At 42.9% G+C, this 72,089-nt stretch overlaps 1 protein-coding gene across 1 annotated transcript; it reads right to left on the bottom strand.

Annotated features, from left to right (window-relative positions):
- Positions 1-30,082: 30,082 nt before the first annotated feature.
- On the bottom strand, positions 30,083-65,183 carry LOC148142443 (uncharacterized). The gene is made up of 2 exons (XM_087976581.1): positions 65,130-65,183; positions 30,083-31,231 (listed from the first exon to the last, which is right to left on the bottom strand). Exons 1-2 carry the CDS (start codon positions 65,181-65,183, stop codon positions 30,083-30,085), a joined length of 1,203 nt encoding a protein of 400 aa, XP_087832707.1.
- Between the last annotated feature and the right edge of the window lie 6,906 nt (positions 65,184-72,089).

The following is a 72,089-nucleotide window of genomic DNA, read 5'->3' as shown; positions in this document are numbered from 1 at the left end:
CCACCAGCAGTATAGTTCCCTTCCCACCGCTGTCCACTTTCTGTAAATACCATTCCCTCTGCGACAACCTATTCAGGTCCAAAGAATGTGCATGAATGAGGATTTGAGGCTTGCAGTAGATGATGGTGAATTGTGCAGCATGGGATGAATGGCTTACTCCTGCTTCTTTTCCGTATTTTCTTGTTCAGCTATCACTCATTCAGCAGTTGATAGTTGATTTCCTGGAGGTTACGTTGTAAAATGTTGCATACAGGATGAACAGCGTGTTTGTTAAACTAAGCCTGGCTAATGATAGATGCTCCATACACAATGAATCTAGGTTTACGGTAGAACCAACAAACGAAGCAGAACTTGTAGAGGGAAGAAGCTGTATAAAGTGGGGCCTGTCAGACTTTCGCCAGCCAACCCGTGTTTCCATCGCACAGTTTCTCAGTCTACAGGCCACGGTACATGACAATCTTTCGAGACTCTGAAAACTTACCTCCTGTTTCGATCCACAGGTTTGAAATCTGAAATGCTCTTCCATTGCACCTGGGAAGCAGATTCTAAGCACTAATAAAGCAGAGGAACGTATGGTTGAGGAACAGGAGTAGGTAACTTGACGATTCGATTAAGTTCTTCCAATGATTTAGAACATGGCTGATCTATTTGTGATCTCAGCTGTACATTTCTGTCTATCCATGTCATCCATCATTCGCTCATCTGTCAAAAATCTAACCGAGCCTCAAAATAAACTAAATGCACAGAATGCGTGAAGTTGTTTGACACAGTTCTACATCCTGGTGATCATTACTAAGTCTTCAAAACTGCCTGGCTGATTTTTGGATGATTACGCTTTCCTTTTCGATACCCATCCACAGGTCACAGAAAATCTTTAATGTAACCAGTTCTGTGACATGGCCACAAACTTGAACGGAAGCTGTTACAAAAACAGAACCCTAGCCTGATCTGTGGAGAGAAAGCAGATTGAAACTCTGAGGTTCAGAGACTCGTGTTCAGAAGAGCATCGTGTTATGGTCAATTATTTAACTGTGTCAGGTTCAGCGTAAAGAACAAACCAACCAGGGTTCTTTAGTCAGCAGAAAATAAAGTTTCTTTTTTCAAAGATCACTTTCTGCAACAACGGTGCAAAGACATCTGACGAACATTCCAGAATATGCAATGATGCTGAATTATGTACAATTCGATAAAATGGTGACACATGTGTACACAGTGACACGACACAGAGAGACACGCTGACACAGACACACTGACTCACACGCATATATGTGAATGCATACTAAACACAGACACACACGCAAAAAGACACACTGCCATAGAGACACATCCGTGCATACAGACACGCATAAACCCATTAACACATTTAGACGGACAGATTAAGAAATCCGGACACAGTGACACACACACAGGCACCCTGTAACGGACACACACACAGGTACACAACACAAACAAACACACAGGTACACAACACAAACAAACACACACACAAACAAACACACACACATTCTCGCAAGCATATATGTACACACACACGTATCAATACAAACACAAAAATAAAAATTCCGCACAGTGATTACTTGGAAACACTTTGTCGAAGGAACAGACAAAGTACTAACAAAACGAAAACTGACTGATCGTGACGAATGCCATTACAAAGTTATTCATACCATTCAATCGTCTGCCTTTGGAGGTTCATTCTCGTACATCTATATTTAGTTCACTTCCCCTTTGTGATATACAGTGGGAAGATGCCAATGTAACATCTATAGGACTCATGAAGGACGAAAAGAGTTTCACCAAGCAGAGAGAAAAATAAATCAATTTCAATAATGTTATATTCTGATCAAAGAAGCTACGTATTGTATTCCTTAAAATCATGCGCCATCTATGAATCTACAATCGGATATTCCCCATTCATTGATCCAGGAACTTTGTAAAACGTTGGTAAATCATCATTAGAGAAAATGCTTTCTGTTGCACGGTATTGAAAGCTGAGCAATTCCTCTGTAAAACCATTTTGCGTGCACTCAAACCCTTTTATGTGGGCCATTGAATTTAAAATAAACTTTGTGGAGTACTTCAGCCACTTGTTTTTGATCGCAGCTTAGGATGCGTATTCGTATTGTCAAATTATTTTATTTCACTTGCAGCATTAAGTGCATTTTAATTTCGTCTGATGTTTCAGGTATGGTATCCTTGCAGCAGGTGTTGTCTCCACATATCTTGATACTGTACACAAATTCAATCTCCAGTTACATAAGTTAGCCCAGCGCTTGCATCATTTTCCAGTCTCAACATCTCTGGATGTTTTTGAGACATTTGGAAAATCCTGCACCGTCCACGACAGAAATTAATCTCTGAGACAAAACTTGTGACACTTCGGAACAGCTCATCAATTAATCGCGCATAATTAGGCATTAGCTATCCAGATTGCCACCGTCAGTGACTTTATCATCGTTGCGTTCCAGTTGCAACATTACAATGTGCTGAAACTGCAAGGAAATTAAAACTTTGAAAATGCCTTTTAAATAAAATTCAGTTACTGATAAATGCATGAGCATCATCCAACTTTCCTAAAGCGCTCCACTAATGACTACATAGTGGCTCTGAACTCTCAAATAATTGAATGCTTCTCCAGGAAGGTTAGGACGCAAATCAACTCTTGCCAACCAGTCTGCCTCAGTCCTCTGAAGTTCCCATTTTCCTAGCACTGAACTTCGGACAGAGCACGAGCCTAATCATCGACTATGACTCTGCCTTCGGGATGCAATGATAAATTCTCCCTGAATGTTGGCAAAACAAAACAACTGACCGCTGATATCAGGAAGAAAGGAGAAAACTTGCCCCCATCTGCATCAATAGAACTGACATTGTGAGGGTGGAGCGCATCAACTTCCTCAGAGTGATGAAAACCAACAACCTGTCTTGGGCTTCCCGTACAAATGCGATGGTCAAGAAGTCACAACAACGCTTCTTCTTCCTCAGATGGTTTCGGAAATTTGGCATTTCTATAAAGACCTTCATCAATATTACATATTCTTAATGGAAAATATACTGTTCGGGTGCAGATCGTCCGGGTGTGACAATTGCTCTGCCCAGCATCATAAGAACATCAGAAGGTTGTGTGCACAGCCCAGACCTTTACAGAAGCCACCCTCGCATGAATGGACAATATTTACACTTCTTGTTGCGACGGAGAGGCTGACAACATCAACACTGATCCCCCCCACACACAGGTAATGCTCTCCTTATGACCAGTTCCGTTCGGCAGAACATGCATAAGATTGAAACAAATGCACGTACAAGTACAAGAGCAGCTTCTTCCCTGACACCACGAGACTGATGAAAGGATCCTTTAACGTCATATTATATTGATTGTTTTCATATTGATCTTGCTTCGTGCACAGCCTCTGTGTTTCACTCCGCCTATGCACCCTATGATATATCTGTCCTTATTTGCTGTGATCTGCGTGTACTGCTCACAAACAAGACTTTTCACAGTGATGAAGTACACATGAATACAAGATCTTAAATCAAATAAATCAAATTAACCATCACATAGTCACACCTGAGGAACAAAGGGATGTTCTCACTGGTGTTTTCACCTTCAAATATCGCTAAATTAACATTATATGAACAGGAAAGCAATTTGTATTTTTGTTACCTCATTTGTTTTGTTTGTGAGACCCTATTGTTTATAGTTGAATCAATAGTTTTGTCTGTCACGAACATGATTGCACATCAAAAAAAATGTCAGTGCACATAAATTCCACGTGAATTTTATTTCATGTCGGATGTTTTTATCGAATATGACGTTTCGAATAAAGCTGCAACAAAGTTCCCTGAAAGCTCTCACTGTGCACATATTTTTCAATTTCATTCTCTAACAGGCTATGGACTCTGCACTTGTAAAATCCTGTGCTAAGTATAACAAAAAATCTTCCCTTCACTCCATGTTTGCTAAGTCTGCAATCTCAGTCTCTGAGTCCGAGTTCAAGAATTTGCTTCCATTGGAAATAAAACGGCCCAGAAACAGTATCGTAAATATTTCTAGCAATGTCGCCCGCTTGAAATACAATGTATATTCTTTTTTGTTCTGTATTCGCAGTTGTCTTCTTATTCATTCCATATCAGTAAACGCTCTCGTTTTAACTTCTAAGAGTTGTCAGCCAATACTATGCCCTCTAGAGATGTGTTCTATTCTGTTTGTGTTGCAGAAGGATACACACCCAGTGGTGCAGTTTTTATCCCCTTCAGACAGGCACTATTTCAACAGTTTTCAGTTCTCAATGGGTGATTTGAAAGTAAGACAGAAGAATCATGATGTGAAGTCAGCTTCACATAGATCCAAAGAGACTTTGCATTTGCTTTCAGTGAGTTGGTGATTTTACCAGCTTTTGGAGTTGAATCTTCGAGTTCGACAGGGAGACTTCCTCTTAAACTTCATAAGTGGAAGCTTATTTCTTGTTACTTGCCTCTACCAAGGATATGTTTATTGAATGCTGCGTATATTGCAAGACCTGATGATTGGGATGAAATGGTAAATTTTCTTGTCATGAAATTTAATATAACGCAGAAAGAGGCACTTGAGCTCTTCAAGTTTGCATCGACATAGTTTGCCCTTCCGTACTACAGCTGCGTTGACTTTCCTCTTTCCCTTCTTCTTCATGAATTCGTCCATGTTATGTTTAATGAAAGCTGCTATTATGTTCCTCTACTGCTATACCGCTTTCTCTTTGGCATCCCGTTCCAAACATCCACCGCTTGTAGTGTTTTGTGCACCTTACATCTCACGGCATTATGGTCACTTCTCCAGAAATTCTGCCCTGAATGAAATTTTACTCACCTGGAGGTGCTCATCTGCCATATGCATGTCCAGCATAACAGCGTCCTCGGTTGGAAAGAATAAATCCTGTGTCAAGAAACCCTCATGAACTGACGTTACACATTCTGCACGACAAGGCTCATGAACGAAGTGAGAACCAACCAGTGCAGGGAATTTAAAATCATTCCGCACAACAACCCACATAATCCTTAATAGTGTAAAATGGAACATAAATTCGTACACCAGTTTTATTTTAAAGAAACGATATTTAGTATCTCGAATATCTCCAAAACATACGTTTGCAGTTTGAGTTTAATCCAAAGCAATGTAAACGGGAAATTAAGTTTTACTTGTAACTAAGTCCTTCTGACATATCATTTGACCTGAGCAGACTGACGGGAAGCGTTCATTTTCAAATTATTTGTCTCCTATTTTAAGTCTGTTAACAACCATAAGGTGAACAGTTGCTTGAATAGCACACTCTACGACGACCAGGTGATATCTCTAACTTACTTCAGCACTTGCCTAAAAGCTTCACAATTGACATTAATCTCTCTGTTTGCTGCTTCTAAAAAAAACCCCTCAGTTACTGTATTTATGTTGAAATTTGAAACATTTTACATGGCAATCGACATTCCTTTTTGTCCTCATTATCCCACACACATGACACTTATCTAGTTTGCTTCATATGTCAACGTATATATGTAGAAATATATGCAACACATTGTAATTCCCTGAGAGAATGATAAACCTTGGGAGCCCAGTGGCGGTGACAGGAGATTTTGGGGTGGAGATCTGCTTGACATTAACGATATTTTTGACACAAACGTAAAATTTCTATTTGGATGAAAAATAATTGAATTTAAGATGCAAGATAAAATTAGAGCGTGGTTTCTCATTTGGATTTTACTTCAAATCGCAATTATCTTTAACTTTGGGAGAGATATACATTTTAGAGAGAAGTTAAGCATTTTCATAACGATAATTCCAGTGTTCAGTTTATAGTTTGAATTGCGCTTTATCTGATTAGTGTATATCTCATGTGAGAAGTTGAGGTTGTTTGCAAGGAAGGGTTTTGTTATTTTATTTTGTGTAGTATTCACTTGAAGGCAAACGTTTAGCAAAGAGAAAGATAATAACTAGCCATGGTAACTGTAGAGTTCTACGTGTCAAGAATGTTTGAAATTTGTTGGATAATGTGTTTGGTTCAAATTTGACAAGAGACCGAATCGGAATGAATTACATTAAAACATTTGGAGAGAATAGGAGTTGTAGGAGCACTGGGCACAATCACTCCATTTCCGGAGATGAGATGGGATGGGATGGTGTCAGAGTCTGTAATATTGCAACGAGGAGAAACTAAGGACTGCAGAAGCTGGAAATTAGAGTCGAAAAGTGTGATGCTGTAAAGGTACAGCCCATTAGGCAGCATCTGATCAGCATGAGAGTAGAAAGTGAGGATTGCAGATACTGGAGATCGGAGTCAAAAAGTGTGGTGCTGGAAAAGCTTCATTCTTGATGAAAGGCTTATGCTCGAAACGTCGATTCTCCTGCTCCTCGGATACTGCCTAACTAGCTGTGCTTTTCCAGCACCAGAATTTTAGACTTTAATATTGCATTTGCCTTGTTCAAAAATTACAGGTCAGGTAGGTGAAGCAATTTCAAAAGCTTGTGGAAATTTTTACTCAAGATAGAATTGAACAGAACAGCGAGGAGAGAGGGCGGAGAGAAGCGAGGACTGCTGGAAAGTTGAAAGTGGGTGAGATCTAAACTCGAGACCCCAGATCATAGAGTTTCCCTCCCACCCAGCTGCTCGAACTAATATTCTGGAAACTCGTAAGTTTTCACGTTTTCTCTTTTTTTCTGTTTTCATCTTTTCCTTGTTTAGTTCTGTGTGGACTTTCAGATGAGGGAGATTTGAATGATAGGGCAGTTGCATGTTCGTCTTGCAGAATGTGATAGGTAAGAGACATGACATGTATCTCTGCTGAACGCATCTGCGAGAATTGCACCCACATCAAACTCCTCAAAAGCCGAGTCAGTGAACTGGAATGGGAGCTGGATGGACTGAGGATCATTTGAAAGTTGAGAGAGAAATTGAGTGATGAAGTCACTCCTCAGACACAGGATCAGGACAGCTGGGTTACAGTAAGTGGAGGAAAAGGAACCAGAAATTTCAGCAGGTATCCCCAGTGCCCGTTCCCTCAGCAATAAGTATACCATTTTGGATACAGCTGGTGGTGACAGCCTACCAGGGGAAAACTCTCGTTATCAAGCCTCAGGCACTGAGCCTTGCAGTGAGGCTCAGAAGGGAAGTGAGGAGATTAGAAAAGCGATAGTGCTTAGGGACTGAATACTTGGATGGATTGACAAGAGATTTTGTGGTCATGAACATGACTCCTGGAAGGTAAGTTGCCTCCCCGGTGCCAGGATCTGGGATGTCACCAATCGGGCTTACAGGATTCAGAACGGGGAGGATGAGTAGCCAGAAATCGTGGTGCATATTGGCACAATTGATATAGCCAGGAAAGGGATACAGAATCTGAAAACTGACTGCAGACAGCTAGTTTGGAAGCTTAAGAACAGGACGAGAAGGGTATTGATCTCAGGTTTTCTACCGGTGCCACGAGACAGTGAGGCGAGGAACAGTCACCGAGAGCAGCTTTACACGTGGCTGTGAGGCTGGTGCAGGAAAGGCTTCAGATAAATAGACCATTGGGATGCCTTCTGGGAAGGTGGGACTTGAACAAGGGCGGGTTGCACCTGAACTAGAGGGGCACATATATCCTGTGTGGGAGAGTTGTTTGTGTGGTTCGGAAAGTATTAAACCAATTTTGCAAGGATGTGGGAACCAGAACTGCAGAAGGGAGACGGTGGGGTGTGGGTTGGGGGTGTGTGTATGAGGTTGGCGATGAGACAGTTACAGGATGGAGGGAAATATCTGGAGGATTTATGACTTGATGAAAGAAAAAAGAACGGTTGAAGTATATCTGCTTTAACGCAAGGAACTTCAGAAATGAAAATGATTAACTTAGAGGGTGGATCAGTTTTTGTGAGAATGATGTTGTGGCCATAACAGAGACGTGGGTTTCACAGGAGCAGGAATGGTTGGTCGATGCTGCAGGGTGTAGGATATTTTTGAAAAGAACTGGGAGGGTGGAAAAACGAGCAGGTGATGTAGCATTGCTAATGAGAGAGTGCATCAGAGCGAGAGAAATGAAGGTTGATGAGGAAGGCTTCTCAACTGAGTCAGTTTGAGTGAAAGTTGAGAATAGCAATGGAGCCTCATTCGGGGTTTTCTATAGACTCTCGATTAGCAGTAGGGAGATTTTAGAACAATTGGTATGCAGATTTTGGAAAAATGCAGATGCAGCAGGCTTGTAGTTAAGGTTGACTTCAACTTTTCCAATATTGACTGGATCCTCCTAGTGCAGATTACTTGGATCGATCCGTTTTGTCGGGTGTATTCAGGAGGCTTTCCTTAGTCAGTACGTAGACAGACCAACGAGGGGAGAGGCGACTTTGGATTTGGTGCTCAGCAATAAGCTCGGACAGGTGTCAGATCTCGTTGTGGGAGAGCGTTTTGGTGTCTGTGACCATAGCTGCCTCACATTTATCACAGACCTGGAGAGGGAAAGGAGCAGATACCAAAGGAAAATATTTAATTGTGGAAAAGAAAATTATGACGCTATCAGACAGAAGTTGGGGAGTACAGGTTGGGAGCAATTGTTCGACAGAAAGGACACAACAGACATGCAGAGACAGAAGGAGCAGTTATTGCGCGTGATGCACGAATTTGTTCTTCTGAGACAAAGGAAGGGATAAGATTAAGGAACCATGGATGAGGAGAAAAGTTGAGCTTCTCGTCAAAACGATGAAGGCAGCTTACGTAATGTGGTGGAATCAAGGATCTAGCAAAGCTTGAGAGGTTTACAGTCTTACTGGAAAGGAGCTCCGAAATGGACTGATGACAGCTAGTGTGAGCACGATAAAGGCTTGGCAGGACGGATTACGGAGAACCCAAAGGCATTTTACTTATATGTGGGGAATAAGGGAATGATCAGGGAGAAGGTAGGGACGATCAGGGACAGCATATGGAACTTGTGTGTGGAGTCTGAGTAGATAGCAAAGGCCTTAAATGTGCTTTCTGCTCTGGTTTTCACTAAGGAATGAGATCTTGTTGTGAATGAGAACTTTGTGGAGCTGGAAAACAAGCTCGAACAGATCACGATTGATGAAGTTGATATGCTGGAAACTTCAGCAAATCTTAAGATTGATAAGTCCAAAGAGCCAGACCAGATTTATCATAGGTTGCTCTCGGAATGAGAAAGGAGTTTGATCATCCGTTGATGAAGTACTTTTCTTCCTCACTCCCCACTATAGTCATACCAGAGGAGTGTTGTTCCTCTTTTCAAGAAATGAAATAGGGAATTCCCTAGCAATTACAGACCAGTCAGTCTTACATCTGTGTTCAGCAAAGCTTTGGAAAGAATACCGAGGGACAGGATTGAGGACTGTTTGGAAAAACATAGCATCATGAAAGCCAGTCAACATGGTTTTGTGAGGGGCAGCTCAAGCCTCACTAACCTTATTGGTTCTTTGAGGAGGTGACAAGACAGGTCGACGAAGGTCTAACAGTGCTTGTGCTGTACATTGACTTAAGCAAGGCATTTTATAAGGTTCCCCATGTTAACCTCAGTAATTTAGGCAGGAGATTGGGATACAGGGAGATTTGGCTGTCTGGATTCAAAATTGGTTGACTGACAGAAAGCAGAGAGTAGTTGTAGTTGGAAAGTATTCTGCCTGGAGGTCAGTGGTGAATGGTGTGCTCCAGGGCTCCGTTGTTGGGCCTAAGCTCTTTGTAGTTTTTACAAATGAATTGTATGAGGATTTTTAGTGATTAGTTAGTAAATTTACCGATGACACAAAGGTTGGAGGTTCCATTGATAGTATCAAAGGCTTTTGCAAACTGCAGCTCGACATCGACAGGATGAAAAGCTGGGCTGTGAAATGGCTTATGGCATTCAACCTGGAAAAATGCGAAGTGATGCATTTTGGAAAGTCGAACTTGAATGCTGAATGCAGAATTAAAGGCAGGATTCTTGCCAGTGTGGAGGAACAAAGAAATCTTGGTGTTCAAGTGCATAGATCCATTAAAGTTGCCACCCGAGTGTATCGCATTGTTAAGAAAGCATATATTGTGCCTGTTACTAATGGGGGATCGAATTTAAGAACTGAGAGGTTTGCAACAGCTCTACAAGAGCCTCGTGAGACCACACCTGTGACCAGTTCTGGTCGCCCTATTACGGGAAACATATGGAGGCTTTCGAGAAGGTGCAAAGAAGGTCTACCAGGATGCTACCTGAACTGGAGGGCTTGTCTTACGAAGAGACATCGACTGAGCTCGGCGTTTTCTCTCTGGAGAGAAGGAGGAAGAGAGGGGACATGATCGACATATACAAGTAAATGAGATTAAAAATCACACAACACCAGGTTATAGTCCAATAGTCTTATTTAGAAGCACAAGCTTCCGGAGCGCTGCTCCTTCATCAGGTGATTGTGGAGAAGGATCAGCGCTCAGAAAACTGGTGCTTCTAACTAAACATGCTGGACCATAACCTGGTGTTGAGTGATTTTTAACTATGTACACTCCAGTGCAATACTGACGTCTCCAAATAAAGGTAATGAAAGCCATGAATTGAGTCAATAGCCAGATACACCCTCCCCTCCCCCGCAGGATTGACTGGCACAAGGATATCAGGAGGAAGGTAAAGAAGAAATGTCAGAGGTAGGCTCTTTACGCAGTGTTGTTAATGCATGAAATGCGTTGCCAGCGCTTTTGATGGGAGCAGAGTCATTAGGGGCATTTCAGCGACTGCATTGCATGCTCATTTACGGCAGTGAATTGAGGGGTTAGGTTATTTTATTTTAGATTTGGAATAATCCTCAACATAACATCGTGGGCCGAAGGGCCTGTTGTGTGCCATACATTGCTATGTTTAATTGTTAGTCGCATGGAATATGACAGCTTGAATTGAAAGAATGGATTTACAAAATGTAATTTTGTTTAATGGACTATTGAAGATTTTGCAATTGGTAAACGAAGGACTAAATGAGTGCAACAGTGTTCATTTGTTGTTCCAAAAATTTTAATGGCTGTGCGCAACTATTTTTCACACATTTGCTAACGAATGTGCTTTGTATTTGACGCTACTGGAATAAAAGAAAAACTCTGGGAGAAGTTTTTCGCATGCTCTCAGTAGCACTGTTTCTTACTCAGTCGAAGCATTGATTTGATGGGATTCTACATTGCACCCTTGAGCGGCTTTCTAAACTTGGACTGAATTGATCCATATATTAAGTTGTTTATGCAGCAACTTAAATTGCACAGCATGAATCCATCCGTTTGCAATATGAATTCGGAAGTTTTGTAATCTCTTGTATTTGCTCCTCTAATGTTATAGAATAAGTAATATATATATCATGCACCTTCGACAAAAGAATGAAGCTGCCAGCTCTGCTGAAGAGTAAAATCTTAGACGTCCTCCTGCTCTCCATTTCTGCGTCATTGTAATTATCTTTAGTGCTCTGACATCTCAGTCTCTTCCAGATGTGACTACTCACAAACATGTGTCGAAAGGTCAGAGGTTTCAGTAAAACAAAATTAAAACGAATGGGAGGAAATAATAAGATAACACCAAGCCAGGATCAGTATAACAGAACCATGACACATATTATATGACCTCACCAGCTTCCAGTATAAAGCAATGAGGCATGTTTTTTTTTCAAACAGAGGTGAACACCAGTCGTTGCTTAAACCACAGCTGCTGTTCTCTCAGAGAAATATGTTCCACTCAGATACTGACAACTAATGGCTCCAAACCAATCAAGTGTTTAATTAACGGTGTATCAGATTGAACATCCTGTTGTTGCACAATGCAGGGCATGGGTAACTACACACAGCAGTAATGAGAAAGAAACATGATGGGATATAATAAGTGATCCGCCACAGTATGTCTTCTGTGATAACAAGTAGTAGAAGTGCAATTGCCATAGCCAGTAACTAACGAGTGATACAAATCAAAAAGCCACATTTTCCATGTTACAGGATCAATATAGCCACTAAATCTGCGGTCATTGATACAGAACAACAAAAGAAGGGTATGTTAAATCATTCAACCTGACAATAGTTCAACATTCTTATTTGTCTATGGTTGATCAGTATGTACACATTGAAAAATCTCCTAAGACAATCTCAGGAATTACAAATTAATGAAATAAAATAAAACATATTTCAAATGGTGATTTTGTGGTATGAAAGCCCAAAATGTGTAAAGTTGACTGATCTGTCAAAGATGTCCCAATCTGCCAGCAATGATTAAAAGTTATTAACCTGAGGATAGAATGGTCAAACTAGACAGAGACAGTGCACTGACATGAATGGGATTGTGAATGGGCAATCACATAACAACAGCGAGTTCATTAAGAATTAAGTCACTCATATTCTGGAACATTCTAGATAGAACAAGGTATTAATTGAGTTTTAGGAGAATGTAGAACGGAAATATCTAATTTCGCTATGTGATTGATCATTATAACGAGACGATATACGTTATACAATAATTGTAGTTTATTCTGAATTACTTTACCCTGATGGGTTATATCGAAACAATGCGAAAGAGGAGATCAGTTGTTGAATGGACTGAGAGTTGAGAAAAAGCATACCATAGTGAAATGTGTATGAAGTGCATGCGAATGTTGGGGAATTCTGTTCTGCAAGGAATGGTGACGAGTACCTTGTCATTTGCAATTTTCATAAACAGTGAATTTGAAAAGCAGAAGCACATTTCACAACATAGACATATAACCTGAAGGAGAAAGTGAGGACTGCAGATGCTGGAGATCAGAGCTAAAAATGTGTTGCTGGAAAAGCGCAGCAGGTCAGGCAGCATCCAAGGGAGCAGGAGAATCAACGTTTCGGACATGAGCCCTTCTTCAGGAAAAATGACTCATTGCATTATGGGAAGACAAATCTGGTCACAACTAAAAGTGAATGATAGTGCAATGATTCATGTTACCGAACATAGTCGCCTGGTGATTCAGATAAAAAGATTCTTAGACTGTCAATGATAGGGCAATAGGTGGCTTTATCGAACACGGGGACCTGATGGGTGAGATACAGAGATTCTTGAAAGAAGAAGGTGTTTGTAAAATTTGTCTTAATTGCACAGAGCATTGAGTATCAGGGCTGAGACTTTGTGTTGCAGCAGTAGTTGACATTGGAATGAACTGCCAGAGGAAGTGGTTAATGCAGATACAGTAACAATATTTCTGAGACATTTGGACAGATACAGGAACTGCATAGATCTCGACAGATATGGGCCAAACGCAGCTAAGGGAATTCGTTTAATTTGGGAACACTGGTTGGTATGGATAAGCGGTGCTGAAGGATCTGTTTGTGTTGTACGACTATCTGACTTTATGGTGCAGTAGGCTCAAAGTAGGAAGCTGGTGAGCTAGTGGGGGATAGATTGTGAATGTGACAGAGTTTGAGCTGGTAGGCGGTGAGATGTTGGGTGGCTGCTAGGTAGGTCTGCCAGTGTGGCATCAAGGGAAATTATAATGGTCACAAGGAAATAATTTGATCGCGTTGTGCTTGGTAGGAGAGAGGTACTATGAGCAGAAATGCAGGAAGTCTATCTGGTGCCAAGATGGTTAGTTGAGTGGTCAGCAGGCTGCAGGGCTGGATGGCTGGGTAGTGTGCCAGGCTGGTAATTTGAAAGGTGAGGGCAGTCCGGAGCTGGTTGGGTTGAGGTGGACTGGCTGCGAGGCTGGTTTGTTGAGCTGTTAACAGGGTACCAGGCTGGTCAGTTGAGAGAAGGGCAGGGTGTCAGGCTGGTTATTTGAGAGTTCAATAGGTATCAGTCTGGTTAGTTCAGTGCTGCTCAGAGTGTCGGCGCGGTTAGTTGAGAATTTGGCAGAGTACCTGGGTGTTTAGTTAAGAAGTGGGCAGTGTGCAGGGTTCTTTAGTTGAGATGTTGGCAGGATGTCAGACTGGTTATTTGAGAAGTGGTTGGGTGTTTGGCTGGGGAGTTGAGTGGGAAGCAGGGTGCTGGGCTGGTTAGATGAGCGGTTTGCAGGGTGTCGGACTGATTAGTTGAGTGGTGAGCAGGGTGCCATGCTGGTTATTTGAGAGGTGGGCAGGTTGTTGGGTTGGTTAGTTGAGAGGTGGACAGTGTGTCACACTGGTTAGTTGAGAGGTGGGTGGCCAGTTGGGTTGGAGCGTTGAGTGGCTCAGAAGGATATTGGGCTGTGGATATAATGACAAAACGTTAAGCTCGGAGTCTGACGAAGTCACAGGCGGTAAAGGGAAGTTGGGAACAGAGCTATAGTGCAATATGCACAGATTGACTTGGGTAAGTTGAGAGTTCAGTGGTGAAGGTCTAAGGTCATGTCTGAGGGAGTGGCGTCCTGTCAGGTATTGTCAAAATTCTGGTGCCAGTGCCAGGTTCACTATGGACCAGGTGCAGGGTGGCAGGGGTGGAATTGAGTGAAAGGAATCGAGATTACATTCTCGTCCATAATATGGATTGTCTTGAATGTGTGTCATGTCTTGTGATGGGAATCCTGGCTTCCAAGGGTGAATGAGTGTGTCACAGTGTAGGGATTTTCAAAGTGAATGGAAATTGACGTCGAGACAGAAAGTCAGAGCAGTGATTAATCTGACAGATTAGAGTTTTGCAATAAATTGCGTGTCAATTTGATAGTTATTGAAGTTAAAGAGTACTCGTTCATTTCTCGAATCATATTTACATAATGTTCAGTTCAGCTAGCTATCACACGCCAAAGTCTCTGAACCTTTAATGGTCCTCTTTGTTTCAGAGGCCTCCAGAATTCAGATAATTGTCAAGTCGATCAATGAGCTTCTAGGCAATTAGCATGATATCAGCTGCGACAGATACTTTCTCAGTCCCAGTGCTCTGCAACTGCCTTATTTCCAGAGAGCGGATTTTGGCTGACATTGATAAGCTGGGAAGGTACAATGGACTCGAAACGTTCACTCTGGTTTCTCTCCACAGATGCTGCCAGTTGTTGGGTTTCTCCAGCAACTTCGGTTTTCATTTCCAATTCCAACTTCCGCGTTTTCTTGGTTTGTATTTTGTGAAAACTCTATGCTCGTCACTTGCAATCCAATGAAAGAGCCAGTTTAGTGAGATTTTCAGCAGTTACTCTTCGTCAGATCAGGGTGTTCCTATTTCTAAATTATATAGTAATGGTCAAGGTAGAGGGCATGTTTCTGAAGAGGGAACCAATAGATCATGATCAACGACTGATTGGAAACTAAAATAAATTCAAGGTATACTAAAGATTTTAGCAGGAACACACTGGTATACATTTACAGCTGAGGAAGCATTTGGGTAACCAATAAGGTCGAATTAACAGAAACTAACTTGCTCAACTGGTCATTCTATCCTTGAGACTGCATCTCCCCCCAAACTGTATGGACTTGTCTTCTCCTGTCAGCAACACAACACTGACGTTTCTGTGATCTTTGGTTGTTTGGCCATGGACTATAACACTGACGTTACCAAGGTGACCTGGAACAAAGGTGGGGGACCAATCACGACTGCAGTGAAGACTTATCCATCCGTGAGGAACAACAATGGAACTTACACCCTGAGCAGCCAGTTGACCCTGCCTGAGTCAGAGGCAGATTGCAGCAAACTCTCCTAAGAGGTTCAACACAGCGGGTCAAAGCAGAGCACTGGAATGCTATGTAAATCTTTTAGGAACTGAGGCGAACAGCACACGTGTGGTTAACATGAATAGGGCATGAGTTATAATACATTTGACATCGTCATAGAGGTAGAGAGTACAGGAAAAGTTCCTGAGGTCCATCCAGTCTACGCCGAACAATAACAGCCCCTAACTATTCCAGTCCACTATATTCGCAAGTGATGCATTGCTTTGTGTGACTTGACATTTCTTATGTGCATCTGTATATTTCTCACATGTTATTCGGTGCCGAGCCTCTTCAAGACTTACTCACACTGAGCTGCAGATTCACACACTCTGTGTGATTTTGGTTTCCCCAATATCCTCCTGTCCTTACCTTAACCCTATGCACTTGAGACATTGCTCCATCCATTAAGACGAAAGGATTTGTCCTGTTTACTCTGTGTATGTCTACCATAATTCTAGACATCACAATCATCTTCTCTCTCATTCTTCTCTGCTCCAAGTAAAACCCCAGTTTGGTAAATGACATTCCATAACTTAAAAACTTCCAGCCCAGGAAAAGACCTGGAAAATGTCAATAATGCTGCCTTCTGTGTATTCACATTCCTTCCATAACATGCAGTCCTATGCATCACACAATGCTTCATGTCTGGCCTAACCAGTGTTTTATTAATTTCCAGTATCATCTCCCAACACCTAATGTAAATGTCTTGGCTCATTAAAACAAATACCCGACACACATTCTTAGTCTTTTTATCCACCTGCCACATTACTACAAGGGATCGATGGGCATGCACACCAAAGATCCTCAGTCCTTTTCACGGTTTCACCAATCAAAACATAATACCTCTTAGTTTCTTCTGACCAAGTGCATCACCTTACACTTATCCAGAATTATTTCCATTTTCTATTTCTCACCACAAGTAGCCAACCCTTCTGTACCTTGCTGCAATCTAAAGCTATCATTCTCACTACTTACCAACACGGCAATTTTCGTTTCATCTGTGAACTTAATGGCCATATCTCCTGCATTGTATTCTAAATCGATTTTACATAATAGAAATATCAATAAATCAACACTGATCCCTGCAGAACACCACTAGATATTTACTTCCATCCACACAAACATTCTATGACCATTACCCTCTGCACTCCGCCATTCAGCTAACTCAGGGTTCAATTCGTCAAATTAACTTGATCTCATCTGGCTCTGATCTTTACTATCATCTGGAAATCGAATTACTTCCTCGAAAACTAACATCAAATTGCTCAATGAAATCGTGCTGAGAATTGTTGATTAACCTTCCAGATTAAGGTTAATTCCCGTCTCCATAGTTACAATGTCTTCCCTACTACAATTCCGAGCTTGAGCCCAGCCTGTGGTTTCATTGTTTTTCTCTTCGTCTGTCCTGCATAACAATACCACATTGGCAGCTTTACCATATCCCCAGGTGGCCAGGAATTATAAATTATTGCCAGCCACCCACTATTTCATCCTTTGCTTAGCATACATGTTACCTGCCCTGGAAATATTACTATTTTTTCATCCAGCAACACAGCATCTATCCTAATTTCTGAAAAAAATCATAACACTTCACAATGTTTTCTATGTCCACATATTCCCTCACACTGGTGAACATCAACAAGCTTCACCACTCCCACTCCATCTTCATTTTTCCCTGTCTCACTTGAAGGCATTATATTTGGAATATTGAACTGCCACTCCTGCCCCTCTCTCAGCATGTCTCCATTATATCAATTGCACACTTCCTCCTTTATGCTGTTAACTCATCAGCATTGTTTATCATACTCCTTTCATTAAAATGAATACCATCCAAACTTGCTATCTCTCCCTCTGATTTAACTGGCCTATCATTTTTGTACCTTCTTGACCTCCTTGCTCTGACCTCTAATTTTAGCATTACATTGTCATTATCACATTGCCCGTCTAATTGTACTGTGTTGATCTCAGCTTCTAGAGCACTCTGGACAATTATGATGTTTGTAATATCAAGGTTCGTATCCATTAACCACAATAATCTTTGTTGCGTAAGAACTGAATGTATTTTTTTATCAAATTTGTCAGATAATGTATACGATGTTTTTCATAAAGGTCCACTTCTCCAACAACTCTTCTTCTGATCGTGAGTCCCAGTGAAGAAATCGCAACATAGAATATAGAACATAGAACAATACAGCACAGAACAGGCCTTTCGGCCCATGATGTTGTGCCGAACATTTGTCCTAGCTTAAGCACCTATCCATGTTCCTATCCAATTGCCGCTTAAAGGTCAGCAATGATTCTGACTCTGCCACTCCCACAGGCAGCGCATTCCATGCCCCCTCCAGTCTCTGGGTAAATAACCTACCCCTGACATCCCCCCTATATCGTCCACCCTTCACCTTTATTTTTTTGTCCCCTTGTAACACTCTGTTGTACCCGCGGGAAAAGTCTCTGACTGTCTACTCTATCTATTCCCCTAATTATCTTATAAACCTTTATCAAGTCACCCCTCATCCTTGGCCGTTCCAATGAGAAAAGGCCTAGCACTCTCAACCTATCCTCGTACGGCCTATTCTCTATTCCAGGCAACATCCTGGTAAATCTCCTCTGTACCCTCTCCAAAGCTTCCCCATCTTTCCTAAAATGAGGCGACCAAAACTGCACACAGTACTCCAAATGTGGCCTTACCAAGGTCCTGTACAGCTGCAACATTACCTCATGACTCTTGAATTCAAACCCTCTGCTAATGTACGTTAATACGCCATAGGCCTTCTTACAAGTTCTATCCACCCGAGTGGCAACTTTCAAAGAGCTATGAACATAGACCCCAATATCCCTCTGCTCCTCCACCTTACTTAGAATCCTATCGTTAACCCTGTATTCCGCATTTTTATTTGTCCTTCCAAAATGGACAACCTCACAATGGACAGGGTTGAACTCCATCTGCCACTCCTCAGTGCAGCTCCGCATCATATCTAAGTCCCTTTGCAGCCGACAAAGCCCTCCTCACTATCCACAACTCCACCAATCTTCGTAACGTCTGCAAATTTACTGATCCACCCTTCGACTCCCTCTTCCAAGTCATTAATAAACATTACAAACAGCAGAGGACCCAGAACTGATCCCTGCGGAACTCCACTTGTAAGTGGGCTCCAGGCTGAATATTTACCATCTACCACCACTCTCTGACTTCGACCGATTAGCCAGTTCTCTATCCAACTGGCCAAATGTTCCCACTATCCCATGCCTCCTGACTTTCCGCATAAGCCTACCATGGGGAACCTTATCAAATGCCTTATTAAAAACCATGTACACTACATCCACTGTTCTACCTTCATCCACATGCTTGGTCACCTCCTCAAAGTATTCAATAAGACTTGTACGGCAAGACCTACCCCTCACAAATCCGCGCTGGCTCTCCCGAATCAAGTCGTGTCTTTCCAGATACTCATAAATCCTATCCATCAGTACCCTTTCCATTACTTTGCCTATCACCGAAGTAAGACTAACTGGCCTGTAATTCCCGGGGTTATACCTATTCCCTTTTTGAACAGGGGCACAATATTCGCCACTCTCCAGTCCCCTGGTACCACCCCCGTTGACAGTGAAGACGAAAAGATCATTGCCAACGGCTCTCCAATTTCTCTCTTGCTTCTCACATAATCCTAGGTTATATCCCGCCAGGCCCTGGGGACTTGTCTATCCTCAGGTTTTTCAAAATGCCCAACACATCTTCCTTCCTAACAAGTATCTCCTCTAGCTTACCAGTCTGTTTCATACTCTCCTCTTCAACAATACGATCACTCTCATTTATAAATACTAAAGTAAAGTAATCATTCAAGACCTCTCCGATCTCTTCCGACTCAATACACAGTGCCCCACTACTGTCCTTGATCGAACCTACCCTCGTTCTCGTCATTCTCATCTTTCTCACATACGCATAAAAGGCCTTGGGGTTATCCTTGATCCTACTCGCTAAAGATTTTTCATGCCCTCTCTTAGCTCTCCTAATCCCTTTCTTCAGCTCCCTCCTGGCTATCCTGTATCCCTCCAACGCTCTGTCTGAACCTTGTTTTCTCAACCTTATGTAAGCCTCCTTCTTCCTCTTTACAAGACATTCATCCTCCCTCGTCAACCAAGGTTCCCTCACACGACCATCTCTTTCCTGCCTAACAGGAACATACATATCGAGGACACGTCGTATCTGTTCCTTGAAAATTTTCCACATTTCAATGACATCCTTCCCTGACAGCCTATGTTCGAACTTGTGCTCCTCATATCTTGTCTTGCAGCATCGTATTTACCCTTCCCCCAATTGTAAAACCTACCCTGTTGCCCGCACCTATCTCTCTCCATAACCAAGGTGAAAGTCTCAGAATTATGGTCACCATCACCAAAATGCTCCTCCACCCATAAACCCATCACTTGTCCTGGTTCGTTACCAAGTACCAAATCCAATATGGCCTCCCCTGTGGTCGGACAATCTACATACTGAGTTAGAAAAGCTTCCTGGACACACTGCACAAACACCGCCCCGTCCAATCTACTTGATTTAAAGAGTTTCCAATCAATATTTGGGAAGTTGAAATCGTCCATGACGGCTACCCTGTGACTTCTGCACTTTTCTAAAAACTGTTTCCCAATCTGTTTCTCCACATCTCTGCTGCTATTGGGGGGCCTATATAAAACACCCAACAAGGTGACTGTTCCTTTTCTATTTCTGACTTCAGCCCATACTACCTCCAAAGGCAGATCCTTCTCGAACTGCCTTTCTACAGCCTGTCTTATTTCTGCATTTCTAATTAGCAACGCCACACACCCGTTCTTTTTTTACTACCCTCCCTAATCTTACTGAAACATCTGTAATCATTTCTGTCCCTCTTCTTTATACGTTTCCGTGATGGCCACAACATCGTAGTCCCAAGTACCGATCACGCATAAAGTTCACCCACCTTATTTCTGATACTACTTGCGTTGAAGTATACACAATTGAACTCATCTCTGTTTCTGCAAGTATTCCCTCTCAGTGCTACTTTCTCCACAGCATCCCAACATTCTTGGACATCCTGAAAAACAGCTAACCTACTTGCTGGACTACAAGTCTGGATCCCATCCCCCTGCTTAATTAGTTTAAACCCCCGCCCCCGAAGAGTGCTCACAAGTAGCAGGTATCCATCTGAAGCAAATCTCCATGAGTTGGTTGAAAAATGGCCAATCCGTGGATTCTGGTGTCTTCACATCTCCCATGTGTGAGGTGAATGGAAATTTCTCGGCAATAAATCGGCTGACCGGCTGTTATGGTGAATGGTTCAACAGCGCAGTGTTTAACTGCCAGGTCACTCATGGAGAGAACACTCAAAGTCAAAACATCACCACACCCCAGGGTAAGACATACATACGAGAGCACTAGAAATCATTCTGAACTCCGATGTGAATCAGATACACACATTTATCAAACTTAGTCAACAGCACTAAAATGTGCAGCATCCCATTCAAAAACGTGTCATGCATTTCAGTTTGAGTGTGACATTCGCATTGCTCATAATTAAACATTATGTCTAATCAGAACAGCATGTTTTCCTCTATATTGAAGACATGTGAGCTGGCTGAACAGTCTTTTTTTGAAAGTAGTTTGTTGGCTGACCACACTTGGAGAGGCAGTTAGAGTGCCGAATCCACGCCTGGTGACTCAATAAAGGATAAAGGGTTTAGCGGGTGGGGGAGAGGTGCGTGTCATGTGTGGGCCGGGGCATTAGGGTCACAGAGGTATTTTTTTGAAACTTAAAACATACAGAGAGTCCGAGTTTGGGTGAACGTGGAGTAAATGTTTTGACAAGTAGGCGAGAATAGGACACGAGGGCATAACCTCGGAGGCAAAGGGTGCACCATTTGTAACTGAGGTGGGGAAGAATTTCTTCAGCCAGAGGGTGGTGGAATTCATTACTACAGACGGTTATGGAGGCCAAGTCAGTGACTGTATTTAAGATGGCGATTGATCGGTTAGTACATGGAGAAGGCTGGAGAATGTGGTCGAGAAACATATCACACATGATCGAATGTCAGGGCAGACTCGATTGGCCGAATTGCCTCATTCTGCTCCTATATCTTACTATCTTGTGGTCTCAAAATTACAAGGTAAAATATGCAGTTACCCTTTTTGCAAAATAAATCAAAATGTGTTCAATGATTCATTTCCTGCTCAGGAATTACCTGTTGGACTTGGGCATTGTACATCAGAGATTTTATCTGCTACTGAGCTCTTTAACTTCATTCATGGGAGTAGGCCGAAGAGCAAGTTGGTATCACATTTGATCAATCCGGACAAACAGAACCGAATTGAAACTCTTTAAGGTACTCACTGCATTAGTGGATGTGGCAGGAGAAAACATTTTAGTGGGAAGGCTACAGTAGCGATGAACGAACGAGGAATTAGAGTCAGGCGTATTCAGCCTGGTGTCCGGATGGATATGTTCCCACTGTGATCAGTGGAAGTCTGAATAATGCTCACGCAAATTTCCAACAATTTGTAGAATAATGTTAGACACTCGTATTTGTTTTGTTTCTATTCTACTAAGAAATTCACTGATTTGTTTGTAGACCTACTACAAATTTGACAGGAGGAATAATATCTCATGGTATGTTTTTGAAAATGATCTCACACCAATAATACAAATAATTTACAATAACGTTAAACACATTGAACGGAATTTCTGTGACTGATAACTGCCCCGTAACACTTTTAAACGCCTGCAAACGCATGAGAACAAAGAAAATAATTATGATTGATTACAGTTTGTTAAAAATTGGGGATGTAATTTGACATTCAGAATGCCCAGCAGCATTTGCAAGTAAGTTTCATTAACATAGAAATGAAATCGTTATATTCAGATTAAGCTTGTCAAAAGTATAAAAGGATGGTCCGAAGTGAGAGAAGAGCTCTGAAAGGAAGGTAATTCCATGTGTTACGTCATGGTATCTTTGATTTTACTTTTTCACAGGTTTCACGAGTTGCAAAGCCAGTGTTCTTTATGAATGATTACATGCGTCATGTTATAGATAATAACCAATGTTTTCACAAATCAAAATATGTCAGCAAGAGGAACCATCATTTCAGCAACATTTGGAAGCTGCCATGTCAAAGGTGGTTTCTTCACTTCATGAGTAAATAGCCTGAAGACTCGGTGATTTGATCCTAAAGAGGCATTTTTCATTGATTTGATTTCTGTTTCATAGAAGTTACTGATTGCCACGATTACACAGTTAAAATCCTACCACCGCCATTAGAACACATCTTACGGGAGGCGACGGTGTCATTAACCTGTGTTGTGTCCAATCTTTCTTCTGGTGCCAATGTCACCTGGTACAGGAAAAGAAGACTCTGAAATCAGAGATCTCTAACCAGCCTGGAGAAAATCCAGACATCGTGATCAGCAAATTAAGCACTTCTACTGAAGCCTGGATGAGTCACGTTAGTTTTGAAGGTTTGGTGAACCATCTGTATCTACCGACTCCACTGAGAGACTCCATCCAGAAAGAAAATGGTGAGCGGTGAGATGAAAAAAACAAAGCATTCCAGTAACGTAAATGACATGCTTGGATTGGCTCCAAATAACATTGGGAGCATTAAACATATGTCTGATGTCAGGTTAGCTAAATATCTGATTGAGACCAAGATGGACCAAAGCTTGTTCTTTTTTCATTATAAGTCAAATAAAGTGGGAAGAAGCCTAGTCTGTGTTTTTAACATCAGCAATGACAAATGTACAGGAGGTCTTTGTTTTGGGTTGGAAACATGGAGGCGGCTTTCGAATTAAACTCTTTACTCTTAATGATGATGATGGATATCATTCTGCTCGTTCAGAAAATGAGAGTGTATAAATTCTAAATTTAAAAACAAAACTGACACATTTTAATATGTCTGAAATTGCAATATTGATTTTGGATTTTTATAGTGGATTTATATTTGTTTCAAATATTCTGCAGGAGAAAAGCTACTGGAGCCATCAGTGTCGATCCTCCTGCCATCAACTGAAGACGTTTCCGCTAAGAGGTTTCTCTCCCTCACCTGTTTAGTGAGAGGCTTCTCTTCCCGAGAGATCTTCGTCAAGAGGACAAACAATGACAAGCCAGTTAATCCCAGTAACTGCAAGAACACCGAGGTGATGACAGAGAGCCAGAGCACCTCCTTCTTCATGTACACCCTGTTGTCCATTACAGCAGAGGCGTGGGCCAGTGGTGCTTCTTATTCATGTGTGGTGGGACATGAAGCGATTCCACTGAAGATCATCAACAGAACAGTCGATAAATCCAGCGGTAAACCAAGTTTTGTGAACATTTCACTTGCACTGATGGGCACTATTAATTCATGTCAATAAAGAATTCGAAGATGTTTTTAATAATTCAACAAAAGTAATAAAGTTTTTTCTTCCAATTGTGATTTAAATATACAACCGTTGAATTAATTGTGCTTCTCACTTTTAATTATATTCAAATTGTAAAGTTAAATTGGATTAGTAACAGGTGTCGGACTCATGTCTTGTGCAGTAAATGTTCCCTGCTCGGACAAAGTTAAGATCATAGATAGAGTAAAGCTCACGCAATGCCGGGTTTTGCAAAGTACCTTTTCCATTTTAAATTCTAATAAAACGAAATCTCAAAATCCCCAATTTCTGTCAAGTGAACAACACGAATTTTGAACTTGGTTTTCCTGATTCCCCGAATGCACATTCTTACAAAATTCATGTCGGCTTTCAACTGCCACAATGCAAGAAGTGGGAACGCAATCTTAAGAGACATTTGAAATTAGTTTTGATTGGAAAATACCAATCGCAAAGAGTGCAGTTTAAGTTGAATATAACATTAGTGTCTGTGTCACCAGGGATCTTGTACCAATGCAGTAGTTGACAGAATGCACGTTAATTTCCCCAACAAAGAGACCCGAAAGGAAGGTTAGTGTTGTTCATCCGAAGGAGGAGGAAAGGGGAATTATTAACGGTCTGTACTCTTACTCACTCTGCAGAGTTTTCAAGATAGAAATCCACTGGAATGTACCACAGTCGCTGACAGGAACAGTCAGCTTCTGCTTTACTGTCTGAAGATTCCATCTTTCCATGCAAAATAATACCTTTGAAAATGCTCGACATGATTGACCCTGTTAATCGTTTGTTAACATTGACTCCCCTTAATCCTGAACTGGTATTTGCATCATCCCAGTTTGAAGTCCATAGTTTTGTCTCAGTTTTCTGGAGCACATGGGAGAAATTCTGGTATTCGAACTTCTGACATATTTTGCTTCACGTACAGAACATTTATAGATATTTTGTAATCAGCATGTTCAGAAATGTAATTCTGCATGTCTGGAATAGTGGAAATTTGAGCTCATGTCTCTTGTCTCAGAGACAAATTCGATCGCTGCAACAAAAGAGTAGCTCACATCGAGGGCTGAAGGGTCTGGTATGCGCAGTTTTGTTCTATGTTCTAAAACATTTATCACTCCACGACGATCAGAAATGTTCCTGACAACATCAGGGTCAGACATAGTTGTTGACAATCCATTAAAACATAAAAATAATGCAAATTATAGTCTAGTATAAGAGCTGAAACAGTTACAGATCGATGCTCACAAATACATACGCAAAACACATACACAGGCTCTCACCTAAAGACACATGTTTATGCACATACATAAACGTGCACACAGATGAACTGTCACACACGTTTGCATACACACAGCTACACATGCAAATGGTACTTGAACACTCATCTAGCCCCCAGAAAAACGCATATTCACAGAAAAAATAGCACATGCACAAATGAACAAGGATATCCACACATAACTATGAAAAGCATAGACGCACATTAATACACAAATGAACATGACTGCATTTCTATTCATGCAGCATAATGCTTATGGACATACATTCATACACACACAGACACAACATCTGAAAATTGTCTTCCCACGTGGAGGCACACACAGGCACTTATGAGCACAGGTTAAAATAAATATTAGTTCTTAATTTCCATAATCACAAACGTATGATTGCAGAGGCAGCTTATTTTATTTTGAAACCACTTTGATCAACACTTATACATGGTCACACACACACACATAAATTCCGAGTCGTACACGCAGACGTGTAAATAATTGGGCGTTTATTAAACAAGGAGAATGGCACAAGCATCAGCAAGCATTCACACACAATAACACAAACAAGCACATCAGGCAATGGTTTAGGATAGATTGCCACACAAACAGAGATCATCACGCAAAGATAAACGTCCACCAAACATGGCGTTGCATGCACACATTTATTGAGGACAAAGATGAAAATAACAGAATGTAGGTAGGATCTGAAATAGACAGATCCTGCTGTCTATTGGTAGGATGGCATAACGAAAAGTAAACACTCACAAGGATGTTAAAAGATAAACGTAGGCGTCAACGAAGTGCCAGTTTAGCATGATGATGCTTACACGTCGTGAAGGGAACAAGATTTGAATACAAAAAGCATGTGAGCACATCAGTAGTAAAGAACATGAGTATGTTTATTCATACACACACTCCAAAGTGGGCAAGTGCAATGCAAGAGACACCCATTACCACATCCACAAACACAAGGAAAAATATACACATGAAGCCATAGAAAAAATAAATTAAGAGCGCCATGCACAAAAACTGATTCCTAAATATACAGATCCTACAAACAAAAATATGAAACATTTTTCATACTGTGGATGTAATTTACATTCATGAGATGCCAAGCAATTGGTCACCAATATATCATGAAGATGAGAATCACATATGAACTTTTATCCAGTAATGGACAAAATCTTAAACTAAACTGCGGTCACAGCACATATTTAAAATATAATGATAAAATTAAAATAATTGTTCTCAATAAGTATCCCTCAAATGATAATATTCTTCAATAATAGATTAAAAGACAAAGTTCTGACACGGACAGTAAGGAGAAAATGTGCAGTTAATATTAGTTAGTTCTTGCTGAGAATCAATAATGCATTAATACATGCAGATAGAGAGTCAAAATTGAGAAATACCTGACTGCCTAAAAAAGATGTAACGGCTTCTAATTACAATTCTAAAATGCAGATAGATCGGTCAGCATCAATAAACAATCTGATCATGTTCTCTCAGCTTTATATTCATAGATTCAATAGATCATACTTGGATTGAAGACTATGAGGATGATAATGGCAACATCTGGAAAACTGCTTCCATGTTCATCACCCTGTTCTTCCTGAGTATTTTCTACAGAGCTGCCGTCATGGGTGGTAATGGGTGTCTCTTGCTGAATTAATCAAATAATTCACACAGCAAGCAGCCAAAGATGTTTTGTGAAATATAGAAGTGTGCCACTGAATACAACTCAGAACCTGAATGCATCTGATAATAAACATCTGCATCATGACTTTATCTCTCTTTTCCAGGTTAAGTGAGTTGTGGACACTGTAGATTTTCCTCATCTGTTTATTCAGGCTTCTGAATTTCCAATCTACTATCTGTCCTGTTGCTGACTCGAATAGTGAGATCACTTCAGTTTGTCAGTGTGTAACTGAGATAAATATTGATGTCCTTTCGTTTTCACTTAGATATCTTCGAGATGATTATAGTTGGAATAATTTGTAGCTTCCCAGTTGTTTGAATTCAATTTTTTTTTTAACTTGTTCCGTATTCAGAATGGATGCCACCCTTATATGCTGAGCCTTTTCATTCTCTTTCTGGCGATTGCTACAGATGTACATAAAATTCACGGCTCATTGTGCAATCGATCTCGTCTCAATGTAGCATCTAGTCATTATATTCACTTCTATTAAGTTTAACATAAGCTTTTCGATAAAAATGCTTCTGAAATGGTTAATACATCTTGAAGGAATATGCACTAACTTTGAGTAAGCTTACTTCTTTCTTCGAGGCAAATACGTAAAAAATACATTTTCCCAAGTTTACACATTCCACTCCCTTCCCAGCAAACACCTTTCACTTGACTTGTCCAGTTGTGTTTCATACAGTTATTTAGGTTAATTCTGCGCCACCATGTGGACCACTCATATAATTGCATTTTTCACACTGTCTGTCTTCCGGAATTCTCCAGAGGCAGAATGATTAGAGACCATGTCCTCTTAAGCAAAAATCGTCACGCCCACGAGTCACATAATAATAAAAATCAGGAACGTTGCTCACACAAATCTATGAGAGGCAGGCAAATGAATGAGGAAATTAGTCTGGTTAAACTAAAAGTACTCCCAATGTCGGGGCAGGCTGGTTTATTAATGCATAAATCGGCACCCAGATGTCCAATTAAACGTTTATCAGTCAAAAATGTCAACTTTCAGTCAGACATGCAGGCACAACACACGGAAAAACGTTCGGAGGATTCTCTCAACTGGAGTTTCTCGCGCACATATGACTCGTGGAGCATACATTCTAGGATCTATTTGACACACCACATCTCTCAAATCCCATTAAGTGAGACTCAGATATGTCTTAGATAGGAATATTACTGAACAGAAACCCACAAAAATTATAAATCACACCTTGATTTGGATCAGGCTAGGTAGAAATCAGATGTATAAAAGAATTCAGCACCAATCATTTCAACTGGTCACAGAGTCTGAATCCAATCTTGTCGATGGACTCTGAAGACGTCTCTACTAGTCATAGTTTATTATTTCTGGGAGCAATATATGTAGTATTAATCCCTTATGAAAGCAATTGAAAGACATATATTTCAAATAATCCATCAATTTAGATTTGACTCCGCAACATCTGATATTTTGGTCGCTCTAGAACACCCAAAACTCGAATTACTCGAGGGCAAATAAGAAATTCAAAAAACGAAGCTTTCCCATGTATTTTAATTTATCATTTCATCGGTAAGCATGAAATTTATACCTCTGCAAGAGAGAATGATCAACATTAATATATACATTTACACACGTATGCATTCTCAAATTTTAAATGAATTGTTCAGTGTGTGAAAGTATTCACACACAGAGAGTCTAGCTAAGCCATTAGAACATTAGTCGCATACTTACATTGCAAATTGAATTGTTACTGATGCAAAATGTCTAAAATAAACACAGAGGATCATCGAAGGAGTGGAAGTGAAAATGGGAAATGATAGGGTGCAAAGCATAGAAATTGTGAAGCGGTAGTAAGTTTGGAAGACGCCAGGACAGATTTTTATGTTTACTGTGTAACTTAGAATCGCATCATTGCTGATCAATCACAATTGCTGTTTAAAAGCATCAGGCCAGGCGAAATGCGAATTCACCTTGAATGTCATAATTAATCCTGAGTCCGCTGCACACTTTACAGGAGCAGAAAATATCTCAAGCATTCGCTGCATTCAAGTAAGTTTCACCTTATCTTCTTTTGTGATGTTTCGATTGCCAATTATACGTATAAAGTGCCTGAATGCTCTGAATTCGTATTCAGCGAGAACAGTTCGTCCAAAGCGAATCCACCAAAATGTATCAGGGATTTAAGGGTTCAATCAAAATGAAAATTCTTGTTCACCAGAAAACAATCCTAATTTCTCGAAGTCGGTGAGATGGATCATCCCAGGAAGACTTTTGCGAGTCAGTCATGCACCCTATCTCATGACTTTACTTTTTTTTCAGAAATGTAGCACTTGAAACTGTATGCAATATTCCAGGTGAACAACCAACTGTTTTATTTCATGATTTGGAGATGCCGGTGTTGGACTGGGGTGTACAAAGTTAAAAATCACAACACCAGGTTATAGTCCAACAGGTTTAATTGGAAGCACACTAGCTTTCGGAGCGACGCTCCTTCATCAGGTGATGGTGGAGGGCTCAATCCTCACACAGAATTTATTGCAAAAATTTACAGTGTGATGTAACTGTAATTATACATTGAAAAATTGATTGTCTGTTAAGCCTTTCATCAGGAAGAATACAGTGATACTTTCACTTCTTTCATGTGAAAATCACAAATCCTTTTTTTTTAAAGTTGCATTCTCGGGTTAGCTGTTAGCAATGGTGATAGCTAGACAATATGTCGAAGGTGTTGCCCCCCTCTGTTCTCCATCTATGCCATGATGTATAGATTGATTCTAATCTAAAAAAGTGAGATAACTGAGTTTTACATAATTTCATGTAGTTTTTGAGCTCAGATTTCTACATGGATGCATGCAGTTTTTGAGCAAAGTACAATGTACCCTGCAAGTACAAACTCACCCCACAAAATATATGTGTGCATGTGGGTGTTTGTCTGTGTGTGTGTGTGTGTCTGCTTGGGTTGTGGGTTGTGAGTATGAGAAAGTGTATGTGTGTGTGTAGTGAGTGCAGAGTGTCTTAAGTCTGTGAGGGGTGCATGTGTGAGTGTAGGAGTGTTTGTCTGTAAGGGTGTGTGGGGGTGTCTTTGTGCGCGTCTGTGTGTATGTGTGTATAGGAGTGCTTCTGTGTGAGAGAGAGTGTCTGCGTGTAGGAGTATGTGTGTGTGTGTGTGTATAGTGCAATGGTGGTCACCTGTAATGTGACATGAACCTAACGACCTGGCTGAGACCCTCCCCATGGATACCAAACTTAGCTGTCAGCCTCTGCTCGGCCACTATTCTCTGCTGCCTGTCCCGAAGTCCACCTTGAAGGATGGTCACCCGAAGGCCGGAGGCTGAATGTCCTGGACCACTGAAGTGCTCCCCAACTGGGAGGGAACCCTCCTGTCTGTTTATTGTTGTGCGGTGCCCATTCATCCGTTTTCGTAGCCTTTGCTCCGTTTCCCGAATGTACCATGCCTCCGGGCATCCTTGCCTGCAACGTATAAGATAGACAACGTTGGCTGAGTCACATGAGTACCTGCCATGTACAAGGGGGGAGGTGTCCCCACGCGTAATAATGGTATCTATGTCCAGACTCTGACACATCTTGCTGCATCTACCGTGACAGGATTGTATGCAGTTGTCCTGAGAGCCGGGCAGCTTGCTACGAACAACTATCTGTTTGAAGCTTGGCGTTTGTTTAAGGGAAAGTAGTGGAGGTGTGGGGAAGGCCTTGGTGAGGTGCTCATTCTCATTGATAATGTGTTGCAGGTCACGAAGAACATGGCGTAATTTTTCAGCTCCTGTGAAATACTGAACAACGAAGGGTACCCTGTCGGTTGCAGCACGTATCTGTCTCCAAAAGAGGTCATTATGGTTCCTTGCTGTGGCACGTCGGAACTGGCGGTCGATGAGTTGGGCATTGTACTCCGTTCTTGTGAGGGCATCCTTGAGTACTTCCAGGTGTCCGTCACGTTCCTCCTCATCTGAGCAGATCCAGTGTATGCGTCGGGCTTGTCCAAAAGGGATGGCTGTTTTAATATGTTTTGCTTGGAAGCTGGAGAAGTGTAGCATTGTGAGGTTGTCTGTGGGTTTGTGGTAGAGTGTGGTGCTGTGGTGCCCATCCTTGATGGAGACGCATGTGTCCAAGAATGAGACAGACAGTCGATAGTAGTCCATGGTGTGTTTGACGGTGGGATGAAACTTGTTGATGTCATTGTGTAGTTTTATCAGTGACTCGTCGCCATGGGTCCAGAGGAAGAAAATGTCATCAATGTACCTGGTGTACAATGTTCGTTGGAGATTCTGCATAGAGAAGACGTCTTGTTCGAACCAGCTATCCCCTACGGACACGCACTAGTCTGAGCACAAAAACTGCATGAATTTATGTAAAACTCTATTATGTCACTTTTTACATTAGAATCAATCTAAACATCATGGCATAGACAAAGAACACAGGGATCCAACACTTTCAACATATTGTCTAGCTATCACCATTATTAACAGCTAACCCGAGAATGCAACTTAAAAAAAAGGTTTTGTTATTTATACATGAAAGAAGTGGAAGTATCACTGTATTCTAACTGATGAAAGGCTTAATAGACAATCAATTTTTCAATGTATAATTACAGTTACATCACACTGTAAATTTTTGCTATCAATTCTGTGTTAGGATTGAGCCCTCCACTATCACCTGATGAAGTAACGTCGCACCGAAAGCTAGTGTGCTTCCAATTAAAGCTGTTAGACTATAACCTGGTGTTGCGTGATTTTTAACTTTGTTTTATTTCAATTTAACATAATTCATTTGTGCTTGTTGTCTGCAGCACTCTTTATGAAGTTGGCGTTTATTTGTTCTTCTGTCGACATGTCATGGTACATTCCCTGATTTGAGCACACATACACGGATGATTATCTACTCCTACTCACCTTTGGATTTACAACTTTACTGTTATATGTTCTCCTGAGTTCATCACAAAACAAAGAAGCACCTCACAGTTCGATGAGACAGAGATATATCTGACACAAGGAGGTCGTTACTGGAACTGTTGCTACTTTCCCTGCAGCATCTGTAAAAAATTGAAATTCTACCTTGTTCTTCCAACATCATAATATTTGACCTTAAATTGTTATTCATTTTTCTTCTTTAATTGTGCCTCATGGACCGAGGCAGAGGTTGTAACAACAAATACTCCAAACTTTGAACTCCGAGAATGTACACGAAAAGGCAACGTATATCCTGAAAAGGCAAACTTCTTGTAATAAATGGTTGACTACAACAAAACAGCAAATGAGATTAATTTGATTTCATCGTAAAAGCAAATAGGAAATACTCTGAAGGTACAGCAGCCCAGGCAAGACCTGAGCAGAGAGAACGGAGTTTTTCTTCTGTTATGTGTTATATCCAGAATTTGCCTTACGCACAATGTACCTTTATATTTCCCATCACCAAGTCACCTATTATGTTTTTATTTTCAGTTTTGAAGAATAAATAGAGTAATTTATACACAGAATCTCGTAAGGGCAATTCACACCATCAAAGGAAGTCGGAAGAGCGAGAAGACGCTTCCCGTCAGTTGATTCCCTGTCATGAGATAGTACTGCTGTACTAAGAGAGGATATTTCTGAGGGATTGTAAAGTAAAGCTAAGCAAATGGAACTCAGAAATAAGAAGGAAATGCGATTGTAATAGTCCCCCCCCCCCCAGTAGTCAGAGTGAAATTGAAGATCAAATATGTGGAGAGATCTCATTGAGATGTAAGAATAATACAGTTGTAAAAATGGCGAATTTTAACCTTCTAAACATAAATTGGGACACCATAATGTTTAGGGCGTGGATGGTGAGGAATTTGTTACATGTGCCCAAGAAAGATTTCTTAATTAATATGTAGATGCAACCGCCACAGATAAAAAAAAAAAAGGAAACTTGTCCTTTTCTTGTGATATAAGGCAGGGCAAGTGATTGAAGTGTCCATAGCGTAGCACTTTGGGGCCAGTGACTGTAATTCAAATAGTTCTAAAATACTTATAGAAAGGATAGGTCTTGTATGACTCTTTGACTCTAATATATAACACATGTTTATTCTTAACCAGAACATCAGCATCTTTATTTCTCCATTGTTTCCTCCTGTTACCAGCCTGACCTTCACTCTAACAGGAACGTAATGCCGCTGAACTTTCATTATCTCACTTCTGAAAGCCTCGCACTTGTTGGCTCTCCTTTCACCTGCAAACAGTTTACTCTAATCCATTCTTGGATGTTTTTTTTGTTTCATTCTATCAAAATTTGCAGAGATCCAATGAGAAACTTTAACTTTTATACAAGACTTATCCTTTCCATAACTATTTTAGAACTATTTGAATTATATTTATGACATATAGACAAATGAGATCAATTGAATTTCTTGAAGAATATAAGAGTTGTAGGGACATTTTTTAAAAAGAGAAATCAGGAGGGGAAAGAGGATATGATATGATATGTGACATATGTAGATTGTACCAACCTTCACCACTTCCTCTAGCAGATCATCCCATAAATGCAACATTTTCTGCTATAAAATGTTGCCCATTAGGACCCTTTCATTTATTTCCTCTCTCCTCCTAATCCTACCCCTCTTTTCTGGACTCCCTTATCCCAGCACAAAATCCTGTCTATCCACTATATCTATGCCGCTCAAGATTTTATACCGCTCACCCTCTGATGGTGCAGTGAAAACAAACAGCCTATTCAGTTTCTTATTATATTACTGAATGTGGCCGTTGAGATGTAAAAACCGAGAGTGAGTCGCCATAAATCATGCTGCATTTTACATAAATGATGTCATTGCTTTAATATCAGTTGGTGTCAAATCGAGTATGGGTGCCTTTTCAATTTAATGCCAGTTGCACAGAAACTGGGGAAATATACTGCAACAAAAAAGAAATGCAATTGCAGTGCGATTAATCCCCCTATATGATTCATGTAAAAATTAATTTCCTGTTTTGAACTTGCAGTTACGAGAACTTACAAATTATTTCTGTATTTGTAATAACTTTAATCCATCCGTTATTTTACATTTAGTTGTTACAGTTATCATGTGACTTACTGCACTTTTCTAAGTACTTAACCATAAAACACAAAGCAAAATGATTTAAAACTGCAAATTAAATACTGTCTCTAATTATCACAAAATAAAAATATTTAGCAATTCAATGACATCAAATTGTTAGGGAATGTGGTAAGCTAGTCAGATCTGAGGACTGCAAGAATTTACAGGAGGTCATTAATAAATTTACAATATGGTGAAATAATTGGCAAATAAAGTTCGACATAGATGAATGTAACGTGCTGTATCTTGGTAGCAATAATGTGCAGGTCACTTATTCGACGGTGCATGTCTAAGTGGGAGAGACAAACAAAGGGATCTCACACGATTACATCAATCATTAAAAAAATTGCCAAGGAGAAACGAAGACCATCAAAACGCAAACAAAGCGATAAACGTTATCTCTAAAAGGATAGATTTGAAAGTAGGCATGTCTGCTAGATCCCTGTTAAAATGGTTTAGACGAGAATTAAAAGTACTGCCTGCAGTTCTTGCTGCCACGTTATAGAATGGTCACACAAACACTGCAGAGGATGAAGAGAGATTTAAGAGTAAAACACAAATTTATGGGTGTGTATATCAGGGAGGAGTGGTCGTGCTGTTCACTTCTTTCTTGAAAAGAAAAGCAGGCTGAGGGGTGAAAATTATGAAAGGTTTTGATAAGAGCAGGTGCAGAGAAAATAGTTCCTCCATTGGGAAGAGCAGAAGTCGAGGCTGTCAATAACAAGAAGGAAGTATAATTCAGGTATAGACAGGATAGATTGAGTGAATACTTAGAAGAGTATAAAGGCAGTTGAGGGACCAGATGTACATGTAATTGGAAAGGCAAGGACTTATTAGGGATCGTCAACATGGTTATATGCGTGGGAAATCATGTCTCAAAACCTTGATTGAGTTTTTTTGAAGAACTAACAAAGGGGATTGATGAGGGCAGATTGACAGATATTATCTACATGGACTTCAGGAAGACTTTCAGCAAGGTTCCCCATGGGAGTATTTAAGTGAGAAATCAGGAAGGTAAAAAGGGGACATGGGCACATGGCAAACTGAGTTAAGGAGAATCCGAAGGCTTTGACAAATACATTAAGGGTATCTCGGGAGAGAATAGGGTCCCTCAAAGATCAGCAAGGCGGCCTTTGTGTGGAGCCACAGAAGATGGGGCAGATACTGAACAAGTATTTTGCACCAGTACCTACTGTGGAATGCACAACGAAGATATGCAATGTGGGGAAGTAGATGGTGACACCTTGAAAAATGTCCATATTACAGAGCAGGAAGTGCTGGATGTCTTGAAATGCGTAAAAGTTATAAATATCCAGGACCTGATCAGGTGTACCCTCGAACTCTTTGGGAAGCGAGGGAAGTGATTGCTAGGCCACTTGCTGAGATATATGTATCATCGATAGTCGCAGGTGAGGTGCCCGAAGACTGAAGGTTGACTAACGTGGTGCCACTGATTAAGAAAGGTGGTCAGGACAAACCAGGGAGTTATAGACCAGAGAGCCTGATGTCAATGGTAGGCACGTTGTTGGAGGGAATCCTGAGGGACCAGATGTACATGCAATTGGAAAGGCAAGGACTTATTAGGGATCGTCAACATGGTGATATGCGTGTGAAATCATGTCTCAAAAACTTGATTGAGTTTTTTTAAGAACTAACAAAGGGGATTGATGAGGGCAGATTGGCAGATATTATCTACATCGACTTCAAGAAGGCTTTCAGCAAGATTCCCAATGGGAGACTGGTGAGGAAGGTTAGATCTCACGGAATAGCTGGAGCACTCACCATTTGGATGCGGAACTGTCTCACAGGTCGAAGACAGAGGGTATTGGTGGTGGGTTATTTTCACTCCACTGGTCACAGGCCTCCAGTCTGATAAACAACCCTCAACCACCACCCTCTGTCCTCGACCTTTGAGCCAGTTCTGTATCCAAGTAGCTAGTTAAACCTCTATTTAAGATCTAACCTGGCTGACCCGTCTCCTCTGGGAAATCTTGTCAAATATCTTACTGAAGCCCATATAGATCACATGAACCACTCTGTCCTCAACAATCCTCTTTCTTACTTCTTCAAAAAACACAATCAAGTTTGTAAGACATGATTTCCCACCACCAAGTCACGTTGATTATCCCTCAAAAGTCCTTGCCTTTTGAAATACATGCACATCCTGTCTCTCAGGATACTCCACAACTTTATGCATTTCAAGACATCCAGCACTTGCTCTTCTGTAATATGGACATTTTGCAAGTTGTCACCATCTATTTCCCTACATTCCATATCTTCCATATCCTATTCCACAGTAAATACTGTTGCAAAATACTCGTGTGGCATCTCCACCATTTTCTGTGGCACCACACAAAAGCCGCCTCATTAATGTTTGAGGGACCCTATTCTCTCCCTCGTTACCGTTCTGTCCTTAATGAATTTGTAAAAACCCTTTGAATCTCCTTGATTCTATCTGCCAAAGCTATCTCAAGTCCCCCCTTTTGCCCTCCTGATTTCCATCTTAAGTATACTCCTACTGCCTTTATACTCTTTTAAGGATTCACTCGATCTATCCTGTCTATACATTACATATGCTTCCTTCTTTTTCTTAACTAAACCTCAATTGTTTACCTGGATGGGTGCAGCTCCGACAACCCTGAAGAAGCTTGACACAAAGCTGCCTGCCTGTTTGGCACCATATCCACAAACACTCAGTCCCTCCACCACCAACATTCAGTAGCAATGGTTATTACTGTCTGCAAGGTGGACTTCAGAAATTAACTAAAGGTTCCAAGACAGCACCTTCCATGCACGCAACCACTTCCATCTAGAAAAACAAGGGGAGCAGGTACTTGGGTACACAACCACCTGCAAGTTCCCTCCAAGCCACTCACCATCCCGATTGGAGATATATCCCCATTCCCTCACATCGTTGGATCAAAACATTGAAATTCCCTCTCTCCTGGCATTATGAGTCAACCCACAGTAAGTGGACTGCAGAAATTCAAGAAGGCAGCTCACCACAAACTTCTCAAGGGCAAATAGGGATGGACTATCAATTCTGGCTAGCCAGCGACGGCCAAGTCCCACAAATGAATAAACAATAAATCACCATTGTATGAAATGAATTGAGTATTGACAACATAGAGAGGAATTATAAATTTTTTCACACAAATACACACAAAAAGTCTCAAGTGCGCAGCACTGAACGTGAATATTTTTTCTCGCATGGTTACTCATCAGTTTTAGGATGAGAGAACTGAAAAAGCTTTGTTCACAACACTCCCACTCGGTGAAGGTCTGTGCGCCAACTGGGGGCATGTTAAATGAATCATTAATGGCCTCAGTAGAATCTGCCAAGCGAACCCTGGCAATATTTTGTACACTCCGCCTCCCAAGGCCTTTTCTACTCGTTTGTTTGGATTTCCAGTTCCAGAAATGATCGCGACCGTAGACGGGAGGCTATTCCAGTATGCAGTTGGGATACGCTGCTGTTAGCTGTTTGATCTTTTTAAGGTGGAACATCCTGAGTCTGCAGGCGTTCCTCTAGCATTCGGGATGTGGTATCCCACACAATGCAGGATCCACCTACTACTGATAAAATGCGAGCATTAGTGGGAACAGACTCCACACTGGCCAACTGAGTGGCCATCCTTTCCCTGTTTTGAAATCAATAAAATACCATTTAGATGGAAAGATAAGAGGTACTGCAACTCCTTCCTTCCCTTAGGTGAAAGTGTGGACTGCAGTCGCCGGAGATTAGAGTCAAGATTAGAGTGATTCCGGAAAAACAGAGCAGATCAGGCGGCATCTGATGAGCAGCCTTGACCATTCCTGATGAAGGGCTCTTGCCAAAGCTTCGATTTTCCCGCTCCTCCGATGTTACCTTATCTGGTGTACTTTTCCAGCACAACTCTAATCTTGACTCTTGCCTTCCCTTGAAATTTTACAACCTATTATCCACCTAATGATCTTGCAGCATGTCCCTACAGGTCTGATGTAACCCAGTCTGATTAGTTTAAACCTGCTTCCAATATACAACAACATGGAAGTGTGGCAAACTGGTCAGAATTGATAAAGTTCAACAAAAACAGTCTTGACTTACTCTGAAATTCGGAACTGTGACTTGGGCTGAGATCAATAGAAATGCAAGAAGTGCAGAAACAACCACTTCCATCCATCAGAAACAATTTTCTCTGAATGTCAATGTCCCATCCACAATTTCGAATGGATCAGTGCATTTGAAAAGCTAATGAGAAGCAGCAATATTTTAGGATAAGATGTGTGCACAGGTTGAAGCTGTTTCCTGCTTCAGTTTAGCTAGAGGCTTCGCAGATACATTCCAATTGGCATAAATTAAATCTGCCAAAGTGGGCATTAAATTCTCATATTTATGAGGCGCTTTAACGGGAAATGATGCACTGATTGCCAAACAGGAGAAAGTTCGTGGCATGTACCAGAAGAGTTAGGATAGATGACCAGACACGTGAAACAGGGTTTTTAAGCAGGCTTTCAAAAAGAGCGAATGAGTTCCAGAAGTCATCTGAGGAAGTGATCAATAGAATAAAGCCAATTAAGGGGGCTCGGTCATCAACATGGACAAAAGGAATAAACACAACAATTCGAGAACCAAAGAACAGAGTTTTTATATAAAAAGTAGAAGACGGTGCGTGGATCATGGCTTTGAAGAATTTGAAGATATACATTCTAAATTTAAAACATTAGATGGCAGTGAGCCACTTAAGATCTCAGTTCTTTCTCGATAAATACAAATTTAAGTTTACCAGCCTTGTCCAAGCAACTTTAAATGACAATTGCTTTTGCATTGTGCATATCACATGATTTAACAAAATATCGTCGTCTTATGAATGGAATAAAGTGCAATTTCCAAAGTTTCAGCAATGTATTAAACAGCAGTTAACAGAAATGATCAAGTTGCGAAAATTATCTTTCAACATCCAGACTGATGTAATGGTCAAAGCGGATGTCTAAGAACAGGATAGGTTTTTCAGGGGGTTAAACCATTTCGAGTCCTAAACATAGATTCCGTTTTACTCATATCAGCTGTATGTTGGATATTCCATTTGCAAAGTGTTCCGATATTCAAATACATACATTGAGTATTGCTTTAAAATAGCAAAAGTATTTTTCTAGTTTGTTTTTATCTTACTTTCATAAGGAAAGCTGCGGGAATATCGACATAAAGGGGAACAATATTTTACACTGTATAAGAAAAGAGTTCTGATGGATCGGAAAGTGCATCATAATTGATGGGCAATTGACAGCTTAACGCTGTTAAATTTTATAAGGGCAGGTTGACTGATTAGTCAAGGCATTGTCCAGCCAAGTAAAACTGAGAATGGAAACTGTCGATTGGTTGAATCAAAACAAACCACAAGGCTCTTCAGTTCTCGTCCATTCTCTGTGCTTTTTCCAATCAGCACTAATTGCTGATGTAGTTTGAACGTTTTCTACCTTTGTGTTGCTACCGTTGAAAATATCCTGATCAGTAAAGGTTTCAATTTTTTTCCATCAATACTCAAATTTCTAAGCAGCACCCCAGATTGCAGGGGTGAAACATAACAAAAACGTATAGGGCTTACAATTAACTTGGAGAGTTTTGCACTGATCTCAGAGGAAAACCAGCAACAATGCCCATGTGGAGAGGGAAGAATGGCAACATTACATTGACTTGGGGGCGATACAGTAAGAATTGCAAGCCACTGAGGAACAGAGATAAATAGAAACAAACCACATGCACAGAGACACAACACACAATTATTTAAAGTAACAAAGCTTGTAAAAGTATTATCACTTCGAGAAATTGTGGACAAGCGGAAATATTAAGTGTTATTCTGAATAGTGAACGTGGCACCCTTGGTTTGCAGCAGTTGAAGAGTTTGTCATACTATTTTGTAACCTGCTCAGATCCTTTACCGTTAAGTGACCACATATTCAGATATTTTGAGAAGCAGGTATCAGAATGAAGTTGCAAGTGAGCAGAAGCAGGGCTATTATCTGGAAAGCACTACGGAGATCCCACACGCATTGGCTTTTTATTAAAACAGTGGGGTGATATTTAACTGGTGAAAGCCAATACAAGAGGAAATAAATGGGAAGAGAGGAACCACTTCCACGATTTCATCCAATCGAATATTAATACTTCCTTTTTCCAAGTATGGGACCGGCAAACACGAGAGGACACAACTTTAAAGTGAGGGGAGATAGGTAAAGACAGATGTCAGAGGTAGCTTCTTTACTCAGAGAGTAGTAAGGGTATGGAATGCTTTGCCTGCAACGGTAGTAGATTCAGCAAGATTAAGTGCATTTAAGTCGTCATTGGACAGGCATATGGACGTACATGGAATAGTGTAAGTGGGATGGCCTTCAGATTAGTATGACAGGGCGATGCAACATCGAGGGTCAAAGGGCATGTACTGCGCTGTAATGTTCCATGTTCTACAAGCGATACCTGATCACCAAAATAAGGTGCCACGTTTTGAAAAAGATGCAAGAAGCCCAATGAAGAGATAGTAGAGCTTCAACTTGAATCTATAACGCATTATTTCAACGGATTTTTGTCGTTGCCTTCCAGAAGACATTTTTCCCCAAGCGACATATGTTTGACAGAGAATCATTGGTTCGGATCACAGATCTGAGCCGAATAGTAAAAAACCACGTCAAAATTAATTTCGAGAAACTGTATCAATGAGCGTTTGGGGTTGCAGTACCTCTGTATTCTGAGCTTCGACTGCAATCTCTACCGGTTCCATAGTTTTTCTGTGTCAGTTGCGTTTCCAGTCTGTTTGCATTTCATCATTCCTACACAATATGTCGACAGGCCAACAAGGGTCGAGGACACATTGAATTTGGAACTGCGGAATGAGTCCGGCCAGTTGTTAGATTTGAAGGTTGGTGAGCACTTTGTTGATAATCCCCACAATTCGGTTATGTTTACTTTAGCGCTGGAAACGGATGTTTATATACCGCAGGGCCTGAGATATAGCTGGGGGAAATGCAATTATGCTGTGATTAGGCAAGATTTAGGATCCATAGGATGTGGAAGGAAACTCTAGGGCATGGCACAATTGAAATGCGAAGCTAATTCGTGGAACAGCCACTGCGCGTCCTTGATAGGTATGTAACTTTCAGGCAGGGAGGAGGTTGTCGAGTAAAGGAACCATGTTTTACTAAAGAAGTTGAATCTCTTGTCAAGAGGAAGAAGAAGGCTTATGTTAGGATGAGAAGTGATGCCTCAGTTAGGGTGCGTGAGAAATGAAGGTTAACTAGGAAAGACCGAAAGCGAGAGGTCAGGAGAACCAGGAGGGGACATGGGAATTCATTGGTGGATAGTATCAAGGAAAACCCGTAAGGTATATCAGGAATAAAAGAATGACTCGAGTAAGATTAGGTCCAATCAAGGATAATAGTAGAAGTGTGTGTGTGGAGTAAGAGGAGATAGTTGAAGCACTATGTGAATATTTTTCGTCAGCATTCATGATGGAAAATTACAATGTTATCGAGGAGAATATTGAGATACGGGCGACCAGTCTAGATTGGACTAATGTTCACAACGAGGTGTTGTTAGCAATTTTGGAACGTGTGAAAGGAGATAAGACCTCTGGGGCAGATGGGATTTATCCGAGAATTCTCTGGGAATCCGGGAAGGAAATTGCTGAGCTCTTGGCTTTGATCATTATTTTGTCATTGTCTACAGGAATAGTGGCAGAAAGCTGGAGGTGGCAAATGTTGCTCCATTGTTCAAAAATAGGAGTGGAGACAACTCTAGCAATTATAGGCCAGTGAGCATTACTTCGGTTGTGCGTAAAGTGTTGGAAAGAGTTGTAAGATATGATTTGTAACGATTGAGAAAAGAATATGTGAGGTAGGGGTGGTCAACACGGTATTGTAAAGTGTACATCATACCTCAAGAAACTTATTAAGTTTTTTGAGAAGGCGATGAAACAAGTGGATGAGGGTAAAGCGGTTGCTGTGATGATCATGGATTTTAGTAAGGCGTATGATAAAGTTCCCCACAGTGGTCTGCTGCAAAAAATATGAAGGCATGGTATTAAGGATGATTTAGCGGTTTGAGTCAGAAATTAGTTGGCTGAAAGAAGACTAAGGGTTGTGGTTGAGTGGAAATGTTCATCCTGGAGTACAGTAACTCATGTTGCACCACACGGATCTCATTTGGGGCCATTGGTGTTTTGGATTTTTACGAATGACTGGGATGAGTGTCCAGAAGGATGGTTTAGTTAATTTGTGGATGACACAAAGGTCGGTAGAGTTGTGAATCGTGTCAAAGGATATTGTTGGTTCGAGGAGGACATAGATAAGCTGCAGAGCTGGGCTGAGAGGAGGAAAATTGAGTTTAATGTGGAAAACTGTGAGGTGATTCACTTTGGAAGGAGTAACAGGAATGCAGAGGACTCGGCTAGTGTAAAGTATCTTGGTAGTGTAGATAGACAGAGAGATGTCGGTGCCCATGCCCAGAGAGTTGTCAGCCAGGTTGATAAGGTTATTAAGAAGACATAACGATATACTTTGTTTTAGATTTGTTAATATAGGAATTGAGTTTCGGAGCCATGAGGACACGCTGCAGCTGTGCAAATCTCTGGTGCGGCTGGTGTTGGAGTATTCCACACAGTTCTGGCCACCACATTATAGGAAGGATGTGGATGCTTTGGAAACGGTTCACAGGATATTTACTGGGATGTTTACTGGTACGGAGGGACGGTCTTACGAGGGAAGGCAGAGGGACTTGAGGCTGTTGTTATTCAAGAGGAGAAGGTTGAGAGGAGACTTAATTGAAACATATCAGATTATCAGAGTGTTAGATAGGGTGGACAATGAGATCCTTTTTCCTCGGATGGTGGTGGCTCGCATGAGGGACATAGCTTTAGGTTCGGTGCGTGATAGAAATTGGATAGATGTCAGAGGTAGTTTATTTACTCACAGCATAGTCGGGTCGTGGAATGGACTGCCCGCAACAGTGGCAATTTTTTTAAGGACACTTAAATGGTCATTGGACAGACATATGGATTAAAATGGAAAACAACCGGGCAGATTGGCCTTCAGATTATTTTGACAGTTTCGCGCAACATCGAGGACTGAAGGGCCTGAATTGCACTGCAGTGTTCAATGTTCTATTCTCCATCTTCTATATATGGAACGAACAGCCAGAGGAAATGTTAGAAAAAAGTACAATTAAAGCATGGGAGAGACATTTGGGCAGGTATATGGAGTGGAGTAGGTTTGAAGAGATATGGGCCAAATGCAGGCAGGCAAATACGACTTATTCAGTTTTTGAAACCTGGTTCGCATGGACGAGATGGATTGAATGGTCTACTTCTGGTCCATTTACTGGAAGAGAAGGCCACTGAGATAAGACATGCTATGGAGACAATCACAATTTCCTGAGATGGGGATGGTAGTCTGGTTTGGAGTTCGTTTCAAATATGTGGAGGAATAAGAGAGATACGAGAAGGTTACAAAGATAGTAACTGTTATAGGAGTTCGAATGATTGAAGACACTGGTCGACAAAATGTGACACAGATATAGTTTCAGAGAGGCAACACAGAACAGAAGGATCCCAGGAAGCATTGCCACCGTCTCTTGGGAGACGTTTTCACCTGTTTTGCACTGATGCTCACGAAGACAGTACAGGACTGCATTGATGACTGCGAACTCCTTATACTGTGTTGCTATAACATACATTAAATTAGGGGTGGTGATTAAGCTTGAAGTGTGTCTGTACTCTGCTCCACCTCCAGAAATGTATCCATCCCACACTATGTTAGCCGATGTTTGGAGCTCTCCCATTGATCTCTGCTCTGTTCACAGTGTGTGATCTTAACTCGCGGCAGGATTTATTGAAAACTCCAGGCCTCCATTAACGTTTGTTCCTCTGGAAGACAATCCATCTTCAATGAGGTGATGGACGAGACACTTAGCATTTGGGAAGTCTATGGAGATAGGAACTACCTTATTACATACAGGAGACAAAGAAATAGACAGAATGGGAAATTAGACTGATAAAGTACGGCTTACACACACAGCGGCATTGAGGACCACAGAGACACTAATCGTCAGAGGGAAATTGAGAAACAGATTTGTTAGAAGTTATCAGTTATCTGTAAGAATAATAGGAAAGTTATGATTGGGGATTTTAAATTTCCAAACAGAGATTGGGTCTGCCATAGTGTTAATGGTTTAAATGGAGAGGAATTTGTTATGTGTGTGTAAGAATTTTTTTGATTAAATGTGTGGATGCACGTATTACAGAAGGTGCAAAACTTGAACTACTCTTGGGAAATAAGGCAGGGCAAGAGACGAGGATTTCAGTGTGGGAGCACTTTGGGGACAGCAAGCATAATATTATTAGCTTTAAAATAGTGGTGGAAAAGGGTAGGCCAGATATAAGAGTTGAAGTTGTAAACTGGAGGAAGGCTAATTATGATGGTATTAGGCACGAACTTTCAATGGCTGGAAAATGAGATAGCGAGAGTCCAGAGACAGCATATTCCTGCCAGGTTGGGAAGAATGGTTGGTAGGTGTAGGGTAAGCTAGATGATTAGAGAAATCGAGGGTTTGGTTATCAAAGCGAAGGTAGCATACGTCAGGTATAGACAAGATAGATCGAATGAATCCTTGGATATGGACAAAGGCAGTCGGAGTACACTGAAGAAGGAAATCAGAAAGGCAAAAAGGGGGCATGAGATAGATTTGGAAAACAGAGTTAGGAGAATTCAAATGCAAAACATGAAATGTATGCAGTATGAAGCAGACCTGGCACAGACTCGGACGAGAAACAGCGCTCTGGGTTCAATTCAAATCAAAGATTCATGCACTTTATTTGGAGGATTTCTATCGACAGATTTCACATAAACTCCAGGGGAATGAATTCTCTTGCTAACCTTCATGCATCGACTCTGGAGTTACCAAATTAACATCTGACCTGGTAGCAACGTGTGCAGCAATATCATAGAGCCAGGAGATATCGACAGCATGGAAACCAGAGACTTCGGTCCAAGTCGTCCACTTCGAAAAGATATCCTCAATTGATCCAGCCGCGGGGTTCAATCCCCGCACTGACCATGTGAGGCGCTTCCGTCGGTAGCAGGGCTGTGTCAGTGTTCGCCGTGGCTCTTACTTTCACCGTCTGCAAGAACTTGTCACATGGTCGGTTGAGATGTGTATTCATTCGAAAGGCGACCATCGCTGTCATGGAACATCAACCCGCTGGTCCCATGCCGGATCTCAGCTGCGTTGCTATTTTGCCAAACAACGTGCTCCACCAAACCACGAAACAGGAAGCCTCACCTGCGCAATAAAACATTTGACAGGGATAGACGCACGACTTGATCGCCATACCCATGATGACTGCTGGATGTTGTCTGCAGCAAATCAATCAGTCTCAATTGTTTTCACAAACAAATGCAAATCATGAAATATATGCAGTATTAAGCAGACCTGGCACAGTCTAGTTTGGGAAACTTGCTGGGTATGGACGGGTTGCACGGAGGGGTCTGTTTCCGTGCTGTATGAAGCTATAATTCGATGGATGTCCTTGTCCAGAGGTCACCGAAATCCAAAATGAAGGTGCTGCAGGATAGCAACATGTTAGAAAGACAAACGACATGTTGGCCTTCATTGTCCGAGTTGGTGAGCACACAACTGGTGGATTACGTACATTCTCGAGTGAGCTAAGAGATATAGGGAGTAAGTTTGCAGATGACACAAAAATTGGAGATCTAGTGGACAGCGAAGAAGGTTACCTCAGATTGCAACAGGATCATGATCAGATGGGCCAATGGGCTGAGAAGTGGGAGATGGAGTTTAATGTAATGAAATGTGAGGTGCTGCATTGTGGGAAAACAAATTTGAGCAGGACTCAAATACTTCATGGTAAGGTCCTAGGGAGGGTCGTTGAACAAAGAGACCTTGGAATGCTGGTTCATAGCTCCTTGAAAGTGGAGTCGCAGGTAGATAGGACAGTGAAGAAGGCATTTGGTATGCTTTCCTTTATTGGTCAGAGTGTTGAGTACAGGAGTTGGGAGGTTATGTTGCAGCCTACATCACATCAGTTAGGCCTCTGATGGAATATTGCGTGCAGTTCTGGTCTCCTTCCTAACGGGAAGATGTTGTGAAACTTGAAAGGGTTTACAATATGTTGCAGGGTTGAACGATTTAGGCTATTGGGAGAGGTTGAATAGGCTGGGGCTGTTTTCCCTAGAAATTTGGAGGCTGAGGGGTGACCTTACAGAGATTTACAAAGTCATGAGGGGCATGGATAGGGTAAATAGACAAAGTCTTAAAGTGGGGAAGTCCAGAACATCCCCAGAGCATATGTTTCAGGTGAGCGGGTAAAAGAGACTAAAGCGGCAACTTTATCACACAGAGCGTGGTACATGTGTGCAATGAGCTTTCAGAGGAAGTGGTGGAGACTAGTACAATTGCAACATTGAAAAGGCATTTGGATGGGTATATGAATAGGAAGGGTTTGAACGTACATGGGCAGGATGCTGGCAGGTGGGACTAGATTGGTTTGGGATATCTGGTCGGTATGGACGAGTTTCCGAGCTGTACATCTTAACGACTCTGTGACATTTCTTGAAGAGATACAGAACCTCTTAAAGGTGCATGTTATCACACACGTCTCTCTCTCTCTATCGATCCATCTGAGCTCCATCTCCACCTATCCACTCAGATCCCCCCTTTCTCCCACACACACCCATCCCAGTCTTCAATATAAATATCACTTATTTCCTGATGAAGGGTCAACAGACTCGAAGTATTAACTCTGGTTTCTTCCCACAGTTGCTGCCAGTGATTCGCGGTTCACCGTATTCATTTCACAGACAGTTAGGGATGGATAATGGTTGTTAATTACCCAGTAAATCCATCAAAGTGTAAAAGTTGTGGTTTTCCCACTGCTTCCTTGGAGGCTTGAAAACTGCACTTCCCTCCAGAGAGAAAGAGAGAGAGACAGGCTGAAGGACAGTGTGTGAGAGAGATAAACAGACAGACACATACAACAACTGTGAGCGAAAGAGACACAGAGAGAATGAGAGAGACAGTTTGTGAGAGCGACAGAGAGAGAGATGGAGAGAGACAGTGAGAGAGAGGGAGAGACAATCAGACATGCAGAGTGGGAAAGAGTGCGAAAGAAGGACTGAGAGAGAGAAGCAGTGAGGCAGAGACAGTTACAGAGAGAAAGAGACACAGAGAGTGTGATAAGCCGAGAGGGAAAGAGTGTAGAAGAGATGGCGAGACTGAGGCAGACAGGGAGGGAGAGACAGACAGAGCCTGTGTGTGGGAGAGAGAGGGAGTTAGTGAGTGACTAAGGGGCAGTGAGAGAGACAGTGAGAGAGAGTGCTAGAAGAGGAGAGAGAGGCAGAAAAAAGAAGAAGCAAGAGACATAGATGGGGAAAGAACAAGAAAGAGGGACAGAGAGAGCGACAGCAAGAGATCAGAAGTGTCTGGGTGCGGGAGAGAGAGAGAGAAGCAGTGTGAGAGAGAGGTAACGTGATGGACAGAGAACCTGAGAGATAGAGCGAGTCAGAGACAGAGTAGAAACAGAGAGATACAGAAGGAAGGAAAGATAGAGAGACATGAGAGAGGGGGGTGAAGCAAGAAAGAGAAACAGAAAGAGAGACATGAGAGGGAGAAGCAAGAAAGAGGAACAGAAATAGTCACTGAGAGAGCATGTATGTCAAAAGGTGATACTGTGAGGGAGAAAGCGAAGATAATGTGAGAGAGGGGAAGTGACAGGGACAGTGAGAAACACAGAAAGAGAGAGTGGGAGACAGTAACAGAGAAAGACTCACAGTGTGTGTGAGAGAGGCGGCGTGGGAGAGATTCAGTGAGGGAGAGAGAGAGACAGAGAAAATTAAGGAGTGAGAGCCAGTTAGACAGAGAGATGGCGAGTTACTACGACAGAAAGAGCGAGAGGGAGAGACAGTGACGGAGATAAAGAGATAGAAAGCATGAAAGAGAGAGAGAATGAAAGTGACACAGGAAAAGAAGGAGAAAGAGGGACAGAGTGAGATGGATAGTGAGAAAGAGAGACAGGTTAAGAGAGAAACTGTTTAAAAGAGAAAGAGAGAGAGTCAAGAGACAGAGATACTGTGAAGGACAGAGAGAGAGGAATTCAGAAACGGAGAGAGACACAGAGAGAGACACAACGAGAGAGATACATGAGAGATAGAGCGGGGGTAAAAACAATGACTGCAGATGCTGGAAACCAGATTCTGGATTAGTGGTGCTGGAAGAGCACAGCAGTTCAGGCAGCAGCCAAGGAGCTTCGAAATCGACGTTTCGGGCAAAAGCCCTTCACCAGGCCTTCATCCTGGGCTTTTGCCCGAAATGTCGATTTCGAAGCTCCTTGGATGCTGCCTGAACTGCTGTGCTCTTCCAGCACCACTAATCCAGACAGAGCGGGGGAACGAGCCAGAAAAATGAACAGAGAGAGTCAGAGAGATTCATTGAGGGAGACAACAAAACAGTGAGAGTGAAAAGAAGATTGACAAGAAACAGTGAGAAAGAGAGAGACATTGAGAGAGAGAGAGAGAGAGTGGGAGAGAGAGAGAGACATTGGGAGAGGAAGAGAGAGAGACAGTGTCAGAGACAGAGAGACAGACAGAGTGCGAGAGAGAGAGAGAATCAGTGACAGAGAAAGAGACAGACGGAGAGAGACACTGAGACAGAAAGAGTGAGCGAGAGAGAGGGACAATGATAGCGAGAGAGAGGAAGAGTGGGAGAAAGTCAGAGAGAGAAAGAGAGAGAGAGAAGGAGCAATCGAACCAAATGAAGAGAAACAGACAGAGAGAAGCATAAAAAAGAGTCACCAACCTGAACCATCTCTACTCTGAACCAGTTAATGACGCTGCCCTTGAGTCCTCAACTTATGTCACTGTCCCTGTTGGGCCTCTCCTTCTGATACAGCCAGACATTTACATCTAACAAAACAATCATTGTGGCAAAACGAACCGCAACATGTCCATCCATCTCTTAGGTCAACAGGGATAGAATGCAAAGTGTAAAAACAATTTGATTCCATTTTCATGTTCCTTTGCTTGAAATTAATTTAATGCCAATGCACCAGTGTCTTGTTCCAAACTCTGCTCACGGTGAGACATTTATTCAGCAACCATCAACTCAATGTGTGTGTTTAATTAAATAACTTCCACTTGTCTTTTTTAACGAGGTAAATAGTTTTGCATGCAATACTTACTGTCACAAGCAGCACTTCATCTGAGGAAATACTTTTATGTTGATCTCTCCACTGACAGCATACCCTTCCATCATAAGCTTCGCGATAATGAGCACTTTACTAAAAGACACAACTCAGCTGACATCTGGCAATTGGACAATCTGGCAGTGAAGCATTGCCTCCCCACTGCTGCTGAAAAAGTGACAGTCTGCATACTCTGTATTCCTTAGATCAGACTGGTGCTGGAAAAGCACAGCAGGTCAGGCAGCATTCAAGGAGCATGAAAATCGACGTTTCGGACAAAATCCCTTCATCAGGAATAGAGGCAGGAAGCCTCCAAGGTGGAGCGATAAAGGGGGGGGGGGAGGCTGGGGAGAAGGTAAAAAAGAGTACAATAGGTGAATGGGGGTGGGGATGAAGGCGATAGGTCAGGGAGGAAGGTGGGGTAAGGTATCAAAGAGTGCAATAGGTGAATGGGGTGGGAATGGAGGCGAGAGGTCAGAGGGGAGTGTGGAGCAGATAGGTGGGAAGGGAGAGTGACAGGTAGGACAGGTCATGAGGACACTGCTGAGCTGAAATGTTGGAACTGGGGTAAGGTGGGGGAATCTGTAGTCTGCTTTGTTAGCAATTAAATCAAAGATTGTAACTGTTTTATCATTTGAAACAAATTTAAGTTCCAATCATGAGCAAAAGCTCAACAAAATTTAATCATGGAATCCAGGGGAAGATAAAGATTGTTGTTAATTAATGAAAGTAGTGTATAAAGCTGATGTTGGGTGGGATGGGTGTCTTGTGGTGCAGTGGGAATGAACAGTTTGGTTTATAAAGGCTGCTGTTAAACCCCAGGCCTGGGGATTCAGAACACATTTTTAAATTCAGTACAGTAGGACGAAAAAAATACATTAAGAGAGAAAACAACATGAAATTAAACCAGTGATAGAGATGTAATTGTTTGAAAAAGCGTTCTACAGATAAAGCAAAAGCTGATCAGAAAAGACAAATATGTACCAGATTGGCAGCGAAAGATCATGATCACTGCAACCAATATTCTGAGGATTCCGAATGTTGATCTTCAGATTCTAGGATTATATTAATTTCCCAGTACTACTTCTGTTCGCTAATGACCAATTCATCGATCTGCTCATTTTCACTAAGACATTACTTCTCTTCTATTATTGAGAAGTGGAGTGATTGTTCCTGTCTGAAGACAGACCCAAAATATCATCCTTATTTCTGTTATTCATACCGTCACAATTGCAGGTTTCCTTGCCTCTGCCACTTTTCGGTGCATATCTGACTTTTATGATTACCTTTTAGCTTATCTTGAGAAAGCTGTAAAAACACTTGTTTTTGTCTCTCACTAGCTTATTTTCATGTTGTTATTCTCCTCTTAATGCATTATTTTGATTAAACGTGCTTTACTGAATTCGAAAGTGTTCCGAATCCCCAGAAGCAGGGTTTAACGTCAGCTTTTTATATGGATTTTTAGAAAAACTAACCTTTTTTTCTAATCAACCTCTTCGGAGATGTTAACATACATCTCTGGAGCATGGGTTGGGACACTGCCACTGACTATAATTCGCCCCTCCCATCCAACATCAGCTTTAGACACGTCTTCCTTTAATTAACAACAATTTTTACCTTCCCCTGGATTCCATGATCAGATCGTGTTGAGCTATTGCTCATGACTGGAACTTAAATTTGTTTCAATGATGCAACATTTAAAGTCTTTAATTTAAATGCAAGCGAACCAGACTTCAGAGTATACAGACTGTCACATTATCAGGAGCAGTGGGGAAGAAATGCTTCACTGTCAGGTTGTCCACTTGCAAGATGTCAGCTGGTTTTTGTCTTTGAGTAAAGTGGACCTTGTCGCTGATATTGTGCGGGAAGGTAACGCTTCCAGTGGAGTGATCAGCACGAAAGTATTTCCTCAGATGAAGTACATGCTTCTGAAGCAGCATTGCACACAAAATCCTATTTCTGTCATTAAAAAAAATAGTAGACTTTATTTAATGAAACACTCACATTAAATGCTGCATAAATGTCTCGTCTCGAGAAGAGTCTGGAACCAGCCACGAGATTGTCGTCATCAAATGGGTCCGAAGCAAAGGAACATGCAAATAGAATCTAATTGCTTTTACACTTTGCATACTATACCTATTGACTGAAGAGATGGGTGAATGTGCTGTGGTTCATTTGGCCAAGAGTTTTTTTTTTGCAAGTTGTACAAAGTTGGAGGAAGGCAAATTTTGATGGTATTTGGCAAGAATATTCAATATTCGATTGGTAGCAGTTACTCGCAGGTGAAGGAACAGCTAAAAATGGGAAGCTGCCAAACATGAGATAATCAGAATACAGAACCAAGATGAAATACAGGGCTGATAGGTGTTAGGTGGGGTAAAAATTCCCATTAGACACCCTGGACTAAAACACTCCAGACTTGGTCATGGGTTTGTGGAATTTACATTTAAACGAAGAGTCACTGAGTTCTCTGGCTAAGACAGAGTAGGCAACGAGCAAGCCTAGGGGCAGCAGTCTGGAACAGGGGTAAGATAAAGGAAGGCCTCCACAAATGTCTCAGCTAAAAGACAGTGAAGGAGCAAGTGAGGGCTGCAGATGCTTGCGATCAGAGTCGAAACGTTTGGTGCTGGAAAAGCACAGCAGTTCAGGCAATGTCCGAGAAACAGGAGAGTCGATGTTTCGGCCATATGCCCATCATCAGGAATGTTGGACGGGGGGAAGGGAGCTGAAAAATAAACGGGGGGTTTGGTGGCGAGGCTGGGGATGGTATCTGGGAAGGTGATAGGTAGATGCAGGTGGGGAGAGGGTGTTAGGTCGGAATGGAGGGTGCAGTGCATAGTTGGGTAGGAAGATGGACACATAGGTCACCTCAAGAGGACGGTTCCGAGTTGTAGGGTTGGCTCTGGGGTGAGGTTGGGTGGAGCGGAGAAGAGGAGACTGGTGAATTCGATGTTGATGCCATGTGGTCGGAGGGTCCTAAGTTGGAAGATGAGGCGTTCTTCTTCCAGACGTTGAGACACTTGGATTTAGTAGTGGAGGAGGCTCAAGACCTGAATGTTCACAGTGGAGTGGGAGGGGGAATTGAAGTGTTCAGTCACAGGGCATTGGGTTTGTTTCGTGCGTGTGCCCCAACGATGTTCCCTGAAATGATCTGCGTGTTCGTGTCCTATCTCCCAATGTCGAGGAGACCACACCAGGTGCAACGGACACAATAGATGAGTTGTTCGGATGCGCAGGAAAATCTCGGCCAGATATGGAAGGATCCTTTCGCACCTTGGTCGGAGGTGAGGGGGAGGTGTGGGTGCAGGTTTTACACCTCTTGCGGTCAGAAGAGAAGGTGCCAGGAGTATAGTGTGTATTGGTGGGAAGTGTAGACTTTACCAGGGAGTCACAGAGGGAACAAAATCTGCTTCCAAATTCGCTCTGTGACTCCCTGGTGATATCCACTCCACCCCCCCCCCCTCCACCTCACCATCACCCTGCAGCTTCCCCTGCCACCGCACGAAGTGTGAAACATGCACACACACCTCCCTGCTCACCTCTGGCCAAGGCCCCAAAGCAACATACCACATCTGGCAGAGATTTTTCTGCACATCCAACCACCTAATCTACTGTGTCTGTTGCTCTTGATGGTATCGCTTCTTCATTGAGGAAACAGGACACTAACTTGAGGAAAGTTTCAGGGAAAATCTCTGGGACACACGCACCAAACAACCCCACTGCCCTGTGGCCAAGTCCTGGTCCTCCTCCACCGCCAAATCCAAGACCCCGACGTCTGGAAGCAGAACACTTCATCTTCTACCTTGCGACCCTCAACCCACATGGCATCAACATCAACTTCACTACTTTCCTCATTTGCCCTCCACCCCACCTCATCCCTGATCCAACCCTTCAACTCAGCACCACCCTCATGAATTGTCCTACATGTTCATCTTTCTTCCCACCTTTCACACCACCCTCTGCTCCGACCTATCACCATCATCACCCCGCCATTATCGACCAATCACCTCTCCAGCTACCTTCACACAACCCCACTCACACCCTCCTATTTATCTCTCAGCACCCTTCTCCCAGCCTCCTATTCCTGATGAAGGGATTATGCCTCAAATATCGACTCTCCCGCACTTCGGATGCTGCCTGACTTGCTGTGCCTTCCCAGCACCACACTTTAAAAGACAATAAGCAGCAGCCTGAAGAGCAAACAACAGAGACATTCTGCAGCTTGCAAAATTACACAATCATACAACTTTTAATCATTTGCTTGGATGCAGAGATACTGAGTATTTCACGCCTTTGTACGACATGCAAATCTGTTTGTCTTAAATGGGAAGGCCATCAAACTATCAGCAACATCTTAACCTACACATATCAAAGAACAATAATGGACATTTAAAACTATGGTCCACCCACTGACTTTAATTGGAGAACCATTCACACTCATCGAATACTCAGGAAGCTCATTCAGCCCCGAGTGGAGGGACAACAGCTCAATGATCCAATTTAGATTTGGCGGGAGATTTGGGAAACCTCTAGCTAGTATAACTGGGAACCCTGATCTCTGGGGTTTGTTGAGTAAGTGGTCAGGCTAGCATCAAGGAAATCGGCTGCAGCCAGGCAATCTTCACATCCACAACCCTCCATGTACTGGTGAGATGTGACTGGAGAGCCGAGAGACCAACTGGGGCTAGTGCCAGGGACATCCACCACTCTCCAAACCAACAGAAGCCACTCTGGGGATGGGAGGAAGGTTATCGAGACCTTCTGTCCCAGCTCAGTATGAGAGGGGAGGAAGGGTGGGCTTCAGGGCTGACGGTGTAGGGCAGGGCCCAGGGAAGGGAAACCCGAGAGGACCCCAGGATTCGTGTTTATTCTCTCTCTCTCCTTTCCCCTGTCACCCAGTAATTAACAGCTCTCTGTAAGTCAAAATCCACTGTACCAAGTTAGAGCCTTCAGGGTGAACTTGGGAGTTAACAGCTGTGAGACAAGTCTCAGTTCATTTGATGCCTCGCACTGGTTGTTCTGAATATTTACTTTTTTGTCAATGTTTTAAGACAATCGGAGTTTCCCTCTGCCTCTGAAGCATCTCCCTCCTGTGTTTTTCACCACACCACATCTCACCACATAAGCCCAGTGTCAGAACCAAGGAGCTACTGGATAATATGCTGACCCTCTCTCCCTGCATAGGTGCAGGGAGTGCTGGGGGACTGGAGAAGGTAAGGTTTCAGTTATGTTAAAGAAGGCAACATACGTCAGGAATAGACGGCAGGGATTGTGTGTATCCCTTGAAGAGTACAAAAGCCGGACAAGTATATTTAAGAGGGAATTCTGGAGGGCCAAAAGGGGACATGGGATATCTTTGGCAATAGGGTTTAAGAGAATGCAAAGGAATTTTACAAATACATTGAGAAGATAGAGGCAATGGGAGAGAGAATAGGGCCACTCGAAGATCAGTCTATGTGTAGAATTGCAGGAGATGGGGAGATAATAAATGAATATTTTGCCTCAGTGTTCACTTTGGAAAAGGATATGAAAAACTAGAGATTTGGAAAAATAAATGGCGACATCTTGAATAATGTCCACATGACAGATGGAGACGGTCCTGGATGTTTTAAATCACGGAAACGATAATGAAAACCCGGGACGTGATCAGGTGTACCCTAGAACTCTATGGGAAGCTGTGAAGTAATATCTGGGCCACTTGCTGAGATATTTGTATTGTCGATAGTCATAGATGAGGTGGCGGAAGACTGGAGGTTGGCTAACGTGGATGGGAAAGACTGGAAGGAAAACCAAGGGGAACTATGGACCGCTGAGTCTGATATCAGTAGTGGAAAGGTTATTGGAGTGAATCCTGATGGACAGCACTTACATGCATTGGGAAACGCAAGGACTGGTTCGGGATAGGCAATATGGCATTGTGCATGGGAATTGGTGTCGCACTGACTTGGTCTTTTGAAGAATTTTTGAAGAGGATTGATGAAAGCAGAGTGGTGGTCGTGAACTATATGGACTTCAATAAGGCACTTGACAAGGTTCCTCATGGTAGACTGTTTAACAAGGTTGGATAACGTGAAATAATGGGTGAACTAGTCACTTCGATGTAGAATTGGCTGAAAGAGAAGAGACAGAGGGTGTGAGTGGATCGGTCTGGAGGTCTATAAACAGCAGTGTCCCACAAGGATCGGTGCTGGGTCCAATGTGTTTTCTCAGTTATATAAATGACTTGGAAGTGAACATAGGAGGCACAGTTACTAAGTCGCAGATTTCACCAAAATTGGAGGTGCAGTGGATAGCGAAGAAGCTTACCTCAGATTACAACAGGAGCTTGATCAGATGGACCAATAAGCTGAGAAGTGGCAGAAGGAGGTTAATTTAGGAAAATGTAAGGTGCTGCACTTTGAGAAGGCAAATCAAAGCAGGACTTAGACACTGTAGGGTAAGTTCCTGGGAGGTGTTACTGAGCATAGAGACTTTGGAGTGCAGTTCCTTGATAGTGGCGTTGCAGGTACTCAGGATAGTGAAGAAGCCATTTGGTATGCCTTCCTTTGTTGGCCCGAACATTGAGTAAGGGAGGTGGGCGTTGTGCTGCGGCTGTATCGGACATAGGTTAGACTATGTTTGGAATACTGTGTTCATTTCTGGTCTTCCTGCCGTAGGAAAGATTTCATGCAACTTGAAAGCATTCAGAAAAGATTTCCAAGGACGTTTGCAGGGCTGGAGTGTTTGAGCTATTGGGAGAGGCAGAATTGTCTGGGGCTTTTTCCTTGGAGTATCGGAGCCTGAGGGATGACCTTACAGGAGTTTATAAAATTATGAGGGGAATGGATTGGGTGAAGAGCTAAAGACTTTCCCCCAGTGTTGGGGGAATTCCAGAACTCCTCATTATGGAAAGGTTTCTAAAATGTCTGGCCTGACAATCAACTTCCAGCTGACATGTTTAATAATTGGATGTTGCTGAGATAGACAATCTCTGGGATCTTGCTGTGCCATCTCTAAAAATGTCTTGCTCTGTCTTTTAATTGATCCATCTCTGTTATCCCAGGGAATTAATAATCACTTGGAAAATCCAAAGATAGAGAGAGTTTGGGGCAAGGTCAACTTGAACAAGAGCATCCTCCAAGAGGGCACACAGTCCTGAGGCCTATTCCACAGGCCGCACTCCGTGGGGCCCCACCTCAGTTGTATCTCTTTATTTCCCCAAAGAGTGGGTGCCCCTGTTGGACCCTTTTTCTTAACAGGCCTCTGGTTAACTGGATCCTGGATGATTGTGGCCTTGTCATTTTAATACAGGTTTGAAGCCTGGGGTTAAAGGAAAAAGGGCTTTGAATTTGACACAAACTTGTTAACACCCCAAGTCCCCACCCCCAGCAAGTGTCTGAGAGACAGGACATCCCAAAGAGGAAATTGAAACCATAAATGTCGACTTGTCTCTGAAAGACTTTTTATAATGTCAGAGTAATAATGTGGAAATGTTCACATTGACATTGGGAGTGTGAGAGAGAGAGACTTGTAAACGTGAGAAAGGCAGGAGAAAGGGAGGGAGAGGCATTTGAAATTGTGAAATAGCAGTTATGTCAGTGCCTGTAGTTGCAACAAATATTGAACTTTTAAACAGCTGCCATCAGAAAAATGGAGCTGATCTTGCTGCTGACATGTTGCTGCCTGTGAGATCCTGCTGTGCTCTGACAGCCTGTGGCAATGCGATCGAAGCAACAACTGTTCTGAAAAACCCATAGCTTTAAGTCTGCCCGATGGATCTGGGATTGAAATTCCCGAACTTTTTTCACAATTTGATCGCACTTGAGTTTGCTGAGGGATGTTATGTATGAAGGAATGACCGCTTGCTGTGTAATTAGTTTGAAAATCTCCCCCCTTTTCCAGTTCCAATCATCTCTTTCTCTCCCATTCTCTGCACCCACCCCTTTCAGGAATTGCTGTTTTGAAGCTACGATAGGATATGAAATCCTTCCCTTGGACAAACCTTTCCTCCAGAGGGGATGGGCCGAATTGGCCTGTACGTCCTTGGGAGAGTGGGAGGGGGAGTTGTAGTGTTCAGCCACAGGTCAGTGGGGTTTGTTTGGTGGGTGTGTCCCAGAGATGTTCCCTGAAACAATCTGCAAGACGGTGTCCGTTCTCCGAATGTTGCAGTAACCACATCGGGTGGAACGGACACAATAGATGAGGTGTTTGGATGCGCAGAAAAATCTCTGCCGGATGTGGAACGATCCTTTGAGGCCTTGGTCGGACGTGAGCGGGGAGGTGTGGGCGCAGGTTTTAACCTCTTGCGGCGGCAGGGGAAGGTACCAGGAATGGAGTATGTGTTGGAAGGGAGCGTGGACTTAGAATCAGTGAGTCACAGAGGGAACAGTCTCTGCAGACTGCTTCCACATTGTCTCCATGACTCCCTGGTGAGGTCCACGTCCCCACTAAGCCCCTCCTCCACTCCTGGCACCTTGCCCTGTCACCGAACAAAGTGTAAAACCTGCAGCCACACCTCCCTGTACAAGGTCCCAAAGGACCCTTTCCCATCTGGCAGAGATTTTCCTGCACATCCAACCACCTCATCTACTGTCTGTTGCTCTTGCTGGTGTCTCCCCTACATTGAGGACGCAGGACGCTAACTTGAGGAATGTTTCATTGAACATCTCTTGGACACACGCACCACCAACCCCAACGCCCTGCAGCTGAGCACATCATTTCCCCCTAGCACTCCGCCAAAGACATGCAAGTACTCGGCCACCTCCACGACCAAATCCTAGCCACCCGACGTCTGGAGGAAAATAAAACAGTTTTAGAAGATACTTTTAGAAAATAATGACAAAAAGAGTTGGCGCAGGCTTGGAGGGTGGAAGTGCCAGTTCCTGTGCTGTGTTGTTCAGTGTTCTCGAATCGAAGGCCTGAGCAATCTGCAGCTCCATGTCCACAGAGTGAATGTCAATATCCCTTCCACAGTAGGAGAGAGAGGGAGAGATATTTGAGATTGTGAAACAGCAGTAATGTTATATTCTGGCATTAGAGCAAATAATTAACACTTGATCAGCATTGCAGAGGAGAAAAGAATCAGATGATGTGGCTACTGCTACATGCTTCCATATGGGATCTTGCTGTGCATCAACTGACACCAGGCTACCTTTAGAGGCAGTGAGTCTTCTCATCACCTAAAACTTCATAGTGTAAAGGTTTCAAAATTGTCTGGCCTGAAAATTCAACTTCCATCTGACATGTTTAATGTTTGGATGTTTCTCGGAGAGGAAATACCTGTAAATCTTGCTGTGCCATCTCTCTGAGCGTTTTTTTCTCCGTCTTTTAATTGACCCTGTCTCTTTTATCCCAGGGAATTATTATTCGCTTGGAACATCCAAAGAGAGAGAGAGAGAGTTTGGGACATGTTGAACTTTGAACAAGAGCATCCTCCAAGATTGGCACACAGTCCTGAGGCCTATTCCACAGGCCGCACTCTGTGGGACCAGACCTCAGTTGTGTCTCTTTATTCCCCAAAGACTGGTTTAATCTGCTGGACCCTGTTTTTTTAACAGGCCTCTGATTAACTGGGTCCTGTCAGTTTGAGGTCCTCTCATTTTAAAACAGGTTTGAAGCCTGGGGTTAAAGTAACCAAGGTCTTCGGATTTGACACAAACTTGTTAACCCCCATGTCCCCACCAGCAGCGGGAGTCTGAGAGACAGAACTTCCCAAAGAGGAAATTAAAACGCTAAATTTCAAACTGACTCTTAAAGACTTTTTCTAAAGCAATGATGTGTGAATGTTCAAATTGACAGTGGAAGTGAGAAAGAGACTTCTGAAAGAGAGAGAGGAAGGAGAAAGAGAGAGAGGGAAGGAGGGAGAGGCATTTGAAATTGTGAAATAACAATTATGTGAGTGCGTGTAGTTGCAACAAATATTGAACTTTTAAGCAGCCCCTACCAGAAATATCGAGCTAATCTTGCTGCTGACATGTTGCTGCCTGTGAGATCCTGTTGTGCTCTGATACCGTTTTGATAAATTAAACGTTTTAAGGCTGCCCGATGGTTCTTGGATTGAAATCCCCAAACTTTTCTCCCAATTTGATCATACTTGGGTTTGATGAGGGGTGTTTTATGTGAAGGAATGACATCTTGCTGTGTAATTTATTTGAAATTCACCACCCCCCCTTTTCCAGTTCCGACAATCTTTTTCTCTCTCACTCTCTCCACGCACCCCTTGCAGGAATTGCTATTTTGAGACGACGACAGGACAAGAAATCCTTCCCTTAGACAGAAGCTTCCTCGAGAGGGGAGGGGCGGACATCAGCCTGAGGCCTATTCGACAGGCTAAACCCCATGGTGCTGTGTGAGTTGTGTCTATTTGTTAGCCCGAGGTTTAATTTCCTCTGGGACACCCTGGATTTTTAAGGGTCTCTGGTTAACAGAGATTGATTGTGGCTCTGCCATTTCAGAGCAAGTTTTAAGCCTGAGGTTAAAATAACCAGGGCCTTGGGATTTGACACAACCATGTTAAGTGTCTGACACACGGGAGGAAAATAAAACCCTGAATGTGAAATTCTCCTCAAAGGCTTGGTGTAATGTCAGAGTACTATGTGATGTGTGGGCAGGGATGGACGTGATACGGATAAAGAAAGAGAGAGAGAGAGGGATAGAGAGAGAGAGTTATATCTGGGAGTCACAGGGAAAATTCCAAGAACGAACCTCAGCAAATACCCCCCGGTCCGGCCAGTTTTGTGTTTGGTGTAGATTTAGGGACAGAGAATCTTCGAGGTTCCTGAGGGGTCAATGTTTAATATTTTTAAACTGCACTGAGATACATTACAAAGCTTTAAAAAGCCTTAAAAGCAAATAGGGAATGATCAAGCTTTCCTGTGCTAGAATTAACATGACAATGTTGAGGGAGATCCAACAAAGTTCATGTCCTGACACTGACATCTCAATGGGACAGACAGCTTTTTGGGAGGGGACTGAGAGACATTGTAATGTATCCTGCTCACTGGGGTGGAGACAGTGAACCCCTCAAGGAGAATAAATCTTCAGTAGAATATGACAACGTAATTCTCAACGCATGTAATTTCTCTCTCTGTCGTAAGAGACAGCCGCTCCCTCTGGTTGAGATTGTCTGTGTGGGGGAGACAGAGTGAGAGATACAGACAGAATAGAATTATACGTGCGTTGAGAGAGAGAGGGTTAAACGCACCAAATAGAGTCACAGAGTCACGGAGCCATTCAGTACAGGAACAGACCCTTCAGTCCCACTCGTCTATTAAGACCAAATATCCTCAATTAATCCAGTTCCATTTGCTCACATTTCGCCAATTTGCTCCCAAACTCTTCCTATTGAAATACCCATCCAGGTGTCTTTTAAGTGTTACAGTACACACATCCACCACTTGCTCTTTCAGCGCATTTATGACACACACCATCATCTTCGTGAAGAGTTTGCCCCTTAGATCTCTTCCAATTCTTTCCCCTCTCCTTAAACCTATACCCTCCAGTTCTGGAATCCCCTGCACTGGGGAAAAGTCTTTACTTCTTCATCCTATCCATGCCCCTCATAATTTTATAAATTTCTGTAAGGTCACCCCTCAGCCTCCGATGCTCCAGGGGAAATAGCCCCACTCGATTCAGCTTCTATCAATAGCTGAAACTCTCCAACACTGGCAACATATTTATAAATCTTGTCAGAATCCTTTCAAATCTCACAGCATCATTCCTACAGGAGGAAGACCAGAAGTGAAAACAGCATTCTAAACGTGGCCAAACCAATGTCCCGTACAGCCAAAACATGACCTGCTGATCAATACAGGAAAGTATACCAAATGCCTTCTTCACTATCCTGTCTCCCTGCAATTCCATTATCAAGGACCATGAACCTGTACTCCAAAGTGTCTTTGTTCAGCAATATCCACGGGACCATTCCATAAAGTGTACAAGTCCTGCCCTAATTTGCCTTCCCAAAATGCAGCACTTCACATTTATCTAAATTAAAATCCGTCTGCCACTCCTCAGCCCAGTGGCCCATCTGATCAAGATCCCGTTGTACTCTGAGGTTAGCTTCTTCGCTGTCGTCTGCACCTCCAACTTTATTACAATCTTCCAGTTAGGAACTATGCCTCTTATATACACATCCAAGTCATTTATGTAACTGACAGAACACAGTGGACCCAGCACCGATCCTTGTGCGACACCGCTGGTCATGGGCCTCCAGTCTGAAAAATAACCATCCACACTCTTTGAGCCAATTCTACAGTGAAATGGCTAGTCCTCCCGATATTCCACATGATCTTAATTTGCTAAACAGTTTACCATGAGGAACCTTGTCAAGTGCCTCACTGAAGTCCATATAGATCACGTCCACTGCTCTGCTTTCATAGATTCATAGAGATGTACAGCATGGAAACAGACTCTTCGGTCCAACCCGTCCCTGCCGACCAGATATCCCAACCCAATCTCGTCCCCCCTACCAGCACCCGGCCCATATCCCTCCAACCCCCCACTCCTATTCATGGACTCATCCAGATGCCTTTTAAATGCTGTAATTTTAACAGCATCCACCACTTACTCTGGCCGATCATTCCATACACACACCACCCTCTGTGAGAAAAAGTTGCCCCTTCGGTCACTTTTAGATTTTTCACCTCTCACCCTAAACCTTTCCCCTCCAGTTCTGGGCTCCCCCACACCAAGGAAAATACCTTGTCTATTTCTCCTATCCATTCTCCTCATGATTTTATAAAATTCTACGCGGTCACCCCTCAGACTCTGACACTCCAGGGAAAACAGCCCTAGCCTATTCAGCCTCTCCCTGTCGCTCAAATCTTCCAACCCTGGCAACATCCTTGTAAAATGTTTCTGATCCCTTTCAGGTTTCTGAACATCCTTCCAATAGAAGGGAGACCAGAATTGCACAACGTATTCAAAGAGTGGCCTAACCAATGTCCTGTACAGCTGCAATATGATTCCCTACTCCTATACTTAATACTCTGTCCAATGAAGGAAAGCATACCAAACGCCTTCTCATCAATCCTCTTCAAAACATCAACTCAGTCAGACACGAAATCGCATGCACAAAGCCATATTGTCTGTCCCGAATCGGTTGTCGTCCTGTCTCGCCAATGTGCAGTAGACACCACAAAGAGCAAAAGACACAGTCGATGAGGTGTTTAGATGCACAAAACAATCGTTGCCAGATGTGGAAGGATCCTTTGGGGCCTTGGACAGGGGTGAGCAGGAAGGTGTGGGTGCAAGTTTTACACTTCATGCGGTGGCAGATGAAGGTGCAGGGAGTGACCGGTCGGTTGGTGGGGGGGGGGGGGGGGGGGGAGGGGGGGGTGCGTGGACCTCACCAGGGAGTCACGGAGTGAATGTGGAAGCAGTCCACATAGATTATTCCAAAAGTAATTGCCTGGTTAGTTCCACACACCTCACCAACCCACCTTCCACTTCGACATCTTCCCTCATCGCTGCAAGCTGTGTAAAACCTGCATCCACACCTCCGCCCTTACTTCTGACAAAGGCCCCAAAGGATCCTTCCACATCTGGCAGAGATATTTCTGTGCATCCTAACAACCCATCTATTGTGTCCGTTGCATCCGAAGTGGTCTCTTCTACATTTGGAGACAGGACACCGTCTTGTGGATTGTTTCAGGAAACATCTCTGGGACACGGGCACCAAACAAACCCGACTACCCTGTGGCTGAACACTTCAACTCCCACTCTGACAGTTCCAAGGGCATGCAAGGGCTGGGACGCCACCACTGCCAAATCCAAGCCACCCAATGCCTGGAGGAGGAACGCCTCATCTTCCACCTTGGGACCCTCCGACCACGCGAAATTAACATCGACTTCACCAGTTTCCTCATCTCCCCCATCCGCACTTCATCCCAGAACCAAACCTCCAACTCAGCAACGGCCACTTGACGTGTCCTAACTGTCCATCTTCCTTCCCAACAATCCGCTCCACACTCCCCTCCGACCTATCACCCTCTCCCCACCTGCATTTACCCATCACATTCCCAGCTACCTTCCCCAGCCCCACCACCTACTAACCCCCAGTTTATCTTTCAGCTCCCTTTCCCCCGCCCCACATTCCTGATGATGGACTGTTGGCCGAAATGCTGAGTCGCCTGCTTCTCGGATGTTTCCTGACCTGCTGTGCTTTTCCAGCGCCACACTTTTCCACTCTGATCGCCAGCATCTGCAGCCCTCACTTGCTCCTTCACTGTCTTTTAGCTGAGGCATTTGTGGGGCCTCCCTTTATCTTACCTCTGATCCAGACTGCTGCCCCTGAGCTTGCATATTGCCTCGTCTGTCTCAGCCAGAGAGCTCACTGACTCTTAGTTGAAATGTGAATTCCCCATCTCATGTCCCAACTTCTGAGGGTTTTAGTCCAGGGTGTCTAATGGAATGTTTACTCCACCTTACACCTACCCGCCCTGTATTCCACCTTACTTCTGTACTCTGATTATCTCATTTTTGACGGCTTCCCATTTTTTAGCTGTTCCTTTACCTGCGAGTATCTGCTGCCAATCAGCTATTAAATGTTCTTGGCAAGTACCATCAAAATTTGCCTTCCTCCAATTTAGTACAACTTGCAAAACAATCTCATGGCCAAACGAACCACAGCACATTCACCCATCTCTTAGGTCAACAGGGCTAAATGCAAAGTGCAAATACAATTTGATTCCATTTGCATGTCCTTTGCTTCGGACCCATTTGATGACTACATTCTCGTGGCTGCTTCCAGACGCTCCTCTTGGCGAGACATTTATTCAGCATCCAACAATTCACTGTGCGTATGTTTAATTAAATAAACTCTGCTCTTTTTTTTAATTAGGTAAACAGGGTTTTGTGTCCAATGCTACTTTCAGAAGCGAGGACTTCATCTGAAGAAATACTTTTATGTTGATCTCTCCACTGGAAGCATATCCTTCCCTCATAAGATCAGCGATAATGTCCACTTTACTCAAAGACAAAACCCAGCTGACATTGTTCCCAGCCCAGCACTGCAGCAGCAGCTGGCCCGGGAATCTAATTCCTTTCTCCTGTGTGAAGCTGTTTCAGTGTCAACTGTTGCTGCAGATACCAAATAATCTCTCTCTGTCTATCCCTCTCTCTCTACACACACATGTACATCAATCTGTCTGTCCCTCTCTCTCCCACCCCCACCCCGGCACACACCCCCACCACAGACAATCTCTACCAGACAGAGAGAGCTGCTCTCTCTGAAGACAGAGAGAGAAATAACATGAGAATTAATTTGACATATTCTTCTGCAGATTTATTCTCGATGAGGGGTCTACTGTCTCCACCTCAGAGTGTCAGACACATTGCAATGTCTCTCAATCCCCTCCCAGGGAGCTGCCTGTCCTGTTGAGATGTTAATGTCAGGATTTAACTTCGTTGGATCTCCGTGAACATTGTCATGTTAACTCTAGCACAGGAAAGCTTGATCATTCCTTCTTTCCTTTTAAACATTTAAACATTTTTATGCTTTCTAATGGTTAGCTGTGCAGTTTGAAAACAGTAAACAATGACACCTCAGTCGTCTCGAAGAACTGGTCAGACCGTGGGGATATTTGCTGAGGTTCCCTCTTGGGATTTTCCTGGTGTCAGTGTGACTGCCAACTATAACTCTCTCTCTCTACCCCTCTGTCTCTCTGTCTTTATCCTGTCTCGTCCATCCTGCCCACACACCACACATTACTCTGACATTATACCAAGTTTTTAAGGAGAGTTTCACATTCAGGGTTTTAATTTCCTCTTTTTGGAGTCCTGTGTGTCAGATACTTAACATGCTTGTGTCAAATCCCAAGGCCCTGTTTATTTTCACCACAGGCTTCAAACTTGCATTAAAATGAGAGAGCCACAATCAATCTCAGTTAACCAGAGACCTTTAAAAATCGAGGGCATCCCAGAGAAAATCAAACATCAGGCTAACAAATAGACACAACTTACACGGACCCCATGGGGTGCGGCCTGTCGAATAGGCCTCAGGCTGATGTCCGACATTCCCTTTTGGAGGAAGCTTCTATCCAAGGGAAGGACTTCCAGTCCTGTCATAGTTTCAAAATAGGAATTCCTGCAAGGGTTGGGTGGAGAGCGAGGGAGAGAAAAAGGTCATTGGAACTGGAAAGGCGGCTTGGTTTTCAAACAAATTACACAGCAAGAGGTTATCTCTTCACACAAAACATTCCTCAGCAAACCCAAGCACGATCAAATTGGGAAAAAAGTTCAGAGATTTCAATTACAGACCCACCGGGCAGCATTAAAGCTATTGGTTTATTGAAACGCTCCTTGCTTCGATGGCATTGCCGCAGGCTGTCAGAGCGCAGCAAGATCTCACAGGCAGAAACCTGTCAGCAGCAAGATCAGATCGATATTTCTGATGGGGGCTGCTTAAATGTTCAATATTTGTTGCAACTACAGGCACTGACAAAACTGCTACTTCACAATCTCAAATGTCTCTCCCTCACACCCACCCTGTCTGTCTTTCTCCTGCCTCTCTCCCATTTACAAGTCTCTCTCTCACTCTCAATGTGAAGATTCACACATTATTACTCTGACATCATAACAAGTCTTTAAGAGACAGTTTGACATTTAGGATTTTACTTTCCTCTTTGGGAAGTTCTGTCAGTCAGACACTCGCTGTGGGTGGGGACGTGGGGGTTAAAACCTTTGTGTCAAATCTGAAGACCTTGGTTACTTTAACCCCAGGCTTCAAACCTGTATTAAAATGACAGGCCCATAATCTGACAGGACCCGGTTAACCAGGGGACTGTTAAAAAAACTAGGGTCCAACAGATGAAACCAGTCTTTGAGAAAATAAAGGTACACAACTGAAGTGGGGCCCCACGGAGTGCGGCCTGTGGAATAGGCCTCAGGATTGTGTTCTCCTCTTGGAGGATGCTCTTTTCAAATTTCACCTTGCCAAAACTCTCTCTCTCTCTCTTTGGATTTTCCAAGTGAATAATAATTCCCTGGGATAAAAGAAACGGGATCAATTAAAAGACAGGGATTTTTTTTTGAGATGGCACAGCAAGATCCCAGGGATTGTCTCTCTCAACAACATCAAACATTAAACATGTCAGCCGGAAGTTGATTTTCAGGCCAGACGTTTTTGAAACCGTTCCAAAACGAGGAGTTGGCTGATGGGAAATCTCACTGCGTGCAAAGATGGCATGATGACAATTGATGCACAGCAAAATCCCATATTGAGCAATATAGCAGTAGCTAAATCATGATTCCTTTCTACTCTGCAATGCTGGTCAAGTGTTAATTATTTGCTGTAATGTCAGAAATTAAATTTACTGCTGTTTCACAATCTCAAATAGCTCTCATTGAGCTGCAGCTTGCTCAGGTCTTAGATCGTAGAACACAGAGAAGAAGAGAACTAAGAACAACGCAGCACAGCGACAGGCCCTTCGGCCCTCCAAGCCTGTGACAAGTCATTTTGTACTTACTTTCTACAACTGTCTTCACTTACAGGATTCCTATTCCTCTCTTCCCTTCCTATTCATGTATTCGTCCAGGTGTTTCTTGAAAGCTGCTGTCGTGTCTGTTTCCACCACTTCCTCTGGCAGCACATTGCAGGCACTCAGCAGCCTTTCTGTGAAAAACCTGTCACTCACAGCTCTTTTAAACTTCTCCCTTCCTCCGTCAATCGCACCCTGAACCTGTGGCCCCTGTACCCCTTCAACCCTGGGAAAAAGCCTCATATTGTCCACTCTGTCCACGCCAGTAACAATCTTATAAACCTCGATCAGCTCCCTCAACCTCCTGCATTCTATTGAGAACAGCCCCAGTCTATCCAACCTTTCTTCACAGCTAAACTTCCCAATACAAGACAACATCCGGGTAAACATTTTCTGTACCCTCTCCAAAGCATCCCCATCCTTCTGGTGACCAGAACTGCACACAGTATCTCAAATGTGGCCTCGTTAAAGTTCTATGATGCTCCAGCGTAACTCATCTATCCATATCCTCAATGCCCCTTCCAGTGAAGGCAAGCATGCCATAGGCCTTTTTCACTCCCTTAAATGCCTGAGCTGCCACCTTCAATGATCTGTAAACCTGCACACCCACAGCGCTCTGCATGTTAATACTCCAAAGGGTTCTACCATTAACTAATAAATCTACACTTGACCTTTGAAAATAGATCACCTGCCTTTTGTTGGGCGGCACGATGGCATAGTGGTTAGCACTGCTGCCTCACAGCGCCAGAGACCTGGGTTCAATTCTCGCCTCAGGCGACTGACTGTGTGGAGTTTGCACATTCTCCCCGTGCTAAATTGCCCGTAGTGTTAGCTAAGGGGTAAATGTAGGGGTATTGGTGCGTCGCGCTTTGGCGTGGCGGTGTGGACTTGTTGGGCCAAATGGCCTGTTTCCACACTGTAAGTAATCTCAACTCCAACTGCTGTATCCTCTGACAATCTTCCTCACTATCTGGAATTCCACCAATATTTGTTTAATATGCAAACCTATTAAATAACCAACCACGTTTTCCTCCAAATCGACCATAAACTGCAGAGCTGCCAGCACTGATCCCTGCAGAACACCAATAATCACAAGTCTCCATTCCTTAAACCATTCATTCACTGCCCCCTGTGTCTTCCTACTACTCCAGTTCTGTAGACATTTTGCCATCTCATCCCTGATAGCAAGCTTTTGTACCAGTCTGTCATGAGGAGGACTGAAGTCAATATCGTCCACTTTTGTCTCACTAACCATCTTTGTCATGTCCTCAATAAACTGAATTGATTAGCCTGGGCCAGGAGAAGGCTTTTGACAGAATATCACACACACCTCCATGTGGGACCTACTCTCCAAAATTGTCTTTGGGGAGGGAGTCTGCAATTGGATCCGACTGCACCACAACAACATCGTTCGCGCAGTCTCAATCAACGGGTGGGATCTGGAAGCTTCCCCCTCAGATCCAGAGTTAGGCAGGGCTGCCCACTTTCACCGGCCTTGTTTGTGTGTTGTATAGAGCCCTTTGCTGAGTCCATCAGGATGGATGTGACCTTGACAAGGGAGACTATTCCAGGCAGTATAGGCCTGCAGGTCAACGCCTCCCTGTACACGGATTTTGACGCCGTTTTCTGCTGGGACCCGCTGTCAGTGCACAGACTCATGAGCATCTGGGATCAGTTCCAACTGACTTTGGGAACCAAGGGAAATTGAGGCAAGAGTGAGGCCATGTTCTGTGGGAACTAGGCTGACTGATCCTTCATTCCCTAAACTGTCAGGACAGATTACCTGAAGGTTCTGGCAAAATAGCTCAGAGGGGTTGGGGTGTGCATAAAATCTAGGCAGGAGTGCACGGCCAAAGTGAAGCAGACACTGGTCTTTTAGGAGTACCACTCCCGCCCCATTTATGGGTAAAAACCTGGTTACCAGGTGTGATGCACTCTCTGTTCTTGGACATGGCGCTGATCTGGCCCATCCCCAAAACTGCACTGTTTCAGTCACCCGAGGCAACATCCACTTCATCCGGCAGCCTAAGATAGACTGTGTCTGCAGGGAGTCCAAGTACAAAACCGTAGGTAAGGGGGGATGAACATACCCAACACCGCCCTCACCCTGATGGCCCCTTTGTGTGCGGCTGCATCAAGCTGCGTGCACACAAATACCAAGTGTCACTCCGTAGTGATGGTTCTACCTGTCCCCGATTCTGGGAAGGATGGGATTGGCCTCGTAGCCTTGCAACGCTCCAAATAGAGTCACAGAGTCATGGAGCTGTTCAGTGCAGAAACAGACCCTTCCGTCCAACTCACCATTAAGACCAAGTATCCTCAATTAATACAGTCCCATTTGCTTGCATTTCACCCATATCCCCCCTATCTCTAGGGAAGCTTCTTCGCTATCCACTGCAGCTCCAATTTTAGTGAAATCTGCAGCTAAGGTACTGTGCCTCCTATGTTCACATCCAAATAATTTATGTAGCTGAGAAAACACAGTGGACCCAGCACCGATCCTTGTGGGACACCGCTGTTTATAAGCCTCCAGAACGATCCACTAACACCCACTAAAGAGAGAGTCGGGGGGTGAGAGTCAGGGAAAGAGAAACAGAGACAAGAACAGAGAGACAGATACAATGCCACACAAAGGTGGCGGTAACAGTGTCTTAAACTCGAGAGCCCCTGGTTTCTAACTGCAGGATAAGTTTAAATTATCATTCCAACGGTAGTCCTCTTGTTGTGGGTGGGGTGGGGTGGAGTGGTTCGAATTGGGGAAAGTGTTCAGGAGCGTGTGAGGGCGGCTGCGTGTGAATTGGTGCAGAATCAAGTTTTGGGTTTTCGGAAGTGGTCACAACGTGGCGACGGCACAATGGATGGGGCAGGCGCCACGCGAATGTAGTATGCAAACATACCCACCATCGCCCTCAACATGTTTCCCCCCCCCCCCTCTCCTTTGTGTGGGGTTGCATCAAGCTGTGCATAGACCCTCGGTACACAAACACCAAGTGTCACTCCGTACTGAGACTCTACCAGTTCCCGGTGTTGTGAAGGATGGGCCTGCCTCGTTGCCATGCAACGCTCCAAGTAGAATCAAGGAGTCATGGAGCTGATCAGTACCCTTCGGTCCCACTCGTCTATTAAGACCAAATATCCTCAATTAGTCCAGTTCCATTTGCTCGCATTTCCCCCATTTCCTTCCAAACGCTTCCTATTGAAATATCCATCCTGGTGCCTTTTAAATGTAAGAGTACACACATCCACCACTTCCTCTGGCAGCGCATTTCATACACACACCACCATCTGCATGAACAGTTTCCCCCTTAGATCACTCCCTAATCTTTTCCCTCTCCTTAAACCTATGCCTCCAGTTCTGGAATCCCCCACACAGGGGAAAAGTCTATAGCTCTTCACCCTCTCCGTGCCCCTCTTAATTTTAAAAATTTCTGTAACGTCACCCCTCAGCCTCAGATTCTCCAGGGGAAATAGCCCCAGTCGATTCAGTCTTTCCCAACAGCTCAAACCCTCCAACACTGGCAACATCCTCATAAATCTTTTCAGAACCCTTTCAAATTTCACAGCATTGTTCCTTCATCAGGAAGACCAGGAGTGAACACAGCATTCTAAACGTGGCCTAACCAATGTCCTGTGCAGCCAAAACATGACCTTCCAACTCCTATACTCAATGTTCTGACCAACACAGTAAATTATACCAAATGCCTTCTTCACTATCCTTTCTACCTCCAACTCCACTATCAAGGAACTATGAACCTGCACTCCAAATTCCTTTTGTTCAGCAAGACTCCACAGGACCATTCCATAAAGTGTACAAGTCCTGCCCTAATTTGCCTTCCCAAAATGCAGCACTTCACATTTATCGAAATTAAAATCCATCTGCCCCTCCTCAGCCCAGAGGCCCATCTGATCAAGATCCTGTTGTACTCTGAGGTAAGCATCTTCGCTGTCGACTGCACCTCCAACTTTAACCATCTTCCAGTTAGGAAATATGCCTCTTATCTTCGCATCCAAGTCATTTATGTAACTGATTGAACACTGTGGACCCAGCACCGATCCTTGTGTGACACCACTGGTCATAGGCCTCTAGACAGAAAAATAACCATCCACCAAAACCCTCTGTCTCCTCCCTTTGAGCCAATTCTACAGTGAAATGGCTAGTTCTCCCGATATTCCACATGATCTTACTTTGCTAAACAGTTTACCATGAGGAACCTTTTCAAGTGCCTCACTAAATTCCATGTAGATCACGTCCACTGCTCTTCTTTCATAGATTCATGTAGATGTATAACATGGAAACAGACCCTTCGGTCCAACCCGTCCAGGCCGACCAGATCTCCCAACCCAATCTAGTCCCACCTGCCAACACCCGGCCCATATCCCTCCAAACACTTCCTAGTCATGTACCCATCCAGATGCCTTTTAAATGCTGTAATTGTACCAGCATCCACCACTTACTCTGGACTCTCATTCCATACACACACCACCCTCTGCGAGAAAAAGTTGTCCCTTCGGTCACTTTTATATCATTCTCCTCGCATCCTCCTATCCCCTCTAGTTCTGGTCTCTCCCACCCCAGGGAAAAGACCTTGCCTATTTATCCTTGATATCCATGCTATCCATGCCTTGATACTCCATAATGTAATTGCCTTTGAACATTCTGCAGACTCATGCCATATCAACAAGCACTGGTTCTCGATTTTTGTTCTCAGAAGGGGATCTACACAACAATTATAACTACCGTGAAAGTTTCTTCGAATTTAGGAACTGGCATCAATGCGTTTGATTTTGTTATCGGTTGTGGCTTAATTAGGATTTGGCATGTAAGACACGTTTAGAGAAACGCAGCCGCATTGTGTCCATTCAAGGACAGGAAAAATGTTTTGTTTTGTCATGACCACACTGCAATACCTCATGTGTGCATGATGCCGGAAACACAATCTGGTGCACGTCGGCTCATTTCTCATCTTCAACAACCTCCCGTGGTCTACATTTTTGCCTTCGGAATCTATCTTTCGGATAGTAATCCTTCAGAAATTTCACTGTCTCCTTTTCAGAGTTCGCATCCACGTATATAACTTTTATCGTCTTGTCTTGCTATCACAACTCTCTTAGCCTTTCAAGATTGAACACTTCTGTCTGACCAAATCCGATCAAATTGTGGGCAAATGTCCCCAACACGTTCAAATGCTGGACAACCACATTCCCCCAAACTGTTACGACACTTGGTAAACCCCTTCTGTTAATTTTAAATCAGCAACATAGATAAGATTTATCCCATGTGGTAATCTATGAAAATTCGAGAGGCCAAAAAGTAGTTAAATTAAGAAAAGTAACAGATTTATTTCTTGAAATATAACAGAGAATAACAATTATTTGTAACTCCATCCTCGAACTTATCGTTTATTTTCCCATCTATAAGAGTCAACCGATAAAATGGCTGATT

This window comes from Chiloscyllium plagiosum, unplaced genomic scaffold (genome assembly GCF_037043375.1).
Source record: "Chiloscyllium plagiosum isolate Xiang-an unplaced genomic scaffold, Cpla_swu_hap1 HiC_scaffold_29, whole genome shotgun sequence".
Classification (NCBI taxonomy): Eukaryota; Metazoa; Chordata; class Chondrichthyes; order Orectolobiformes; family Hemiscylliidae; genus Chiloscyllium; species Chiloscyllium plagiosum.
This window is presented reverse-complemented; position numbering and strand designations above follow the sequence as displayed.

Coding starts and splice junctions, on each gene's coding strand:
- LOC148142443 (XM_087976581.1), bottom strand. CDS start 65,183: ATGTCGGACATCAGCCTGAGGCCTATTCGACAGGCCGCACCCCATGGG. Junction 31,232..65,129: donor CCGCACCCCATGGGGTCCGT/GTAAGTTGTGTC, acceptor TGCTCAGACTAG/TGCGTGTCCGTAGGGGATAG.